The 60,948-nt window shown below is 35.9% G+C and overlaps 1 protein-coding gene across 1 annotated transcript; it reads left to right on the top strand.

Annotated features, from left to right (window-relative positions):
• Window positions 1-2,391: 2,391 nt before the first annotated feature.
• On the top strand, window positions 2,392-49,398 carry ZNF280D (zinc finger protein 280D; the record flags this gene model as incomplete). Its single annotated transcript, XM_082005162.1, is given in 20 exon segments — window positions 2,392-2,542; window positions 6,390-6,455; window positions 6,563-6,933; window positions 12,817-12,934; window positions 18,027-18,172; window positions 18,176-18,194; window positions 20,657-20,766; window positions 22,468-22,697; window positions 25,105-25,262; window positions 25,693-25,793; window positions 25,897-26,043; window positions 26,638-26,772; window positions 28,358-28,602; window positions 29,778-29,918; window positions 31,618-31,680; window positions 32,263-32,381; window positions 32,570-32,606; window positions 40,878-40,923; window positions 43,474-43,529; window positions 48,762-49,398. Coding segments are annotated over 20 exon segments (3,087 nt in total). The 5' UTR covers window positions 2,392-2,400.
• Between the last annotated feature and the right edge of the window lie 11,550 nt (window positions 49,399-60,948).

Genomic DNA, 60,948 nt, shown 5'->3' with positions numbered 1-60,948 from the left:
TATCTTGTCAGTTCCATGAAAAAAGTCTCTGAAAATAGTCTTTCATTTTGCCTTGAAGTCTAATAAACTTTGCCTGTGTGTTAGTAAAGTAAAGGTGTTCTAAATGATGTCCTTCTGCAGAGGAGAGTCAGGTTGATTCTCTTTCCAAGATCTGGCCCATGGCCTCTAACATCTCTGTCAAGTGGAAATTGGCTTCATACTCTTCCTCTTTTCCTGCAACAAGAATCTAGTGTAGTGTCTTACTGTCTTCTTTCCTAGCCACCATGTTTAACTTCAGAACCTGAGGCTGATGAAGGGAGGGAAGAAAGGAGTATAGCTTTGCTACTTTGTATTGTACCCAAGTCTTAGCATGTAACACCAGCAGCCCCATTCTCATGCACTTTAATGAAAGTAGGGGCATGATTTTCTGTCTGCTCCCCTGTGATAAGCTATTGCAGACTAACTAATTCTACAGTCCATCACCAAATCTAGCAGCTCATTACTCCTATCCTGAAATTGTCTTCTCTTTTTAGATATTAGACAGTTTCTCACTGTGTCTGTGCTGAAGACTTTCAAACACCGTGGATAGATAATGAGAGGTATTCTTAGGTTTTGCATAATTATACTTTCAAAAAAGTAATTTTTGTTAAAAATTTTATCAAATTATCAAAAATAATTTTTCTTCAAAAAGGAAACTCGACCCAATGTTTAATTTATGTTGCTTTCAAAATAATTTTGGAAAGGATAAAGTAATGGGAAATTGTACAGAAAAAGGTGTTGAATAAACACCCTCTTCATCTTATAAGAAAAATCATTTAGTTTATGGTTATGAATGTAATCTTTATTTTTGTCACCTTGTAGATAAGGTTTGATAGTCTTTAGTGACATGATCATATGCATTAGTGCTGGTCTGATGCCCTGGCTGTTAGGTTTAGGGAGTTAAACTGTCAGAGAGCTATCACTGCATAATAGTGAGAAGTCAAGCTTCCTTGACTAGTTTGCTTTGTCAGTTAAGTGTCGCATCAGCACGAGAATGAGAGGTATGGTTTTTGTTGGCAGTTCCCCAGTAATAAGGCTAGAAATATTCTTGTATTGATTGTGGCCTTCATGAAAGGAGCTGTTGGTCGGATATTCTTCACTTGTCAAAGCACTCCAATGATGAATTGAATTTCATGTGCTTAACTGTTCATTAATTTCAAGGAATTACTCTTTGGTTCCTCATGCAAAATGGTATTTTTCCCTACGATTTACATAAAAATGGAAACATTGAATTTTGTGAAATTTGTGAAGCTCTGTATCTTAGGCAAAGTAAACACTCTTGTATCGGGATCCTGATCCTAGTTAGTGCTGAGACAGCCCTGCGGTTTTATGAAATTACTGGTTTTACTACAAATTAGATTATCAGGAATGTATGTAAAGAAATACAAAAGTTTCTTATTTCCTGTATTATTCAGAAATACTTTCAAGACTATGTTAGAGGATGTGAAAAGAAACAGGAAAACTTCATTGGCCATCACCATTTATTTAAAAAACAGATAAACCCAGTTGTGATTAGAGATGCTGGTTGTAATTTGGTTAATTCCAAAAGCTACCTATTTTCATTACTATTTTCATACATGACTCTTTCCTTACTGCAAGAGCAAGTCTCCAAGCATGGGGGACTCAGTTTAATGAGATCTATGCAAAATTTTTATCAAGTCCTAATCAATAATGAAATACTATGCAATGCATTGTGTGTATGGTTTTGGGTTTTGTTGTTGTGGGATTTTTTTGAGGGGTTTTTTCGGGGTGGTTTGTTTGGTTTGTGTTGTGTGGGTTTTGGGGAATTTTGTTTTGGGTTTTCAAGAAAAAGTGACTACATGGGAAGCCCTGGCAAAATCTTACAAAATTTGTGGGGCTGTGGTAGGTTGGGGGTTTGGATGGGGCTTTGTTTGGGTTGGGTTTTTTTAGATGCAAAGAGAATAAAGCTGTAACTAGTGCTTCAGTAACTCGGTTGTGACAGGTATATTACATGCTTCGTAGTAGGGTTCTTCACGTTTCTTGTGAATCACTTACTTGGAATAGGAGTATTTTTAAAAAGATTTCACTGTGATGTTGGAGGCTTTCTCTGATAGTTGCTGGTGGATTGTACAGAAATAGTTTAAATTATGTGGAGGATGTACTGGGTCTTTTCTCATTTTTAATAGCTAAGATGAAAATTCAAATAATTACCAGAAAGGTGATGTGGCGTCAATCTCTGAAGATATTACATATCAGATCAGGTTCAACCTGTATGGAACGTGGCGAGGGTGGGGAAGGAAGGCTGTTCTGTGGGAATTATCATCAAGTGCAATAACCTTTACGGAACAGTGAAACTTTTGTTGCATGGAAGTACTGAATGTTTTGGCATGTGTGTCTTGGTTTTTACTGTCTAGTCTCAAAATGGCAGAATTATTTATGGAATGTGAAGAAGAGGAGCTCGAACCATGGCAAAAGAGAGTGAAAGAAGTAGAGGAGGATGATGAGGATGATGATGAGCCAATCTTTGTTGGGGAAATCTCAAGCTCGAAGCCAGCTACTACATGTAAGATAACGTTTTCCATAATTTAAAACAGGTATTTCAAGGTGTAAAACTTTAAACTTACTTTGAAAATACAGAGTTTTTAACGGTAACACTTAAGAAATTCTACTTCTTAAAGCTGTTCTGTAGTTCGCTGTCATGCTGAAGACTGTAATTCTTAAGAAATTCTGTCCGAAAAGCCAGGTTATGCACAGCTGTGTCTATCTCTAACCTTAAATCTCTGAAGTCAAAACAAGGACATTTGAAGGTTTTTGCATTAACAATATGGTTAAAAATCCAACATATACAGTGCTGAAACCATGCATGCAGTTGTTCTTAATATAGTTGATGTTTAGTTAGATACTTGGAAGTGTCTCCCTAGTAAAGTAATGTGCATGAATTTGAACCTTCACGTTAAAGTCCCTCTTTTTTCTCCACCCCACATTTCATGTGTTGGTGGACTGTCTGAATGGGTGGCCATCATTCTGACAAAACCAAGGTAACTGTGGGTGGCCATCATTCTGACAAAACCAAGGTAACTGTCTTAAGTGTCTATAATAATAGCACAACCAGGAAAAGTGATTAATGTGAAAACAGTAGAAGCCTCTTTTGTTAAGTAAGAGATTTTTATTAATAAATTAATTCATCCCCTGTAAAATTAAGAGTTTTTTTCATCAAGTTCTGTAGTTTTCTCCTAATGCAGGCAGTGCAGGGAGTGAGGTTAGGTGGTTGTGATGGCAGCAGATGTGTCAGGATTCCATGTTTGTCCTGTGCTTGGCTTTGGCAGGTAAGTGAAGGAGAACATTATTTTTATTTATATTAATTTTAGTAATGAAACTTTTTGGTTTCTGTATGCGGCCATCTTGTCAATTGTTAAGAGGTTTGACCTAAGACTTCTCCAGCTATCGAGTACATAAGACTTTGCCTGATGAGGTTTACTGCTTTGAGTTTCTACCTCATCTCTGCTACACTTTGTATATCCAAGATTTCCGTAGTCATTTTCTGAAGGTGTATAGTTTGCAATGAAGAATCTCAAGACAAAATGTTAAACTAGGCTCTACTGCATGGACTGTGGAGCTATTGTTAGCTGTTCAGTCATTTTAATTCACAATACTTTCATCTCGTATCTGAACTCTATTTTACTTCATTACTCACTGCGATAGTAAGTCTGATGCTTCTTACACTAGCTTTAAAAAGTGGAAAATTATGTTTTAAATATTAAAGAAATACTGAAGGTGATGCTAAAGTTCCCTCACCTGAAAACAGTTCTTAAGGGTTAATTTTTTTAAATATTTTAAAAATATTCTAGATCCTCTTGAAAATTTGAAGAATATTTTGATTTACTCTAAGAAGTTTTCTGTAGTTACAAACTTCTAGAAGGAGTAAAAGTATCCATACTGTTTTCTGGAAGGCCCAGAGACCTCTGGATTGCTAATGGTCATTGGCAGTAGGTCATGGCGTAGGACAACTATTAAAGCACTAGGCATACATTGGAACAACAAATATGCCAAGTTTCATTGCAGTCATTATAGTCTCAAGTTTTGTGTGTGTTGTGTTTTTTTTTTTTTTTGTAGTTATAGAGAATAGAAATAGTTCAGGCTAAAACTACAGTTTTGATATGCAGCAACTTCAAGAACTTTGGTAAAAGATAGAGACTTACAATGTATGCATCTTATTCTAGTGCTGTCCATACTCGGTCCTGACACAAGTAAAATCACTTCTGGTATAACTTTTTACTTTATCTCTTTTCCTTCCCTTTCGTCAACTTTTCTCTTTGTAATCTTCTACTTCACTATCAAAAACAGCTATGGAAGAATGACCTCAGTTCTTCTCTGGCTTGTAAGTAGCACCACCTGGCACTAGTCAGGTTTCAGTTTGTTATTGGTGATAGGCAAGACACAGTGAACTCAAGTTTGCTTATCACTGTTGTTCAGTTTTTACCTGAGAAAATTCCTGTCTGATCAGAGGAAAAATTAGATGACAGGCAGAGACTCGCATGTAGTTCTTAATTTTTCTGAAAGGTATATTTTCTGTGATACATAGCATTTTTTTAACCTTTTCCTGACAATGCAATTATCAGTTTTTATACAGACTGGTGTGGGAAACTTGAAGAAAATAGTTAAAAACCCAACTTTGACCTGCTGGCACAGTGTCATGTACAATAAAGTGCCGTTTTTGATGTAGTGGAGGATTAGTTTGGGATGAAAAGTAGTTCACACTTTGTTCCCTTTACCATTTCCTGCAACTGCTCACTTTTCCTACCGTTACTGCTTGTTTTTCTTTCTTCCTTTTTCATAACGATACAAACCTGTAATTTGTTGCTACTTTGAAATATTGTTCTGCATGTTAGCTGTCTTATACTTCAGTGCTGTTTTACCTAAACAGGGCAAATAATGCTTTGATGGGGGAGGGCACATCAAGTCTGTGATCAATCACTTGAGTCATGTAAGTCTAGTTTATAATTTCAAATCACAGGCTTCCTGAAGTGTTCTTTTTAAAAACACTAAAATCTACCTTTGTATTTTAGGATGTCAATTATGTGTGCATCAGACTGTCTGAAGCTGAACATGGGTTTTTTTTAGGTTGATGAAGGCTTTAGTTTCATTTCACTCTGGAATTCAAATGTGATGTATAGACTTATTAACAAACACAAAAAAGTATGTGTTCAGCTAAATGCTGAATTAAGTTTTTCCTGTCTCATAGTTAGTGTTGAAGTAAAAATAGTATTACTATTGCAGGACAAAATTTCATTATGTCATAAAAAATTCAAACCTGTTTGTATCTGTTGGTTGCAGCTGCTTTTTTATTACTATGAATGCAGGTGACAGGTTGAAAGCTGTGATCTTCTGAGCTCTACTGCTATTAGATTTATTTATCAACCTGAGTAGTGTATACTAGTGAGCCATTGCTGGTAGAAACAGCCTTAAGGTTATTAAACACAACGTGTAGATATTCTAAGATCTATTGTTTGAGATACTGATGTAATTTGACCCTGGTTTGAGAAGGTACTTTAAATCTTGTTGGTTAGGTATTGGAGAATCAATCTAATTTCATATGCATATTTTCACATGTCGGAGCAAGAAACTTGACAGCAACTAACAGAATTGAGAATCTGGCAGTATAAAAATATTTTTATTTGATTAATATTTTTGTAACATTCTGGAATGATCAGAAACCCCAAGCTAAGGAATAAGAAGTTGGGGAATATTGGTGGCATTAGTTATAGAGTAAACACCAAATTTAAGAAATTTCATGTGTTTCTGATGAGCTAGAACTCTGGTCATAGACGACCATATAGGATATGTAAGAAAGTCATTGCTTTTGTAATGCAGTTCCCACACAACTCCTTTTTGATTGTTGGTCGGTTAATTTTTCTTCCACATTGGAAAATTGAGATCATGAAGTCTAAAGACAAGTTTTTAAGTGCTCTATTTTCCTGGAATACAGAGGCAAATTGTGTAGTTACTGGTTTAGAGAAAATGATTCCTTTAGTGTAGAGCAGCTCTAGTATTTGGGGAACTTACTATGTATATGAGAAACAGAAGTGAATAAATGCGTAATAATCAGCAAAACTAAGTATTTATGGACTGTTCTTTTTGTTTGCGGTCTTATTTGTATGTTAATCTATTTCCAAGAAAATAAAAACTGAGATTCTTAGGTGAACTAGCTTAACCTAAGAGGAGTAGAAGAACATATCTTGATTTGTACAAATGATGCTTTGTTTTGCCAGGTATTTATTTTAGAAATAATATTCTAATTTATAAGCCAAATCCTAATTGGCTTGCTTAATGGATATGAATGCTGCTTTTAATTTGAAAAGCAATTAAGCTATTAATTTAACTGCAATTAAGATAAATGTAACTTTTGACAGATATATTGAACAGAATCAACCTCAGCTCATCACGAAGGGGGATACAGAATGGTGCACCCAGTAGAGGTACTTTATTGTCCTAATATGGTAATTAAAAACAAAAAATCCACAACACTTATGAAACCTCTGACTGCAAAATTATATAAAGATAACTTTGGAATCCTTTGCAACAGGTACAGTTACTACATTCAAGCCTGACAGTCACCATTACGCGACACCTGCCTCCAACCCCAGTGCCATGCCTGTTTCATCAGTCTTTCAGTCTGTATCCAGACCTACAACTAGCCCTGTAGCGGTTCAGCCGTTGTCTATACCAGTGAATGTTTCAGGAACTTCACAAACACTGCAGAGACCAGTTGCTGGATGTTTATCAACACAGCAGATGCCTGGGTCAAGTTCTGGAATAACACAGCCTGTTAGCAGACCTGTAACCATTCCAGTGACGACACAGCCAGTATCAAGAAATATCACGATTCCTGTAGTGGCTCAACCTGTATCCAGGCCAGTGACTACTGTAACAGCACAGCCTGTAATACTCAATCAGGTAAATTTTTATTCCATTAAACTGTAAAATACTCAGGTACAATTACTTTTGAATTAATTAATGAGGAACATACTGACTCAGTCTAGTAATTTGAAGACCTGGACTAGATTATAGACTAGCATTATATAAACAGGTATTAGGACCATAACCTTGCACTGGTGAATAGTGTTAGTGAGTAGTCAAATATATTTGAAAATGCTGATTTGCAAGACTCAAAGATGGTAGCTTTAGTAACAGTGGAATTGCATTAAATGATAAACCTTAGACATAAGATATATCAATACTGTTCATTTTATTTAGGTTGTGTGGAGAAACGATGGCAATTCTCATTCTTTAAATTTTGCAGATTTCTCTGCTCAAAGGCGGATCCTCGTTATTGATAAATTAATTTCATTTTTAAATAGCTTGCATTTGGCCTTTAAAGTAACTTTGTGGTTCCCCCACCTGATTTTTTACAGTGCCTCTCTTGGGATTTTTGCTTCTTAAGTGGATGTTGTAGTGATAGCTTCTTAGGTGTGTTTGCTTTTTGGTTCACATGTCAGTTGTAGTGAAACAGTAAGGAGGACTTAACCAACCAAAAGGTGCAGGGTCAGTAGATGAAACAATTTGGCAACATACTTGTTTTGTTTGAAAAGCCAATTATGTACATAGACCTTGTATCATAGATCTTCCTGGATTGCCACAGAACCTCAGAATGATAACTTTAGGGCGTCAAGCTAGATGCCATTTTTATTGCCTTAGCTGTAGGACATTTGTGAGAGAGAAAACATGAAGATCAGAATTTCATATTGGTATGAGGTAAACTATGATGTGATACCTCTATTGAAAATAATTTAAGTTGGAACTGTTTAGTGTGCCTGTATTAGCTACTAGTGTTATAATATTAGCTACAGGTTAAAATAAAGCCTGACAGTAGGCACTGTCTCCATCATTCATGCAAATATACCCGTGCAGTTGTTCCAGCTGTCAGTCTTTTGGTATAAATAAAAATCATGCAGCCTAAGGTATTGTGCGTTTGCTGAACAGGGGTATCAGTCTGAATGAACATAGTTAATAAGGCCATTAAAACATGAGAATTAGGTGTTCTTCTGAGGACTTGTGGTTAAATCATTGCTGATGGGGGTTGTATTTTAAGAAAAAAAAATGTGATGGAATCATTGCCTGTCAACTGAGAAGCTGAATCTCTGGCAGATTCATTAGGAGAGAGCTTGTGCTTTCCAATTTTGAGTCTTCAACAGTTGATTGAGAGTTTGTAGAGAGAAATTGTGGGCATGTCTGGTAAAGCAGGTTAGCTAAATCAGTCTGTCACTGTATCTAAGGAGGCCTAAAAATCATATAATCAACAGTCTGGGTATCAGTAGGATATCTAGATTGCCTCTGGAGTTCTCTTAAATATGTCTTTACAAAGCAGAACAGTTTAATACAGAAACGTCTGCTACTTCACATAAGGTCTACATATATTTCAAGTCTGTGAATTTTATTTTTATAAAAGTTTACGTATTACATAGTATGCTTTATTAAATCCCTCAAATGAGTACTAGGATGTCTGGCAGAATCTTTACCGCAAAAGAAAGCCCCCTGCTTTACTTCCCTTGCCCTTACATGCTCATGTTTTTGTTCTAATAGATAAAGCTACTAGTGGCATCTACATTGTTTTTATTAGAAAACCTTAGAGTAAACAGACCTAGGAAAGCTGAACTTCTCCAAAAGGTGTATGTAAGCTGAACGTAATTCATCAAGACCGTGACTTCCTTTAAAGACACTATGCACACAGCACTTCTTTTTATGAGAGTTCGTTCTCATTCATTGAGTTAACTTTCAACAGGAATGTCACAGGTGAGACTTTAAGTTATGTAGTCTTGCTTTGCCAAAATCTGCAGGTTGTTCTTTTCTGGCAGAGGAGAGAAATGCCTGTTTGAAGAGGTTGTAGCCTGAAATACAACTTTCAAGGTACACAGCATGGAAAAGGATCTCTAACCATGTATTAGTCAGTTTTGTCTAGCCTGCGTTAGACTGACATGCTTTAGGAAGTAATGCATCCTTTTCTGGGCTATCCAGTGCATAGATATTCCACTGTTGAAATTATCATGTATTATATGGTTTGCTTACAGTGTTGACATTTTGATCATGGCTTTCATGAGCTCTCCATTTTTTTAGGTTATCCTGAACATCAAAACCTATTCTTTGGATGTTAAGAAATTCTTGAGTACCTTTTAGGAAGATTTTTCTGGGTTTTTTTCCTTGCTAAGACATGCTTAAAGTGAATCTTCCATCTCTTCAACTTAACTTTTCTAGATTTGGAATTGTATTTCCAATTTTAGCCCTGTCTAGAATATCTTTCTTGGTTTTGTAATGTTCCTGCCACTTGACTATGTTATACTTTTTATGGGGAAAGGCTTGTTTGGTATGCTTTTTTTTTAGTGAGGTAGTACTATAGCTCAGCTTCTTGGTTCTGTGATATTTAGTATCACTCCTGCCACATTGTCATTTGCTGTTCTTGGTGTCATATGCGTACTACCTGTATTTTGTTTCATGCCCTTGATTTGAATTGTCTTCATTCAAGAGCTCCTTAGATATTTTATTTATTCTCCCCCCACCTCCCCGCCCCTTATCTAGTCATTACTTCACTTGTGGCTACTGTTTTGTATTGAAGATTTTCTGCCTTGGTCTTTCTGTGACGTTTTTGTTCACACATTTTCTGTTTCTTCCCAACTTGGTTCTTCCTAAGTGGCAAGGGCCTCAGGTAATTTTTTTCTGGGAAATATTTGATGTTTGGATCTTCAGCTTCCAGATGTTGAAACTTACCTTTAAAATTAAAATATTGTGATGTGAAGATGACTGAGGTATGACTAGACACTGGCAGGACCCCTCTTTAGCTGAACATCCTTCAGAATGCCTTTGCATTCTTAATAAGGTACAATATTTTTTAATCTCAGGGTGTCAAACTTTTTTCTTTGGGAACTGATTGCTTTTGATCACCAACTGCGTTGAAACACATTTCCTCAATTTCATAACATGTAGGTCTATAATTTACCTTTTCTCAATGCTTGGTATTCCAGTTTTATCAGTGAAATACCCGTTTCCAATCACAGGCTTGATTCACTGACTTCCTGTAATAGTCTGGTTTTTGTGTTCTTGTTACTGCACTATGTTAATGCAGCTCCAAAATTTTTGAGTTGAATTTGGCTTCAGTCATACTGTTTACAGCAATTCTAATTCAGTCAGAGCTGCTGTTGTTGTATATGATAGCATAGGGCTATCCTCTTCTTTACAAAAAATTTCTTAGTGGTGAAGATCGTCCCATAATTCAGCACTCAGATTGCTCTCCAACAAGCCCCCGGGCAATTCTCTCCATATCATTCCCCTACTTAATAGGCACTTTCTCAGTCTGAGTGTGATTCAGGTTGTAGTTGTTCCTAGTTAATTCTGAGAGAGCAAAGATCTGATACCATGCATTGTAATTCCTCTGTGTAGATTTGGTTACCAGTTATCATGTTGGTTTCCACAGTTAGGAAATCTGGGATGCATAGTATGAAACGAGTATTTTCAACAGCCTCTTGGAAAACGAAGAGTGGTGGTGGTGTTTTTTTTTTTTTACTTGAGCCCTAAGAACATCATTTATAAAGGTGTTGGGTTTTGCCTTTTTGCATGTGAAAGCACCTGTACATGTCAGTTTGATTTTTTTTTTAATTGATGTTTGCCTAATTGATGTAAAGCTGTTTTTTTTTTTCTTTAAAATGTTTTTGTTTTCTAAAGCATGGGAAGATATTGGTGTTTTCTGTATGTAAAATGACAGAGACAAATTGTATGAAAGGAATAAATGTAAACATAAAAGGACATTTTGAAAATTTTGAGACTTTGGATTTCCACGATGTCTGTTCTTACTTTCTTACTTGCCTGATATGTTTAATATATACTAGGGAGATGTACACTGGGTACACATAAAAAGAAACCACAGAGTAGTAAGAGAAGCAGATTTTGTGTGCAGCTATTGTATTGGTCGTATTTCAAATATAGGTGGTGTGCATAGTCCTTCACACTAAGAGCCTACCACAGGCTTACCACCTGAGCATTACTTGTGCTTGACATGGGGTTTGCAGGCTAAGCTGCTTTCCTTTCAATTTCACTGGCTAGTCTGAAACCATTGTGGCTACAGCAACACCTGCTCTGTTGTTAATGCAGCTCATGTAGCTGTTACTCATAACAAATAAGGCAAAGAAATTTAGTAACTTTTTCCACAGCTACTCCTGAACATTTGTGTTTAATTTGGTTAGATTGGATTAGATCCCAGAGGAAAGAATGGCTCTTCATTATCATTAAGGCCCTGCAGGGTCTTCATTTAAGAGATGTACGAGAAAAAGGCAGGATGGGGAGAAGCATCTTCCTTTTTGTTCAAATTTTTTATGGTACTTAGGAGTCCTAAAACAGATTATCATACCTGTATGTGTACTTGTGCCCTTCTTTAGACTTCTTCACATCAAGTTTAGTCAACATGGTGATAGTTAAAAATGTGGTAACTTGCACAGGGATGTTTTCAAATAAGTAGCACAATTGTGAATGGGAAGCATTTTGTGAGATTGATCTTTACAGCAAAAAGTATTTTGGCCTTTGTCTTACGGATATACTGATGACAAAGTCCCTGTATATGTATTGGAATTTTTTTTTTGAGAACTGGACTACTTTTGTTGAGAGTTTTGTTTCACAGTACAGCTTGATTAAGTGTAACTGATTGAATTCAGAACAGAAAGATCAAGTGCCAATGTTTTGTTGTTCATACCTTAATGTTGAAATTAAACCTAACTCTATTAAGTTTTTCTTAACTCCTTATTGCTACTGCTGAAAATATTTCATGTTCCAGATTGTTTGTGTTAGCATTAATGGCCTATTAAGATGTGAGCAGTATTGATGAATCTTGGAAAGTACGTTTTTCTCCTACCTCACCCCCCAACCTTGAATATCTGTAAGAAGAACTACATTTCATGTTTCTTTTTGCTTCAGATTTTACCTATTGAGTGATCAGTGAAGGTGTTTAGTTTTAACAGCTTTCAGTGTTGGAGCCAAGAAATGTGGACTATCTCATTTTTTAGGTTATATGTAGTACTAAAGGGTAAAGAGGATACCTGTACTTGGAGATGCTCAAAACGTAATGTAACAAGATGATGAGAAACATGAACCAGCTTTTGGCTTAGCTGTGCTTTGAAAAGAGGGTTTGATTATATTATTTACAGAAGTCCTTATGAAACGAATCTACATAAAAGAAAAAAAAACCCTTAGTGATATCATGAATTTGAATGCCATTCCCAGTCAACATGCTACAGATACACTTCTACTGTCATTAAAGCTTGACCACTTAGTAGTATTTGATTGATTTAATATCATCTTGCTTTGAGAATCTTCTGCTTGTTGCAAGTTTGTGCTACTTTTGAGTTCTGTTTTCTGATCTTTTGAAATGCAGCTAGCTGTTGCACAAAAGTAACATGCAAATGCCTGAGTTTGAATTGCAGGAAGAAAGTACTAGAGTTTTTTGAAAAACTATTGAAGTACAATTCAAAACATCATGAGAGTTTTGAACAAAAGCAGTTAAAACTAGCAATTCAAACAGGTTTAGTAATATTTCATCAAATGGACTTTCTTGGGTCTTACAGTTGTTTTAACTATAGTGAAACACAGCTATGAATAAATTAACAACCACTGATAAGAGTTGCAAACTTATCAAAATGTCAAAAGAAACTATTTTGGGGAGATCGTAATTAACTTGATATACAGCTGAGTACTTGTGAGTACTTTTAAGCAATCATGTTTTTAAAATAAACCCTTTGAAGCCTGCGAGTACAAAAATGTTAAACCTCAAATTTCTTTTCCCTCTTGAAAATATCTTATTAGGATTATATTATGGATTCTCCACCAGCTGCACCAGATAATACATCTGGTATACTGTTTGGTGTGAGACACAACTCGGGAGTTCCACAGTACCAGACTGGGCCAGCAGTGAATGTAACAGGTGGGTATAACTGTAGTAGTTGTTAAGAGAAAGAAACAGCCTAATGTCATTTAACTGTAGTGCAGATCTTTGGGTTATAACTTTAAATAGGCTTTCTAGAACCATAGTATAGCTACTTTTTCCTTCCCCCTCTACATAACACTGTGTAATGTTTAATGAAATAAACTGGAGCATTGTGTTGTCAGACTTTGCTTTTCAGCACATTAGACTGACTGTAATATCAACTGATGCCTTCTTATAATGCTCATTTAGATGGAAGAAAAATGTTGCCAGATTCACTGTAATTTTTTGACCGATAAAGGCTCATTTTCAGTATATCCAGCACTCTTTGACTAGCCTGAATAGGAATGGCTATTAGCAAGAGCGAGGCTGTGAACAGTACCAGAAGAACTTCCTGAGACTACTGAGTGGATTCCCTGTCATGATGATCCTGGTTTCCTGACTGCTATGTGTAGGAGTTGGAGTAGGTGGGATCAAAAGGATCCTGTCTGGAAAGGAGAGGAAGAGAAAGAATGCATAGTTTGACAACTAAAATACGTTTTTCCAACTAGCTAAATTGTGTTTCAGCAAAAACTATTTAATCTACTTAAACAAAAAAAGCGCCCTTTTTTGTGTCACAGCAGATGAAGTAGATTTGAAGCATGCAGTATTTAATCTTAAACAGGCTATAACTTGGGACTTCCCTTTCCTTTTGTGAATGATTGCACTTTTGTAATAACTGACCAGAATTCTGTCACTGAGCATATAAGTTCCAGATGACAATCAATTCTGATTTTTCCATGAGGTAACAGGGAATGTACAATGAATGGCCTAACCGGTCATACTAACAAGTGATGTAGAACAGAGTGATTGCTAGTTTATGCTGCTTGATGTGATGATTTTGCATCTTTAGTTTAGGCATTCACTCCAGATGCTTATCAGTGAAGGATTGGTAGTGTATTTCCTTGCATGTGTCCAACTATTCTGTGATGTCATTCTTATCTTACTGGGTTAAGCAGCTTTTTTGTAAAGTAAGCAAAGGTTTTATTTCTTGCAAATCGTTCAGGATTCCAGCCCTTGTTCTCCAAAGAACAGGTATTAAAGTTTAATTGCTTGTGGGTTTTGTTTTGGGGTTTTTTGTGTGTGTGGTTTTTTATTTTTTAATTTAGGAGACCTGCTTGCATATTTAAAAATAATTTCTATTAGTCTCATCCAGAAAAAATTAACTACTTTAAAAGCATCGAGGACTGTAATTCATAGTGACTTAAATATACCATATTTAGTTTATGTTTATTTCTGTAAGATGGCAATAGTATTTAGGAATTTATAAGTTTATAATTGTGGGTTGAAACACAAGTATCTTTATGACACAGAAGGCAAGTTTAAGATACATTTCACAACAAGTAAGTGTCTGCTTATTTTGTGGTTTGGCTTGCATGGTGAGGTCCCATAATGCAGTTCCATTCACGTTGTCCATATGTGCTCATGCCTACTTGCCTGCATTGCTGCTATGCTTCCTCTAATTCATGTGCAGCACTGTGGGCACAAGGCATTCTGGAATATGGTATTTAAAAGCAGAATCCTTTTGGGAGCTGGCCTGTGATACTCTGGAGGACAGTTTAACTTCTGTACATGGATTGTTAAATGTACAATGTAGCATAAATAATTATTTCTGAGGTCTAAGCAGGGAAATGTCAAGCTGCTAATGGACACTAATTTTGTCAAGTTACTAAATAGATGGTTTAAAAGTGGTATTTGAAAGTTAAACAGCATTGATAATTCTTATCTGCAGGTTGAATGGGCACTGGGGGTGTAAGTAAAACTGCAGTTTGCTTTCTGAGAATATTTGGGATCATTCTCCCACAAACTTTACCCACTTGGAGGAACCAGAAAATGCCATAACCAGTACAAGAACTGTACTGTAGTATTTGAGTTGACTGGACTGTATATGTCTGTTCATAGCACTAGATTAAAGGGAGATGTTGGTGAGGGACAATGCATTAGAGGCCTGAAATAATTTGGCTTTTGTGTCCCTATTCTGTTAATTTGATCTGTTAGCACAGTACCTTTGATGCTTTTATTCTAAGTTACCATTTCTAACATCTTTTGCTGTCATTCATAAAAATCAGGCCCAGCAAGCACAGATGCACATGACAGTGTTAAGGATTTTATAGTAGTTTTGTAATGTGTGTTTAGAAAGCTGTCAGCAAGGTGATACTGCATCCAGTCTATTTTGATCTTTCTTGCAATAATTTTAGCTATTGTATTCAATAATACTGTGTGTATGAGTACAGCCAACTGTTTTGTAATAGCTACAAAATATGTACAAAAGTATTCACTAATAGCATAAAGTGAAGGTAACAGACTCCTGAGCGGCCTAAAAACCAAACAAGACTTGTTTGGCTGCTGCTTTTCTCTGCTCTCCTGAGTACCTGGAATCCCTGACAGTTTTGGCTGTGTGGTCTGCTGAGTAGAGTGTTGGACAAACTAGTCTGGAACATGGGCGGTCCAAGGAATTCTTGTGTCCATGCACCAGCTGAGAGGCACTTTGAAATGAGGAATCGATCTGATTTATACCAGCTAGTTATTAAATAATACTTGGAATTGGTTTTATTATTTTTCAAAATGGACTTTGATTTTTTTTTTTTAATTGACAAACAGAATTCAAATGCAAACCGATGTATATTCTCCTAGTATTATTATAATTCTTCTGAAAGAGGGAGTTTATTATATCAGTGTTACTAAAGAACTGAGTAAAGAATGTTTACCTTAATATATATGTAAAATAGTCTTCAATTTTTTTGTCACAGATGTCAAGCTTTTTTAATTGAAATTATTACCAGTTTTGTTTACATGTAAAAAGAGACCTTTTTTCCAAATCAGGTTTTCTACAGTAGAACAAAATACTTCACTGAAAATTCTTGTAAAATCAGTCACACCTGCTGCCTTTTCCCTGGTCCTCATTACAAAACTACACATCATTAAATATATAGCAGCAGTTTCTGCTATAGGTTGATGGCCTGATGCTCGAATAGCCTCAGTGATACAGAAGAATGCTGAAGTCATACCAGCTGTATGGAAGACTTTGCTGATCAAGACACATATGTCAATGTAAGCAGTTCATACACCTAACAGTGCAAGTATAAGTGAATTAAAAAACCCTAGGAAGTAGTAGTATCTAATAAATAACCTGTTTATTTTGTGAATGTGTCAATTACCTTAGGCAAACAATGCATAGAGTGAGACATTTGAACCTAATGTGTTCATTTATGTCAGAAGGAAAGGTGTGCTACAAAGGAGAAGGTTAGGATGATTACATTTGTATATAACAAGTGAATTACGTTTTCCAGTTGTTGTGGTTTAACCTGGCAGGCAGCTAAACACCACACAGCTGTTTGTTCTCTTGCCTGTGCCCCAATGGGATGGGGGAAAGAACTGGGGCGGGGGGGTGTGTGAAGTAAAATTTGTGGGTTGAGATAAAGACAGTTTAATAGGACAGAAAAGGAAGGGGGGGGGGGGGCGGCGGCAATTATAAAAGTATACACCAAGCAAGTTGATGCACAATGCAGTTGCTCACCACCCATTGATTTATGTCCAGCCAGTTCCCGAGCAGCAGCCCTCCCTGGCCAACTCCCCCAGTTTATGTACTGAGCATGACATTGTATGGTAGGGAATATCCCTTTGGCCAGTTGGGGTCAGCTGTCCTGGCTGTGTCCCCTCCCAGCTTCCCATGCACCCCCAGCCTACTTGCTGGTAGGCCAGCATGCAAAGCTGGACAGCCCTTGACTGCTTAGCAACAACTGAAAACATCAGTATGTTACCAATGTTATTTCCATCCCAAATCCAAACCACAGCACTGTACCATCTATCAGGAAGAAACTTAACGCTCTCCCAGGTGAAACCAGAACACCTGTATATGAGACATGGTATGATAAATTCTCCAAGATGCTCAAATACCAGCATTCCCTGCTGGCATTCTTTATCTCTGTGGATTGAATGGGGAGATTCTCCAGACTGTTTGCTGGGTGTAGATAGTGACCATTTAGTAAACACAACCTGGGGGTGTGAGGGGGTGGTTTTGTTTCTCTTCCTCAGAAGTTTGAATAATTGTATGTGACAAGTTCTCTCTGCTTGTTGTGAAGACTTTTAAAGGTACTAATTCAGTTTCTTAGTATATCCAAAGAAATCATTGAAGCAGCTAGACCATTGGGAGGGAACTATGCAAGGATGTCCTTAGTTCAGATCATTGTGTCTGGAACTAAAGTCTGGTCCTTGTCATAGTTTATCATAGTCTTAAGGCTGTTTGCAGTTTGTGATTGCGAGAGATTTAAAAGGCCCATACTGGCACTTCAGACTTCTTGGTATGTAGCTGTGCTCTTTCATATCTACTTGAGGACTGATCTCTGAATTGAGATTTCATCGTCAAAGGTAATCTTACAGTGACAGAGACACAGGTTGCAGGACAAGATGGAGCCAAGTACTGATGGGCATGTTAATCAGGCACTGAACCTCTGAATTTCTGTTATTGTTTAGGGATTTTCTTTTTTTAGAAGAAATACTGCAAACATGTGAATCAACTGCTTGCTCAGAAGTGAGAAAATAGGTGTGCTGGGATTGGTTGGTAGAAGTTACAACAAGTTACAACACTGTTTCATTTTGCATACAAACTGAAGTCTGAAATGTTTTATAGTTAAGTAACAAACTAAACCAGCATTAACATAGGACCAGAAAAAAGGAGAGGTGTTTCTCATCAGAACGGCAGAGGTTGTTCCCGATAGTGGGCATTGCAGAAACCAGCTGCTTAGTTCGATTTGTCTCAGATTAGTGTGGTTCAAGAAAAGTAGGATGAATAAATTCAGGTGGTCATAGTATAATTTACTGGGTTTCAGGGGTATGGGGCTGTATCTCTTTGCATTTATCCTTTCCTTTTCCACTGGCCTTAGAATATTCAGAGTTGGATATTGTTTTATTAACTTCGGTATGACTTATTATTTTAGGGAAGTCTTAACTGCTGTATGTGCACTTGTCCATCCATTAAAGTACAGGCGTCAGTAATGTGTTCGTAATACACTATGGAAAAAACCCTGAGGTTCTTTAGTTTAAACTACTGTAGGTATGAATGAGAGGGTTTTTGTATCTAAGCATCCTGCTACTTCTGAAGGCAACAGTGTAGTTCCAAGAAAGGCCAAGCCTAATGAGGTTGGTGCTGGAAGGAATTCAGCTGTTCTGCCTACAGTTAACTCTCCAACAGTAACACTGTGACAAAATGTATCTTCAAGAGGCAGGGTAGATCCAATGGTCTAGCTACCGATCCATGCCTCTGTTTCATGGAAAAAGCTAGCACTCTTGTCATGTTTATGTTGGTGGGTATTACTAATGCTATTAAGGCAATATAAATAAGTAAACTCTGTTCTTATGCCTTAAAATAAGAAAAACCTATCTGTGCAAGGATTTTTATACCTTTACAAATTAATATATCCTAGGTTATTATCTGTTCAAATTTTAGACCTTTACACTTTAGTACATATGTTTGAATTCTGTAAAGCAATGATTAGTTAAGCTGTTTAGTGGCTGTGAAGACAGATGGTAAAGATAAATGCCCCTGACCTCATACTCTTAGTTCAGATTTTCTATGACAAGGAACTGAATAGAGAGTTGAAACTTGAAAAAACAACCAACCAGAAAATCAAGATTTAAAGAATTTTGTGACGACTGAATTTGTCAACTAATTCTGATTAGATAAAAGGAAGGGGAAGAAAAAAAGTCATTGTAGGAGTGTCAGGCAAGGCAGCAAGGGCTCAGGTTGTGGAATCTCCGTCCTCTAAGATATTCAGAAGTTGACTGGACACAGCTTTGAGCATCCTAAGGTTGGACTTGCTTTGAGTGGGAGGTTGGACAAAAAAACAGCTCCACAGGTCCAACCTAAATTATCCCGTGATTCTGTGTTTCAGCTAACTATTGCAAAGTGTGTTTTGGAGCTCCCCCTTTTTTTTGCAGAAAGATAGTAGTGGGAAATGAGGAGGGCAGTCTGTTTCATAAGAGAGGATGTTCTTTGGAAGACTTTTCCCTCCCTACAAGAAGACAGGCAGTCTAGCTGTTTCAGCATATTAATAATTGGGTGCATTTTCCTCCTGAACCAAAAGGTGCTTTCCAGCTGACTGTAACAGACAAGAGTTTATTCTTGACTTTGAGATATTTCCAACCACGTACTCTCTCCTATAATGTTAAAATGAGGAGCTACCTGCAGTGTGATTCTGTTGTTTGGAATCCTTTCATATTTGGGTTTTTTTGCATGTCTTGTTTGCAGCTAGTTTGCCATCCGACTCTTCTTCAGCAACCAGAAGGAAGTGCCAATAACATGGAATATTGCAGCAAAAAAATTTCTTCCACCTTCTGTAGGGTAAAACAGATATTGTGCTGCAGCCTGTAATATACAAAAGATAACCAGAGGATCTTACTAAATGCAGTAACAAAGGAGTAGATCGTGTTCATAGAGAACCCTATTTCTATGAGTTTGTCTCTAAGCTGTCCCATGCTAGCGTAGCAATTTCTAATCTCACACAGAGTCCTGCACTGAAGCACTGCAGAACACTAGATCTTGCTGCAAAACCTGTTTTCTTCCAAGTCAGTTTGCACTTCACTGCGATGTGTCAAAACGTTTATAAGCCATAATAACGAAGACTTGCAGCACTGTTTTGCGATATATCTCACGGACTATGCAAGATTTTTTTTGTGAAAAAAATTTGTAATGCTAGTTGCATGGTCATCTCAACTTGTGCACTTACTCATTCCCTTCTTATAAGGTGGATGTATTTTTGTGTTTATTTTTATTATGTCTTTTCATAGCCCTGGCAGGTGTAGTTGACTCTACAGTTGCAATGTTACTTAAAACTCTTCCTGTGTTTAACCTTTTCTTTTAAACCACTTACTCAGCATGGAGTCCTCCAGATCTGTGAATGACTTCAGAATACAAGAGAAATTCATCTGGAAAAGTAGCTTTCGCTCTGATGTTTTTTTGCAGTTTGGAGAAAACCAGAAGCCTGGGTTTATTAATTAAAGTTTAAGCCAATGCAAAGCTTTTTTGGGTTTGTTTTTGCTCAAAAGATATGAGTCATTTTATGATAAGAGAAATACTGTTTCCTTTCATTACTGGGAGTAAGGATTTATTCTCCAGGTTCTCCAAAGACACCTTTGCTCAACAGGAATGATGCATCTGAGTAGGCCTAGGTTCCAACAACTGTCCAGAGAGAAATATTCTCATCATTAAGAACCAGATGGTGAAATTCCTTTCCAAAACCTATTGTCTGAACCCTTTTGTGATGATGATCAGGTCCTGGCATAAAACAAGTTTTACATGTTCATTTGCGAATTAAAGTTCTTAAAAAGAACTAATATCTGTCCTTATCCTTGGGGTGGGGTTGGTGATGGTGCACAGAATTAATGCTTTGTATCTATGATGCTACCTTCGTTACCTTCACTCCCTCCTGTTTTTTCCTTATTTGTTGCTAAGATTTTGTAAAAGTTGTTTATAGGTCTGTATCAAACAGAACGAACTGAAACTCCGTTTGGAAAAAAGGAAGGGTAGTTAAAAGATGATTGTAAAACCTTACTTATGGTTACTACAGCTGCATCAATTGTAATAGTTTTAATTTGAAATAGCATATTTAGCTAGGACAATAAATAATAATACATTGAGTATTCTGCTTGTGAATTCTGAATCTTAACATATTTTAAATTTTACAGGTACAAATGCCACATCAAGCACCATAAAAAATGGAGGACCTTTTCCACGAGCTTGTCCGAAGTGCAATATTCATTTCAATCTTATGGATCCTCTAAAAAATCATATGAAGGTAATTGGGGCTGGCAAACTTAAGTGGGCTTCTGTTTGGTTATGAGAGAGTGCCATGTTTTGACATGAAGATAGTCTGGCTTCTGGCTGTGATCAACCAGAGCCCGAATACTCCATGTCTTCCAGTCATGGAGAGGAAGAATGGAGTAGGGGATTTCTGTATCTTGCCATTTTTTTGCCATTTTTCCAGTGAATTGAAGCATATTTGCTGTCTCTATATGATTTCTGTCTGCCACAGCTGTGACTCCTTGAACCATTGGCCAGCTTCATGTGAATTTGATGAAGGGAAGTGCCCATGATAACAGGTAGACAGTTGACCCACATCTGTGTTAGATAGCTACTGAGACAAAGATGACAGTGTAAACTTACCTTTTTTTATCATTTGGTGGCTAGAAAAGTTGTTAAGCTGAGGGGAAAAACTTAATTTCTAGTTCATACTTGAACACTGTGAGAAAGAAAGCTTTCAGAAACTAAGTGTCACTTAGTCTGCTTATGGAACTACTTGTTTCTGGAAGCACTGTTTTCTGGAAAATATTTATTATTATTTGGCAAAGACTTATGCAATTCTCAGGCATATGTATTCAATTTCAGGGGGCAGGGGAATGGCTTTGCACTCACATTAATAACCCATGCAAAAAGGATTATGAACTACTGTGTAATAGAAATCAGTGAGGCTCTGAGTTACTGTTAACACAGATCATTCCGATTTACTGGGCTTAAGATACCCTAAATGGTAGCTACTGTCGTTTTCAGCATTAAAACACAATTTAGAAACATACATAACAGTAGGAAAAAATCAAGGGTTTTATCTTTTTCTCGTCATTATTTGTACAGAATAGCTTTTGCACTGAGTATATCAACTGAATTAAAGAACCACAAAAGAAGTGGGATTACTTAGTATTATTTAATTAAATTTTTAGTTAAACTACATGGGATGAATATACTGAGTTACGCTTCCACATTAGGAAATGAACTCCTTATTAGTAGACTTACAGAAAGTAGTCCTGCACAATAAGAACCATTATTCTGCAGGAGAAAGATCTGTCCTCTGGAACGTGCTAATCTTGTTCACTCTTGGAAACTTTATAACATCTTCTGTATGAAGTACTTCATACTTTAAGTGTTAAGTTTCATGTTATATCTATTGGGTTAAAGCATTCATTATGTACACTTTGACATAAAGAAGCTTGAACAATGTGTGTTGTGTGACCTAGAATTTCTGAATTTTTCAGTAATGCTGGAAGGAACTTTTGCAGGCTTCAACATATGTCCTTCCCAAAGAAATAAAAGAGAAAACTTTCCTTTAAATTCTCGGTAAACTTACGCTTGTCAGCAAAATGCTTGCATAAAAGCTGCTTTTCTCTTTCTCGTTATTAAATTTCAATTAAGTAGATGTTTTTCTAATGAGTAATGCAACATTGTTATTCTGATTTCTAGATTAAATTTATCTTACATGTACCTATGAGAATAATCCCTTTTTAGCTTTTATAATATATGTTGTTTTATTACTAAAACGCTACCTATAGATCAGTTACTGTACAAAATCCATATGTGAATATGAATCAAGCTGGTGTGCCAGACAATTGAGCTTTGCATCTAACTAGTTAGTGAGTGGCTTCAGTTTTCAAAATGCTGTTGTCATCAATGCAGTTTGGTAGGAGAAACTGATACCTTTGTCTCTCTCTTCCCCCTTTCGATTCAGTATTGTTGTCCAGATATGGTAAATAACTTTTTCGTGGGAATGGCCAAAACAGAATGTTTAAGCACGACAAGCAAAACTGCTGATTCTGAGAAAGGAAAATTGATTATGTTGGTTAACGACTTTTATTACGGGAAGCATGAAGGTGACACCCAGCAGGTACAACAGGAGCAGAAGACTCATACGACATTCAAGTGCTTCAGTTGTCTGAAAGTTCTTAAAAATAACATAAGGTATCTGAACTCACTTCCTTCATTGTTTGTTAAGCACTTGCAGCCCATAGCACTTAGTCTCATGCATTAAAACTTAGTCTCTCTAGAGTAGAAATTTTTCTCTTACTGAGAACTTATAATATTGGTTGACTGAACAGAAGTTGAATTAATTTTTACTATACATGTATGGCCATAACTTAAACTTGTAACAGATTAGAGTACAAATCTTAATGGTGTAGAGTTTTAATGAGAGCAGTTGTAAGACTTTGGGGTTAGAAGGGGCAACAGAAAGTATTTTACAATTTGCCATCTGGATTGATGGTGGTATCAGTAGGTGTGAGTGTTAATTCCCTTTAGGGATGCACAATGACTAATAGTTGGTGCTTTACTTATGTAATATCTGTTATGTTGATGAAATAATTTTACTTCCAAATGCTGCAAAAATCTTCAGTAAGCTGTTTTAATAGGAAGGCGAGTCATTGTTCCTTTGGAAGTTAAGGTCATTGAACTTTTTTACATGCATTCTTCAAGGAAAGCTGAAGTAGCAGAATGTAACACTGAAAAATGGGCTATTCCTTCAAAGGGCGCAGTCTGCAAGTTAAAACGAACAGGTTTATGTTAACATTAGACCCACATTACTGAACAAAACAAAATTTGCATGTAATTACAAACATTAAATTTGCTATTAATCATTAAGTATGAGTAAATCCTAAGTAAAAGTCCTGGTAGTTAGCTTGAAAATGTTGCATGTTGTTAGACTTTAAAAGACTTTATTCTCATTATTTTATAGTTCCTGTTAATTATGACATTTTTTTCCCTTGCAATTTATCTTTAAGAGCAATAAACAATGTTTGACATGGGCTGAGAAGTTTTTCTTCTGGTTTTGTATGCATGATACTTTTCAAATAAGCTTTTCTTGCAGTATCATGAAAAGTAGTCCACAGAAAAAATACGTTATCAAGGTACTGGGTTCATTTTAAAAAATTTTTTTTCAGGCCCTATTTTCTACTCAGCATTATATTGTAAGTTTTGGTGCTATGGTGCCTGTGTGTTCCACAGCAAGTCATTAAAAATGAGCACTAAATTTTTTCTTTGAATTTCTCTAGAATCTACTTTCAGCCATATTGATCTTTGCTGTCACTTTGTAGCTTTATTCTATAGTTCTATAACTTCAGAATTTTTATTCCAAGGTATATTTTGTGCCTTTAACCATTTATAGTGGACAAAAGAAATACATAGAACCTCTCTACTTGTAGTGGAAGTTTTCTGGAAGTTTTCAGAAAAGCAAAGTGATTCATCAGGGTAATCCCCTGCTTCCTTTAGAAGATCTATGGTTGAACACACCATTGAAATAATGTTCTGTTAAGGTAGTATGCAGTACTAGTGTCAATTCCTTTCTTCTGCTTAGGTACCTGGTATTTTCAGTTAGCTTTTTTCTTTTTTTCTTTTTTTAAGCAAGTGCATGACATTAGAAGCTTGAGCTCAAGAAACTATTCTCCGTGCTCATCTGTTTTCAAATTCCAAGGTCACCACTTTGAGACTACGTTTCGTTTGTGAGTGTGACCTACATTTAATAGTTCCTCTGGCTCTACTGAAATGAAGCACATTCAAAATAGAACAGTTTTTGAAGTTTAACAGTAGTGGGTTGTGCAGCTGCTCCACCAGCAACTGTGATCTGCCAATGTTGTCAGGGGTGCCTAGACTTCTCAGCCAGAATAGGTTACTACTACAGATAGGTGGATGTATATTAATGAGGAAAAGGGGGAAAGGTAGTAACATGAAGTAGTAACATACCACCAAATTTGTCTTTTGATTGTCAGCTGCACAGTGGCATTCTTTGATAACTGTCCTTCATAATTCAACTTCAGTCCTAAATGCGTTATACAAAGAAAGCTCCTGGAGCCCTGCCAGTTTTGAATGGAGGTGGTTTCTGAAAAAGCTATAATGTCCTGTTTGCAGATATGCTTTTGCTACTTAATAGTTTTCAGCAGAGCTACAATTATACTTGCTGCAGAATGTGGCTTTGAGACTCTGGTGGTGAAGTGTGAACAGTTGACATGTTTTGTTGTTGTTGCCTTTGCTAATTTTCTGTTATTTCCAGGGAAGAATTTTGTCTAAGCAAACATGAAAAATGCAATACATTGTTTAGTCTTAGAACATATTTCAGATACATTGCATGTTCCTTATAGTCAAGATTTCTGTTTAAGCTTCGAAAGATGATTTCCAGCATAGCCAGCTTGCTTTAACTTTGCCCTCCCCCCCCCCTGCTTTTTTTTAGTGAACACTTATTCCTTAGGGTTTTTTTTGAGGTTGAGAAGTCCTTACAGAGTAAAGTCTCTAAAGAATCGTGTGCATCTCGTGTGTGATAATATCATGTATTGTGAATGTTAAAATGTAATTTTTTCCATCTGCTCACTATTATTTAAAGGTTTATGAACCACATGAAACATCACTTGGAGCTTGAGAAGCAGAGCAGTGAAAGTTGGGAAAGCCATACCACCTGCCAGCACTGTTACCGTCAGTTTCCCACCCCATTCCAGCTGCAGTGCCACATTGAAAGTACACACACGCCTTACGAGTCATCTAGTAAGTTGGATTGTATCACAGTGAATCTTTTTGTGACCTAAAATTTTTAGTTAGACATTGTCTGACTTTGCTGGTTTGTAACTTCAGAATAAAGCTATTATACTTAAGAGCAATAATATTGAGATTTAATATAGGAGCTGAGCACTCATTCCATTTATGTTAGAGCAATGTGTGTAGAAAGAAAATATTTTTAAAAGCTTTTTGTTTTGGTTTGGGTTTTTTTAATTAAAAGCTTGACTGCCAGAAGTTATGTTGTCTAATGACCTTGCACTCCTAGCTTCCTGAAATTGTACAGGGAGTTTCTTCTGAAGAGTAGACTAATCATTACTTTACCTTTATAGATTTTACAGTTCACATATACGTATTATAATTTATCTACTTATGACCCCAAATGAAATTTTACTTTTTTCTTGTTTATCACTTTTTCTAGCGATATGTAAAATCTGTGAATTATCCTTTGAAACAGAGCAAGTTCTTTTGCAACATATGAAGGACAATCATAAGCCAGGTGAAATGCCATACGTTTGCCAGGTATCTCAGAGTGACTGTTTTATATTTACATTACACCCACCCACCCCACTCCCCATCTTTACTGTCAATAAACTTAACAAGGAAGTCAAACTTTCTGTTTTAGGTATGCAACTACAGATCCTCAGCTTTTTCAGACGTAGAAACACATTTTAGAACAGTTCATGAAAACACAAAACATTTGCTGTGCCCATTTTGCCTCAAGGTAATTAAAATTGGAGCACCGTATATGCATCATTACATGAGGCATCAGGTAAACACATACTTTCTATCCTTAATGCTACAAAAATGCTAAATATATGCCATGAATCTCTGGGAAAAAATGCATAACTGATTTGTATGGATGTTACTGGATAAGAACAGTTAATAAAATATGGTAGAAGAATTATGACTCTGTCTTTTGAAACATCTTTAAAGGAGTTGTTAGAGTTTGTCATGTTTTTGTGTGACAGCAGCTCCCTGTCAAAAAAGAAAATTACTTCTGAATATCCCTGAAAGAATATTTCTGCTGTCTGGTTTCTTCATTGAGTTGTAGTGATGTGTTCTGCTTTCCTTAAGGTTACAAGCAAACCTTTCACTAGGTAAAGTAGAGAAAAAGATTATGAAGGTTGTCTTGTAACTGGTAACCTGATTCCTCCTCATCTTAGTAATGATAGTGCCTTGCATTTTCAAGTATTTAGATATTCTCTCTTTAATTCCTACGTAGTATCTTGGCTTTTATGATATTAGGAGTTTGTCTGCTTGATGTCCTAGAAACTGGATGACCATTGCTTGAGACAAGCTAGAGTTGGAGTTTGGTTTATCATAACATTAATGCTTACTGTAGATTGTCTTCCATTTTTAAAAGAAAAAGGGAATATACCGTTGCACTAAGTGCAGACTGCAATTTTTGACATGCAAGGAAAAAATGGATCACAAGACTCAGCATCACCGAACATTTAAGAAACCCAAACAGTTAGAAGGATTGCCTCCTGGAACAAAGGTAAGTGTTCATATAGGAAAATTAGAGGAGACAAAGGAAAAAATATATTGGTAGAGAAAAGGGTGGAATAGAAAGAAACCTTTCTTTTCCAAAGCAAAGAGTTTTTTCTTCTGTTGTTTTGGGGTTTTTTTGCCACCTCTAAAACTAAAACTCTAAAATAATACTCCTGTTGCAAGAATTGCCAGGCACAGTTTATGGTTTATTCCTGGTGATCGGTGGTGTTGCTCTCTGTCCCATTCTTCCATACATGTATATGCCAGTAGTTCAGTCGGTGCCGCTGCTTTCTTGAGCTGTTGGTTAACTTGCCCCCACTCCCATTTATCCTTCCTTGTGCTAGGAGAAAAGGAGATAGTCTGGATGTTGGTCTGAGGGGTCTGCATCATTTCTTGTGAGAGATTTTCAACCTGTGGAAGGTGGTGTCAAAAATTTATATAAGAGGGCAAAACCTACTTCTCCATAGACAATATGTCTTAAAACTGAGTCTACCAGGTCTTTTTTAGCTCCAGCATTTGAAGGGGTGAAAAAAAACCAACACAATTTCCTGCAGAGTGTTTTATGAAGTACACGTGGGTCCCCTCAGAACACCTAGGCTATCTTTAAATCATTCTTCCATTTCTGGAGAAGGTACCAGTTAGACTAGGATTTTCCTGTAGATTTCAGGACTTTTTCCTGCAGTTTTTTAATGAATTGTGAAGATATAGGTCCTTTCAGTTGAAAGGAAGAAGAAAGTTAACATTTTCATCAGCTCTTCACAGTTCATTTACTGTAGAATCAGGAAGGGGAAATGAAGTTGATGGTAGAAGTTGATGGTTGCTTGGCAGAATGTAAAGCACTGATTATCTGTTCTGTGGCAATACCTTAATTTTCTAAAGATTTCAGGGTTTTCATGATGTAATAAAAGCTTAGATTATGTTAAAATTCTGGTGTTAGTAGGGTGTAGATGATGAGACTGAAGAGGTTGGAACCAGGTTTAGAAGGTGAGGTGCTTCTAAACTATGAGTATGTGCAAGAAGTATAATTAGGAGTCGTGCTGCAAGTGAAAACTGAAGAACCAAATTTAAGGGCAAGAAAGAAGAGTGTGATAATGCCAGGTGAGAGATCAGAAACCAGAATTAGTCCTGGGGGTCTAGGGCGAAGAGCAGAAATATCTGAAGGAAGTAGATTGGCTAATCATGAGGCCACAAGATGCAGGGCTTTTGTTAAATCCAGGCACTGATGGAATTGCTTGATAATCTTCTTAGTAGGGCTAATTGGCCTGACCTTTCTGTTTCATTTCCAGAGCTCCATTTTTTTTTGTCCTAAGAAAGCAGGATGTAGCCAGTTGCAGATCTGAAACGAGAGCACTGTATTTTGTTATGGCTAACTATTTTCACTAAAACAAGAGCTTATCAAGCATCCAGTAGACTATTGAGGTTAGATTTACTCTAGTTGACAGTATTTCTTATTTTTCAAAGCTCTCTTTGCTGAGGAGTGTTTCTTATGCTATGATTTTTGTCCTAAAGTGGTGTAAAGTTTGAGTCAAATAGAAATGGGAACTTTTAAAGCTTAAATCTAAATAGAAAAATGTTTAATTTCATACTTGTAGGTGACTATTCGAGCATCTGTTGGATCTCTTCAGTCAGGATCATCAGCTACATCTTCTGTTAGTACAAGTACTTCCACGTTTCAGTTGTCACCTAAAGCTAAAAATACAGCCACTAAAAATCATAACAAATCTAATACTAGTAAGTCAAAAGCAAAATCAAAACCAACTACATCAAAGAAGCAAAGTGCATGGACCAACAGCAAAAAAAAAAAAGAAGTTACAAATACAGCATTGCATAATCTAAGGTAAAATACTAGCATTAAAAATATCTTTAAGTATACTTTGACTGTAAGTAACTGATGATTTTGTTATCTTTCAATAACTTCTAAGACTGCAGTACGGAAGATTTGACACTTCAGTTTTGCAGAAAAAGCAGGCGCATAAACTTTTCACATACTGTTACTGTGGTTATAATTCTGAATCTTCATTCACCAATTTCGTTGGTGGTAGACTACTTTGTGATGGAAGAACAGATATTCTGCAAATTTTTCTGTTCTAAATTTAGAATTTTTCTCTGCACAGAGCCACAGACTCTTGAAATACTGACTCATTAGGCGTATTTATGTTTAGAGGTGACCTGTGGAGGGGGATACACTTGCATGTGTGTTCTTTGCAAGTTTTCTTATGGAGGGAAAAGTATTTTCCTCCTTCAATGTTTTAAGGTTTTTATTTGAACCTGTTATTTAAAAGGTTAAGTCTTGTTTATCCTAAGAGATACCTTAATTCAGGGAGCTACCAGAAAAAAATCAAGAAAAAGCGAGCTGCTGGGAGAATGCTGTCCTTACATTTACAATTTACTGGGTTTTGCTATCCTTACATTAATAACTTAATGGGGTTTTTATGGACTAGAATATAATTTCATTGGCTAAGATGAGTTAACAGTTTTCTTTGTCGGAGATTGTAGATGCCTCCCTTCCAATAAGGTGCTAACACTCACAGTGGGCAGCTCTCTGAGACATCCAAAAACAGCCAGCAAAATTGGGGAAGAGCGGAATTACGTTTTTGCTTTGTAGATATTTCAGAGCTTGTGGGGAATATCTGGGGTGGCAGGAAAACCAAAGATCTTGTGCATAATGTCTTTGAAATCCTTCTCAAGTACGTAAAGACAACAACAGCAGCTGAAGTTGGAGGTTCTCAGCTACTGCAGTATCTTGATTCCAGGAGTGGCCAATAACAGAGGCTTACATTAACTTTTACTTTTTTTATTAAGGTCATAATGACAGTATAATTCAAGAAAAAACAGTTTTCTTCATGTTTCTAACATAGCCTATAATAAGTATTTAACTGATAAATTTTTAAGTTCTTTTTTTTTTTCCCTAATGCAGGTGTTTTTGCTACTGACTTAAAGCAAAAAGGTTGAAATTGTTATCTCATCTTAAAGTATTGATATCAACTATTAACTCTTTCACATTACTGTTAGGTATCGTTTGGGAGCTCACAAATGCATTGAGTGTTACTCAGAAATAAAAGATTTTGCAAGCCATTTTCCTGCTTATGTCCACTGTAGCTTATGCAGATACAACACTAGCTGTAGCAAAGCCTATGTGAATCACATGATGAGGTAAGAACTCTTCAAAAATATTTACTGGGTTTTCAAATACTTCCTAAATTTATATGAGGTGTGTTAAGTGTTTCTGTTGCCTGAATTTTGAACTGTGTCATAGGACTGGCAGGGAGATGTGTGCGGTTGGATTTTTACTTTGTAATGAGGGCCTAAGCCCCGTGTTCTTGATTTGCCTTAAAAAATATGGTGGTTAGGCAGTGTTCTATATTTGTTTCAGATTTTCTGTGGGATCTTCCATAATAATTTTAGCCAGACTTAGCAAATAACGATTAGTTGTTGTGAGTTCTCTGGCTTTCAGATTGAATACCGCACCTCATTTTTACAAGTGTTTAATGCTTACAGCCACAGCTATTGCTAATGAAATCTATGCTCAGAATAGCATGTAAAGGATGTCTCAAATAGCATGCTCAAGTGGATACTTTTTCTAATACTATTTCTGGTCATCCATAAAAATAACATCTCATTTTGCAGGAGGTTTGCCACTGATTGTGAGGCTGTGTAGGGTATTAGTGATGACAGCTGTAAAAAAGCCTGTTAAGAAAACAAATGGGTCAGTTTTCAGATCAACAGAATTATATTATGCAATAATTAGACACAGAACATGTAGCAGTGATGGTAAAAAAAAAAATGTTGATAACATACTTGTTAATCCTGTGCCCCAAACAAGCCAAGTGTACTGCAAAATAATACAGACTGCAGTTGTCTTTTTAAATACATGAATGTATAAAATGCCCTGGCATTTTTGAATGCTAGAATTCTTGAATTTATTACCCAAATCTTTAAAAGTTTTTTGTATATATTTTATATGTTGACCTATTCATATTAATTTCAATGCTCATCTAAGTCCTAGGCTGAAGTAATTTACACGCTTTTATGCATATAACCTATTGGTTGCATGCTTAAAAAAGTAATAAAATTTAATGTGCTTAATTCTGGTTGTACAAGAGAAAGTTTACTCTAGAAGGGGAGAGGGGAGTCTAAGGTAAACTGTTCCTACTGTTGCCCATGTTCTCAGTGTTGTCTAATTCAGCCACGCTGCAAAACAGCCAGTCTCTTGTCTCCTGTCTCCTTGATACACTAATGCTCCCCCTACTTCAACCCCTTGCAGCACCTATGATCCCTTTTTTTTGGTGAGTGTAAGGAACAAGGGATGGTGAAGAGGAAAGCTGTTAGGAGGGTGTTTCTGCAGTAGCAGCCCCTGTACTCAGCTGCTCACTTTTTGTTTCATATGGAAGTGCAGTGTTGACACATAATTAACCTGCATATGAGATAACTTACAGGTTGTTTGAAAACGTGATTTATCTCATGTAAAGCAATCTCTTTAGGGAGTGCAAGTTCAGCAATGCTTTTACTTCTTTTGTGGAGCACAGTGTACCTACAGCCAAGGTGCTTGAAGAGCTAAACTGCTGATGGAAGCAATGTAACTGTTCTTGTAGAACTGTGCTGACAAAGTTAAGCCTTGCCCTTCCCAAACTCGTTATTTACAGGAGAGCCAGTGTTTTAAAATAGAGCTGAGATTCACAAGCCTGTAAGCTTGCAGCAATTTAATGTTCTAGAGTAATGCAGGTCAGTAATTGAGCCTTCTATATTCATGCCTTGTCATAAGCAAATTGCCGTACTGTGTACTGCGTAGGGAGTATGTGGAGTAATGTATTCAAGAAAACCAGTTGCAGTAGTAATGTTTTCTTATATTTAGTTTTCACAGTGCTCGTCCAAGTAAAAGATTTTGGATCTATAAGAAGCATTCAGAAGAGCTACGGTAATTCAGCTTTTTTCAGTTGTAGATCGTTATGTTTTTACTTTGATGGTGAATTGATGAGTTAAATGAGATTTGAGCCTCTTGAATTTCTAGGCTTCCACAATTTAGAAAGAGCAGGGAAATAAAAACATTAGCTCTTTCACTAACAGTGTTCTGTTCAGTGACAAATATTTGTTATTTGTCTGCATTTATTAATGTCTGTCTTAACCCTGAGCAGTTTTAAAAAATATTTATTTTCCAGTTATTCATAATGTGCAAAATGGGGGGTGGGAAGGGAAACAAGCAAACAAAACCAAACCAAAACAAAAAAACTGAGAAACTCATGCTTTACAGATAAATTTATGTCTAAAGTGGTGCTCTTCGTACTACATCCAACGTGGAGATGCCCTGGTCACTGACTGGGATTTCCAGGTGCTAGTTGCACTATAAAAAGTAAGAATATGTTTTTCTGAGTTACCTCATCTAAAGTTGCAGGAAATTTTTGTTTACTTTTTTTATAGTCTGTCCAGTTGCTGTAAGATAAGAAAACTGTTTTCACAACCATGTTGTATTTATACTTCCTTTTTACTTTCTCTTCTCTAGAGGTGTGACTGTAGTATGTCTTAACTGTGATTTCCTGACTGATGTTTCTGGCTTAGATAGCATGGCCACACATCTGAGTGAAAGCCACACTCATACTTGCCAAGTTATTATAGAGAAAGGTGAGTACATATAGTGTCTTTTTAATATAGTATACATATAAATACTTACATGTGGATGTGTTTTGTGTTATTGCACTCCTTTTCTCAGTTGCATTATCATTATTTGTGTACTTGGATTTGAAAGTGAATACTTCTATATTTCCACATCTTAAAATATTTTTAATTAAATCCTTTATTTCTATTTTCAGTTTCTGTAGATATCCCAACTGCTGAACAAGTATCTGAGTAAGTTTTGTTTTACTGCTCAATGTTTATTAGTTTAATGACAGATGGCCAAAATTTGCACTTTGAACTTGGGTTTCTTTTGAATTTCATAGAATTTTAAATGTACGGATGAACATAGATCCTTAGTTACCAGTGCTTTTCGCTTTTACCACATCCAGAACTACAAGAATGGCAAGCTAAAATTATTGTGTACTGCTGCCAAAATCAAAACCAGGATTTGTTCACTTTGGCCAAAGAGATGAATTCTAGCAGTATTCTTGCAGTATTAGAACTTCTCAATCCTGACTTCTAAGTCTAGACATAGTGAGACTGTTACTTCAACTTGCTTTTAATACTACTTTTAGTAAATGAGTGGTTTATGTTCTTTATGTAATATTAACATGAATTAAAGAAAAAAGTTACTTTTATTGAAGTAGGACAAATTCTGTCTTAATATTTTATAAATATTTACAAATTACTTTCAAATTTATGTGACAAAGGTATGCTGGTTTTTATTAACTTTTTAATTCTGACTTTCAAAGAAAAATTAATACGAGGATTTTGCCTTTCAAATTTTTTAAGGATTTGAAAAAGAACCTGCAGTATTGTGGAGATGGTGTTGCAGGGTTTGCTGCTTTTTTTTTTTTTTTAACCTTAGAAGAATCAGATGTGGCAAGCCATCCCTGATTATCCTGGAACAATACCTGAGGCTTTATAATGCAGCTTGTGAGCCTACTTATGCCTTAATCGAAGGTTCAGAAGTGTGTCAGTTGAATCAAACATTTGAGTTCTCTCTAAAACTTTCAGAAAACAGGAACAAAAAAGTCAGACTGCAAAAAAAAAAGACATTTTAAAAGATGGAAGAAAATAGTTTAACCCTGATTTAACAACAAGGTGTCATTGAGTTCATCTAGCCCATAGCAGGATTCTAAAAAGGTTTACATATTCTCATGCATGATAACTCTTCTAACAGGGAGAGAAGTTCTTAGGCCTCTAAGCATAAATCAGCCTTCACCGAGTGTTGGAAATATCCCCAATAATTTATTTCATAACCATTAAGTATTTTCTTTCTTAGTTTCCGTAAAGTGGCCAGTAAGAGAGGATGCTGGAATAATCTGTCATCCAATCCAAATATGGAAGTACTTCTCTTTTGCTATGAGTAATAGTAGAGCAAAATATGTGCTGTACACTTCAAGCCTCTATTAGTAACTGTTTAGCGTGTGATGCAGTTGAATAAAACTGGTGGTCTTATGGGATGACTAATAGACATTACTAAAAAGAATTGAAGGTATTCTGGCAGGGGAAGGAAGTTAATTTGGGAAAGCATTCCAAAAAGCCATTTGAAAAATGAGATTTCTGATTTTGGAGCACAGAATATTGAAATTGGACAAAATACTGGAAAGAGTCATCTAGGAGGGTAAGCTATATTCCCTTCATTAATCCAGAGTAGCTTGTGTCCTTTTTAACAATTGAGATTTCAGTGGAACTCAAACAATGGAAAAATGAAGTGTTGAGCTGAGATAGAACCTCAGCTTTTCTACTTGGAGTTGGCATTAGGTGCTGGGAATTAATACTCATGGAACTATATGTAAGGAGAGGTTATATATGTATTGAACGGTGGGGAAAAAGGTACAGTTGTGGCAGTGTATTGTCAGTACTGCACAAGGGTCTCGAATATATTACAGAGATGTCATATGCAAATATTTAAGAATGTTGGATAAACAAAGTATGTATTACTCAGAAGCAGATGGGTGAGCACTGAAAAGATGTGAAGTAGAGTCAAGAATATGTGCAGGTTTGTTTCTGCAAGCTGTTAGATTAGGACAGATGCAGAGAGCCATTATTTTTGTGAGTTCTAATGGTGGCATAACATCAGTTAGTGGTACTACATGATGTGATGTAATCTGTGGTGGTGCTTTTTGAAACTGTCATGCTCAGAGACTTCATTAATTTCAGTAAATCTTGTCCTGTTCCATATACTAATTTTCTGATACTTTGGACAAGAATATATCATTGTTAAACCTAAGAGCATGAATACACCTGCATAGCAGATTTTTTTAATTCATTATTTGCAGTACAGAGTACACACAAAAATGTTCATGTTTTTGTGGGATGGTTCTCCATGGTACTCTGTGGTTTGCTTTTGGAAGAAGAGGAACTTGCAGACAATATTCATAACCTTTGCTGTGTAGTTTCTCAATGACTTATGAATGTTTCATCCCATTCTTTGACCTATAATTCAGTGAGGTGTGACTTGTTTACGGGGCACTTCAGAATCACTTCATCGGCAGGAACAATAACTCACAGTTACAATCTTGAATGCTTTTGGCTCTTCTCTTGCATCTCTTGGATGGTATCTTTTGGTATCTTTTATTATATATCAGACTGTCTGTATGTGGTGTAAAACTCATCTTTATTGATAATGACCAGACAAGTTCTATGAGCTCTCTGTAGTGTTGATGAGACTGTCTTTGGACCAGAATCCTGCCATTAGTAATACAGATAACCTAGCTGGAGATGTTCTAACAGGAATTGCTTTTTAAATTGTTACTCTACATAAGATTGCCTTGTTTTAGTGATCCACCTTGTGCTGAGGGAATAAGGCTTAATAACTATGCCAGTACTCTTCTAATGCTCAACTCTCTGCTTTGCGCAACAGTTAACATATTTTTAAATGAACTGACAGCAGACATTTTTGTTGCAGGGCAGTTGAAAGTGAGCAGGTATCCTATACTGCCTTGGCTCACTGATACATCATTGTGGACCAGAAAATTGAACCCAGTCCAGCTTGGGATTATTTTGGTATGTAAGCGAACAAGGATCTGACCAGACCTTCTCCTTTTTCTTCATACATTGAAGCTGTGGTATTCTCTTCTTGCATCTTTCAGGCAGCAGGTCTGGTCTTTTCTCCCGATATTGTAGTCTGGCAAAGGCCCTTCTGTGATAAATGTTCTCTGCTTTGCAGCATTGACTTGCAGCTTTGGGGGCTATACTCCTTCAAAGAGAGGCTTAGCAGGAGTTTCACTTACGTGATGCAGTGTTTCTTTGCTGCTCATTTGCAGTGTTTCTTTACTGCTCAAGTCTATTGATACCATCCCAAGCTAGAGTAGTGTGTAAATGACGACATATATGTGTTGACATCAAAGCCCATTTTGTTCTGAACTTGATCCTAGCTTCTGAAACTAAAGGGCTTTGTCATTCTCTCTGGGCGTTCACTAAAACATACAAGTCCCGATCTGCTTAATATTCAAGTAAGTTGCATTTTTGTCTGCCAATGACTTTACAGTATATAGTGGCAAAATATGCTTTGAATGACTTCTGTCACATGTAACTGCATAAACTGAATCTTGGCCAAAGGAATTTATTAGCTGATTTGCTCTGGTAGCTAAGCTTCTTTTTGCTCCTAAATACTGTAGGAGGAAAGCATGTGATGGAAGCAGATACATTTATTGAGCCTTGATTCTGAGGGTGGAGCAGCCACAGTTCATTCACACTTTGTTCTTTTGGTATCATCTCTCATCTTCAGGGATGCTCTACTCAAGCTGCTGAGACATCTGCATTTGATTTCACTGCTGCTGACTTCATCTTTAGTTCTAGGTTATCTATGGCAAGTTTATCCATCAACAGGTTGTCTGGATATATGATAAACTTTAGATGTTCATCATGACAAAAGTAGTGTTCCTCCAAACTCAACCTCCTGCTTACAGTGGATATGTGTCTTGGTTGAATCTCTAATTCAGTAGCTTCCAAGCAACCTAATAGATAGGCCTAATCTTACTCTGAGATCAGTCATTGTTATAACCTCCTTGTTATAAGAGATTATTTCTGATGAATGCAAGCTGTTCTTGATTTGCAGCACTTTCTTTTTCTGCATAATCAAATTCTCTGAGATTAATCCATTTTTACTGGTGTTTTTGTCCTCTTCACTTTTAGCATTCATACAGTAACAGTTTTGGTGATAGTGAGCTTCTGCAACTGTGGTATTGCTAATAATAGCAAGGATCCTGTCATCCATTGTCTTTTACGCATATTTTGTGATTGAACATCTGCACGCTTACTCAGTACTCTAAAGTGTCGTTCTTTTTGCTACTTTTTTGTTCTTCTGACAGAAGCTATGTTCCATCTTGAATGCTGCTGTTCAACTTCAAGCATCAGTTACCTACTACGGGTTTTTCTTGCAGGACTTAATTTCTGTTTTGACACAGCAGCATTCAAAAAAGCATGGTGGGTGTGTGTTTTCATTGTGAACGTGCTGTTGCATTTCAGAGGAAGTTGAATCTGTGATATTTCACTTTCATTCATGGTTCCGGCAACAACAAAACTGGAATATGATTGCAGATTTTTGTGGCTTTCAGAAATGTTTTCTAAGAATTTCACAGAAATTACACTAGATTGACACTTCAATTTGAAGTTATGTGAATTATACTTCTTTTGAATGCTCATTTGGAATACTATCATTTGGTTCTTTTATAGTTTTGCTACAGATTTTTTTTAAGTTTTAGAGTTGCAATTAAAACACTTTTAAGCTACATTCAGTTTTGCCAGCTTTGTGTAAATAGTTCACATACAAACAATTGGCATAGTCACATCCTGTCTGTGTGAGGATCTCAGAAAAGTTACTTATGTGGAAAACTCAGAACATAAAACCATTACTAAACCATGCAAGCAAACCTTCCTGACTCGATACTAAATATCCCTGATGGTCCCAACACCTATGAAGTTACGTGAATAATGCAACATATTAGACCACGTCTGCAAGGACACTGCATGAATATGCATTGTATAACCAGTTTAGCTTATGGTCAAAGAATTAAGATTTCCTTTGTGTGTACCTTAACCTGTCTTTCTGTGTTATTTTTAGGACGCTGAGTGTCACTGCATTGTGGGCTCTTGAAAGATGTGTAGTTGTAGGGCAACTGTGCTTGATTAGCAAATTCTGTTACCTTTGTTTTGAAAGTCTTTCTGACAAGAAAGTAAATGTTTGTTTCTGTTACTCTGTTAAATGTTTGTAACTGCAGCTTTGTGCATAATGACACTTCACTACTACTCATAAGTTACCTTTGTTGCTAACACCATTTTACAGGTGAGAGACTGAAGACAATGTCAAATAACATGAATGCTACCATCTTTCCTTACCGATTCAGTCCTTAACAGTGTAAAACACTATAGCATAGAAGCAGCTTTTTCTTCTCCCTAACTATGCATTCACATGTACCTTCCCAGTAAATGCTCCTACAGTCAGGTGTTTGGGAGAGAATTGTGCTTTATGAATCATTGGCTCTACTTAGTTATATTTTTCAAAATGAGGAATTTCTGCTAAAAGCTGGAGTTCTTAAAAAAAAAAAAAGAAAACAACCACCACAAAACACAACAACAAACGAACACACACACCCCCAAAAAAAAAAAACCCACAACCACCTTGCAATCCTTTTGCTTGTAAAATAGATATATAATTGTTATGTATAATGCTGGGTATGGTTTAATTGAGGGGCTGAAAGGTACCTTGAGCCACTTTAAGTTGTTTCCTAGAAATTCTTGAAGCTACAGACATCCTAGAAAAGGTTACTTTCAGTTAGGGGTGGACAAAAAAAGGAATGTTTGGCAAAAGATTCCAGCTGAGTTTCAGTACTGCTTACCCAAAGAAGCTATGGGAGTAACTTTTTGGTTGTAAGAAAACCTGACAGATCAGTGGGAAGATGGTAGAAACAAGACAGCCAGATCAGCTCATGATTTGAGCTCTGTGTGTTTGTGCAAATATACATAATTTTATTATGGGAGAACAGGAAAAGCAATGAGACACTATGAATTTCAGAAATGAGAATACTCCCATGTTTAGGCTGTGCTCAGTGATGCCAAACCTCTTCCATCAGTCCTAGGTGATTCCTCATGTATCAAATAAAGTTTCAGATCAACCTGATTTTAGACTTTAAGGTGTCTAAATAAATGTTCTTACTTACCTGGCTTTTATCCTGAATCACTTTGGTTTTGTGGTCAACCCATTCTATTGAGCATCTCAATCGAGCTGAAATTTTGCCCTCAGCTGCTACATTTGGGGGGCATTTTTTTTAAGGGATTGACAATTAAGAGGCATTTTTTCATTGCCTTAACTAGAAGCTTATTTTTATGTAGAAAAAAGAATCTTTGGAGAGTTCTAGAGAGGTTTCAGATTTGCTCAAAATTGTGGACTAGCAGGATGTACTTACCAGAGAAGGTCACAATCTTTGTTTTATTTTCATAACGTTCTTTCCAGTAGCACTGTAGCTCCACAGATGTAAGAAACTATATGTCCTTTGTTGTTGTTTGAAAGCTATGGGATTTAACATTTCTCATATCATTAAAATCTTGGGAACATCACAAGGTGATAGTCTTCTATGGTTTAATATCCATTTGTAAAACTTCTGCTAATTACAAATTAGAAGGAACTACTTTCTAAAACCTATTCCTAAACAGAATTAAGGTTGAGAATATGTCAGGAAACCAAGGTAAACCATATTAACAAAGATGTGGTTATCATAAAATATTATAAACCCTATTCACTTCCAAAACAGCATAAACTAGCCAGATTGAATCTGCTTTATAAGCTATAAAACACGACCTCAGAAATCTGTCAGAATTTGATGATGTAAAGTAATGTTTATAATGTGTTTAAAAAAATCTACAGATATTGGATCCAATGCATACCCATTTATTTTAGTGGCAAAACTTACATTTATAACAGTATGTTTTGTCCTTGGATATACAATATCTGATTTATTTGTGTCTAAATTGTTCTGCTCTTTGAAGAGTGACTGTTTTTAGACAAATTACTATTTCCGACATACTTGTTTAAGTCCTTGCATGGAAATCATTAAACCAGTGAAGCTAAGCTAAATATTTGGTGTTGCTACTCATGATTAAATACTTCAGAGTATTTCAAGTCCCTGACACAAAAAATGTGTTGTCATTTGATTTACCCTGATAGGTTTTCTTACAGTTAATTAGATGGGCATTGTTACAGTGCTATCACAGCATTGCTATTTTAAAACAATCCTTTTTTTGTGGTTATCTTTGCCATCTTTTATTGCAAATTAAGATAGAATAATCAAAATCATTATAAATGGTGGTTTATACTGTGGTCCAAGATGTTGCTTACCTGCTAGAACATTAGTGTTAGAAGGTGTTTGTGGTGTGCTGAAGATGTGCTACAATTCTTTAAAAGGGAATGCTTTCTTGGATTAAATTATGAAAATACATGTGGTAGATATCAATTTAATATTAGTATACATTGTACATAAAACTTAAGTCGATAAAGCTGTTTCTTTTGTCAAGTATTTTGTACCTTGTAGACAGCCCTTAAGACTTGCTGAGGTCATGAATCATTTAATTTATGATTAATAACATTATTTAAATATAACAGAGGCAGCACTATACTTGAGCAAATAAATGTGCCTTTATGCAGCATCAACAAAGAAGATACAGGCATAAGCAATTTTCAGGGTTTTGTTCAGGTTTTTTTATACGAAACATTTGAAAGGTTAAATTTTATATTAGAACTGATGAGTTAACAAGGTTTTGCAAGAGACATGCTTCTTGCTATCTCTGCAATAGCATTGTCTTATATAAACACAGAAAATCAATTTTAGTGATGTTGTGATAAGCTGTTTAATTAATGTGGTTTTAAAAGTCAATAAATTTAAATAATGTATAGCTCATCTAATGTATGGACTGTGCCTGTGAAGCTATTTTGGGGGAAGTATCTCCTCCAGAGCGTAGTTGGAGGTCAGCTGCAATGTTTTACAGTTGCCCTAAAGTAAATTACAGCTGTGTTCTGGGTATTTGAGTTCTGGTAGGCAATTAAAAGAAAACTGAGCTTGTTTTGCAGAATACGTAATGTAGCTTTATGTACTTTTTAAAAATGCACTTCAGCAAATTTATCATTTCAGATCTTAAATACTCAGTCATGGTTTAAAAGGCCTTTATGGCGAGATTATTCCTCATGTAGAATTGCAGTAATTGCTACAATAAAAGAATTGCTAATCATCTTAAGACTGTTGCTTCCTCATTTTCATGAGGTGAGATAACTGGAACAGAAACAAGTTTATCTTACAATTTCTATATACCAAATAAAATATTTTAAAAATTGGAAATGGACTTCTGGAACTCTGAAGTACGTTTAAGCTCAAAAGAAGTATCAACTTTAAAAATTAATTTCAGATTACCAAGTTGCTATCTTACTGTAAGTATCTTGATCCATACCTGTATTTTAAACATACAGTATTTTAAAACATTGAATCTTAATTCATTATTCACTAGGTTAAAGACCGAAATCTCCATTAGAGAGAGAGAAGCTAAGTTGGAGGTAATGTCTTGTCTTTTCTCCACACAGTCTAAAAATATTTCTGAACTAGTTTGAAGATCCAAGACAACTCTTTTTTAAGTATACATATACTACTGGGTCGTGTTGTTCAGAAGATATGCATAGTGCAAAAATCTAGCTTTATGTGTTTTACTAGAAAAAGATACGGCAATGTTGGAGGGACACCTTTAGTATGTCTGCCACACCCAAAGATTTCCAGTTTGCAGTCAGTCTATTCTGGTTGATTTGTATGCCAGTCTCCAGTGAAGGAATGGTTTAGTTGCCTTATGTGTCTTCATCTTCAGGGAACCTGGAAATTGACCTCAAATAGAACCTGAGATCTGGGTAGGTATTGTCTCTGAACTGTAACTTTTTGAGGGCTATTTTATTTGTACATCTTTAAAGAGGAAAAGCTTTGGATATGCCTCTTTAGGCCTGAGTTACTCTTTTTTTTTTTTTTTTCCCTAGGCATGTGTTGGGCAAATTTTCCCCTGCTTTCTGCCTGTCAGGAAGCTAAACTATCTCACAGTACATCTTAACTTTTTTTAAAATATCATCTTTGGATTCTGATTTTACAAGATTTTCTTCTGTAAGAAGTTGTCTTTCTGTTACACTTAAAAAAGGGTGGTCTGTTACAGGAGTCCCAGCCAGTAAGAGAGTGGGAGAAGTCCTCAGACCTAGTAAAGATTTTTCTTGTAACGCTGCTTGCCTACTTTCTAAAACACAAAGGCGTTGGTGGCATTTTTTTAACAGAAGCTTTTAAACTTCTTTAACAGAAGAAGATTTTGTAGAAATGTGAGAAGACTGTTCATCTTCAGCAGCATTAAGGAAGATTCTCAAACATACACAGTAACACCTTTTTGTTTTCATAGACTCTGTGACCATTTCAGGTGTGTTTTCTCTTAGTTTTTCCTTTTTTTTAATCCCGTATTGTATTTCAGCATTATAGAAGATGTAGAATTAGCTTTTTTTGCTCCATAAAATTATGTTCCATAATATTGGCTTTCATTTAAAAATAAAACAAAAAATGCAGCATTCCCCCCCAAACAACAGAACAAAAAAACCAACCCACACCCCCTAGCTCCTACAGTTGGAAGAGATGGAGAATACAGACAGAATAGGCTACTTTGTTAGCTGTGTGAGCTTACACGACATCTGAAACCAAGACCTTTCAGAACAGTGTGCCATTCAGTGTGGTCTGGGCCATGTGGAACTTCTGGTTGTTTTTTCCAAGGTGCCATGGAATGCCTGTTATTTCACTGCAGCCAGATGCTTGACATTTTGGCTGTTTGTTGAAATGCAAAACAGGAGGTCAAAGGATACACCCCTAGGGTGCTGAAGAACCAAAAATATAAACTGATGAATCAGGTTGTTTAAAAACATAGCATTTAAAACTTGGAGAGAGAAGTTAGGAAATCTTCCTTTCCTGGTAATTCCCAGGGGTGAATATGGTCAGCCAGGGTGGAGGAGGGAGGGTGGATAGGGAAGAAGGAGGTTCTGTAGTAGGAAGTACAGTGCAGTAATTTTAAGTCAGAAAGTGTTTTGTAGCATGGGTTATATGACAGAATTATAACAAAGTATGGTAGAGGTACAGCAAAGGCTACTTTAGAAGATGGAATAAGCTAAACTTTACCATACAGTTTTAAAATACTTGCTGCATAATTTGGCCTCATTGAAACAAAATGTACCACCTATGTGGGGGGAAAAAGGTATGTAATGTTGTTTACACAGTTTTAAATATTTAAGAGGTTGTGGTACAAATAATAATTTAAAATGTTCGTTTTTATCTACAGTGACCTTTTCTTTTTTAAAATTGAAATTAACTTCTACTCAGAAAAAAAGTTTAGTTTCTTAATTTTGTCACTTAGGCACTTAAAATTTCCTAAATGAAAATAAAATTATATGGGCAAGAGGCGTAGCCTAGGAGATGCTTTTAGAAGACTGATGTGGCTGTTTCCAACTGACAGTTTTCAGTCACTTCCTTTTCCACTCTTTTAAAAATGGAGGTATAGGGGGGAATTGCCTTTGTTCATGTTGTTTAGAGTGGAAAAAGTTATTTCATTAGGTAAGTTTTAATAGAGACTCAAAAGTGACAAATATTTTAAGAATCTTCCTTATACTTACAGCATCTGTAGGACTAAAACACTGTGTAATGCTTAAAAAATATACTCGCTTCAACTTTGTCTTACTTCTCCTCTGCTTTTTTTGCCTTTTCTTTGTGAGCAAACCACAAGTTTAGTTCACATTTTTTTCCTCTCCAAATAAAAAGCTGTCCAGAGTTTGCACCTTATTCAATAAGTCATAATTGAAACTACATGTATGAAAAAAGCTACGGGGGTTGCTTTGAAGTTCTTCTTTGTTTCTGGTTTTGGGGATTTTTTGGGGTTTTTTAACTTGGGACACTATTTGCAAACATCTGTTCTAAGATTCATGCTCAATTTCTGCTACATAGCAGATATATGGGAATGTCAGTGTGAAATTATTTCTGCAACTTTATATTGTAATCAGTTGCTTATGAATATAAAGTAAAAGAAATATCATTAATTATTACAGAAAATTCCAAGACTTAGTATATCTGAAGGAAAAACAGAAACATCAGCTTTTGAAAGGTAAATACAATGATCAGCTGCATCTTGAAATCAGGTACATAAAATAACACATGCTGTGTTTTTCCTCAGGTAATTGGGCAAAAGTATTTAATTAGTATTTTCATAATGTGTATTTTCTATGATAGAAAATTTTGAATGGCGGTTGTAATGTACTTGCTCAACAAAGCATGTAGGATTTAGGTTCCCATGTGTCAAAACACATTTTTAGTACTGCTTAAATTGCAAATTAGTCAAGATTCATAAGATATTAAATAAAATACGCAATTGTTAAAAGAAGCAATTTTATAATATTGCATATGAGTTAACAGCATTACTGGGGCGATTGGGAAACAATTTTAAAATACAGTGTAAAATGTTAATTCTTGGATATTCACTTAGGTTTTTAAAAACCTATGTCAGTTTTGGGAAGCATACTCAACCAAATTCTTCGCAGAGCAAATATGTGAAATTATAGGGTAACTAACAAATATAGCTCTACACTTTAAAAATATGCCAAATTGTGGAATTTTTTATGTCAGTCTGGGGAAATAATTGAAATCTTATACATTTTTTTTGACACATACTGTGGGCAGACTTGTACTTCATATAACTCATCTGAATTATTACTGCAGATCCCACAGCCTGAAATGTTTTTTTCTGGTTAGTGATCTTTCACAATTGTTGGTGCAAATTTAACCTTTAAAAACTTAGTCAAAACATAATTGTAGTTATTTGTTACATAGGTATTTATAAGTACCTTCTTAAGGGCTATTTATAAATAACCCAAAAAAAACCCCACCAAACTGCGTTCAGAGTCTCTCTGCAGGTTACTTTTCTTCTTAGAAAAGGTTCTGCTTTGTCTCTCTTTATTCTAGTCATATGCAGTGTAGGCCAAATAATTTGAAATATTACTTAAAATGTTTGCTTAAGAATTGAGACTATGTGGTTCAGGTATTAGAAGCTAACTGTGTCTAAGCTACGGATTAATGAACAGTCACTGTAATTATAATTGAATATGATGCACTACTTTCTCCTAGCCTTGTGGTTAGACAAAAATAATTTCAATATATAAATCTGTTCTGTGTTTTCTGTTAAAACTTTGTTTGATACTACTTTATGGGCTTTAAGACAGACATCTGGAGTATTGTAGCTCTAGCACTAGAGATTCTCAGTCCTCAAACATTTTTTGCTGTTATGAAGCCAAGGTAATAACATTGATATTAGCAAGTAATTACTGCTGCAGGAGCAGATCAGTAGATGAAAGCAGATGACTGAGAATCCTGCATCTTCTCTGCGCTGTGGTTCGGAGGTGTTATTTTAGGCCAGATTTGTGTTCCCTGGGCAGAATGCCCATACTGTGGAGATAGTCAGAGCTGTGTGGAACATCCATTGTTGGTTTGGACTCCTGAGGACGCAGCTCCTTTAGGAGTTGCAGCACTTGTGGATCACAGCTTCCGGTTCCTTTTCCTCAAAAAGGAATCTAGTTTGCATACACCAGGGCTGCTCTGTAAACCAAACCAGTATGTGCGAGCAATCAAGGAATGTGCCTCAAAACCATGGTGGTGTTTCACACCAAACTGTTAATGTAAATGTAGCTGTAATACAGGTTTTGTTACCTGGAAGTACTTTTGCACAGACTGAAAGTGTGTTTGCACATACTTTGCAACTACTCTGTATACAGATGTGTAAATGTCACTTCTTTATAGTTCTGTTCTGAAGCTGTATGAATTTTTCTTTCTTGCTGAGTTTTTCCCTGAATTATTTTTAAAATCTTAATGTAAAAAACCAATATAAAACAATATAATACTCTAAAGTTAAGTATGTATAGCAAAGAGCAGCAAAAAAAATTGAGGTGGTAGAATTTTAAAACAACAAACATTCAGAGCCTAGCTTTTCTCAGCCTTACTTGGTACCCAAATCTTACATTTTCTATACAATGAGAAAAAGAGAAAAAATCCCTTTGATTTGTAGGCTTCTGTAGCTTGGGATGTTTGCACTTGGTAGACTCATCTCCTGGATTCAAAATTATGTCTTACTGCTACTCCCTTAAAGTAGTCTTATTCTAAAACCTGACCTGGCAGCTAGTTCATTAGCATGGCCTGTATTTGATAATCCAGCCATGGCTTGTATCATGAATTGGAAAATGGGTTCGTTGCTTTCATTAAACAAAAGTCAGATTTTACATTCTGTTAACTGAAATCCTCCTTTTTATATAATTCAGTTGTCATTGTTCTTGCATTTTCCAGTGTTTCTGATGTCTGAATTTTTATTTTACACTGTAACCAGTATTGTTTGCACATAGAGTAGTAAGAGTACATTTCATTCTTAATATTGGATGGAAGGCTATTCTTTTTCAGCTACGGACTTAGTAACAGAAGGATTTCCTGGAATCTTATATGATTTTTCTTTTCATTGCGGGATTTTAGTGCGTCACAATTGCTAGGTTTTGTTTACCCATCTGCAGTTCTCAGCGGAGGTAAATTATTTCATTGGAGAGCTGTTCTATCTGAATGAACTTACAGTTGTGCTTAGGAATCTAAAAGAACACTGTTCTTTGTGGACAATTGCACAATCGCCATCACAAAAACAAAAAATTGTTCAATTTTGGTTTTTTACTCTGTTTTATTGGTATAAATGACTCACAGGAAGGTATGCTGACAAGAGTCAGCGCATTTCTGCATGAGAAATGAATATCTAGAGATTTTTGTCTTCTTCCTCCCCACTTCTTCCTCCTTTCCTCTATTTTGCCAAAAATGAGTGAGAATGAGAGGCTGGGTTTGGATGAAGCTGGGATTTTGATTACTAGAAGGTGACAGAGGTTGTGATGGATTCCTTTTGTATTTTAAGGGCAGGTTTGTCTTTTGACGAGTTTCTCAGTGTGAATCTTGTGTGGGTAGATATATGTAATCCCTATAGGATTTCCAGTGTGGAAACACTGCTCTGTGTGTGCGCTAATGAGGCATGCATTAGTCATCCCTTTATTTAAACCTTTTTTTTTTTCATATCTGTGATCAAAACTTTCCACATAAAGAATAATACTTGTTAACTGTGCAACTACATCTCACCCTCAAGCTGCTTGTTGAAAAGTAGTAGCTAAAGGTCATTTATGTACACTGTTTCATAAAGAGTTGACAGGATTTTCATATTAAAAGAATTCTAAATATTTACTAGCATTTAGACAGCTCTGTATAGCTTAAAGGTTTCTCTGGAATACATGAGGCAATTAGGAACAGTTACGGCAAGACCGGTTATGTCAGCCACAGCTGATGGGGGGTTTTGAGTGTTGGGTTTTGTGCTGGAACTTAGTCTTGAGTCTTCCCTCAAATATTAGCCTTTTCCCCCTTTTTTTCTAGAAGACGAGAGAGAGGAGAACTTGGATAGAAAATTTGTTTGTATATTCGAGAATGTCATGTACTGGTTTAGATAGTCCAATAAATTGAAAAAACTTTGTTTGACACAAGTAGCAAATACAGGTTGTAATTTGGTAAAGAGGTTGGCCTGTCTCTTGAGTTAATTCCTTATTATGAATGAAAAATCAGTAACGGAATGAAAAGGTTCTTACGATTACCTCAGTTGACTGGCAAGACTTCACCACTCGGGGATATCTCAGCAGTCTCTTATCTCTACTCAAAATATTCCTGCGACATAAAGTCGAAGTAGGAAATGGAGTATTCTTGGATTAGTTTATTTAAGTGAAGTAAAACTTGAAAACAGATTTCTGCATTTTTGTAGTATGTACCACCTCTTCCAGAATAACCATTTTCTGTAGAACTCGATATTATTTAGTGTATAGGTGTATCACATGAATTGTTTTAAACTCCTGGATCAGTAGAACAACATATCTAGGCTTTCAGCTTGAAAATATATCTTTAAAACATAGTAGGAAATTGGTTATTCCTTTTAAGGATCCTGGAACTTGGCTGTTGCTTAGGTAATGTTGAAAGTGGTTTTAGCCAAAAAATATTTCAAACCATTTGAAGAAATAAAGTACCAATGCATTTTCATTAATGAGATATTTTGTAATACTGTATGTCTCACATCTTTTTGTCTGACTGCCACTGTTCAGAGACTATTTTCCGTTTAAGTTTTATATTTTAAAAGCTAGTTTGGGAAACTTGCTCCTAATTTCACTTCCTATATAGAATTTACATTTGAAATCTGACCAACTGTTGTTTTTCCATCTTCCCCTCCTCCTTTATTTTGTCTGTCGTCATCATCATTTTAGGTAATTTGAGCTACTGCTTATTCTGAAAAATTTTGAATGTGTTAGAAATTATATTAAACTTTTACGAAATTTAAATCTTTACAGCAAAGAATGAGCTCCATCATTGAAAGGATAGGAGAAGCTGGTGTTCCTATAGGAAATTAAGATAAATATTAGAAACGAGTATTTAGGATTTTGATTGTTGAAATATGAACATATAAGCAAATTGCATATGGCAGTGTGACTGGACTATTTTGTATTTCTGTGGTTACAGATGTCATTTGAAGTATACAGTTCAGACTTTCTTTGGAGCATTCAGATTGTTGTTTTTCCTGGTCACCCTAAAGTGCTGCATGCATGTGGCTTTATTGAAATAATACAAGGTTTAAACAATTTGTCTCCAAAGTTCATATGCTGTGTCTTATTATACAGTAGGATTCTCATTTTTACTTGCATAATTCAGTACTGATCTGTATTTCCCTTATAAATATGCAGTTTTACTCTGAAATTTAGTGACTGAAAATGCTACTTCACAGATTCACTTTTTCAGTGAATCCAAATTTGTAGTTGCTCGACTAAATTTTAGATTTAGGTAAATTTATATTTCCAACTGTTAGCTTTTTTTCCTTGCTTTACTCTCATTAGTATTGCAGAGTCAATCTGGCAATATAAAGGTACAAACTGGCTTCTTTTTCTTGCACATCATCAGAAAAAGTTTCCAAGTAGTTGTGTCGAAGAGGCTGTGCAGGTAGAGGAACATAACATTGTATTTTGGAAAATTCCATGTGTCACACAAAGGGGACAACTTAACCTTCCTGTCTGGAGATGAAATGCAAGAACTAAAGAGTACTAATTGACTGCTAAATACAAAGCTGATTTTTTTAAATAGGTAAGAAAAATGCAGCCGTTAAATTCAGTAAATCTTGCTATGAAAATCTGTGAGAAATAGCTAATAGAAAATCTACAATACCACTTTCTGAGTGTCACTTCAGAGTACAGCTATGTTGCTTTATTTCATTCATTATGAAAATAACTTTGTTTTTTTTCAGCAAACAAGAGCATGACTCTTCAGACGAAAAAAAAGAAATCAATAGAAGTCAAACTAAAAAAGTTGCATCAATTGAAAAGAATGAAGAAAACTCATCATTATCAAATATAGGAAATGTTCCTAGTTTGGAACTCCCTGACAACAGCGCGGAGAATTCTTTGCATGAGAAAGGAGCATGTTGTGATTCAGATAATAACAAACAATTAGTAGATGAGAAACAAAAATGTATTCATGATGAAAATGAGTTGAAAACTTGCCAAAGTTCAGATAATGTTATCTTGAATGAGCAGACTAAAGTACATAGCTTGGATGAAACTACACTTTCAGCAATGAACGCAAGGGACTTAAAACTAACATTGGGTGAAGATGTTAGTTTTGAGCAGTTCTTGAGAAAAAGAGATGAACCTGAATCCGTTAGTTCAGACATTAGTGAACAAGGCAGTATTCATTTGGAGCCTTTGACTCCATCAGAGGTACTAGAACATGAAGCTACTGAAATTCTTCAAAAAGGTAATGTTGCACCTTCGTCAAAGAAAGTTGGACAACTCTCTGAACAAACAGATGAGACTTCTAAAGAAAGCAGTCCCAACAGAATGGAAACAACTGTAAACAAGACAGATGAAAATGAAGCAAGCTGAAATTATGTTAATTTTATTGTTTGTTATAAACAATGGTAAGAATGCCATATACCATTCCTGATGAGTGTGCTCATTGATGCAAATTATTAAAAATAAAAAAGGGGGGAGGGGAGGGAGGAGAGGAGGAGACACTAAAGGAAAGTTTTGCATATGAAGATAGCATGTATGTGTATGTACAACTGAATTAACTAAATTTACAAGAGGTCACACTTTCGGATATATCTTCCTGTTTCTTGGATGTGATATATCTTACTGCATTGCCATTTGAAAGGAGGAATAAATTCTAATTTTTATAGTTAACTAGCCTGAGACAAGGTGATTTGTTTGCCAAGAAAATATTTTTTTAAATCCTTCAGTGTGAATATCATTAAACAGTGGAATTCAGTGTGAAATCAATTCTGATGCTGAAATGGAGCACACTTGTAATGATGGTTATTGGTCTGCTGATAATTTGGGTAAACACAACCCTTTGGACTTGGTGTCACATTCCTGTCTGTAAAAGCATGTAAACAGAATTAGATAAATCTATGCACCTCTGTACAGGTGTAATCATGCCAGGCTGTAAGCTTACCCTAATAAACTTTCAGTGAAAGTGGAATTATTACAATAAAAATATATATTTGTGGGGTTTTCAGTGTGCAGGCTGTGCAGAAATACCGAACATTAATTGTATAAAGTAGAACATACTGCTGAAAGTACTGTAGCTGTTTAGGCTTTTACCATTGTTTTAATTATTCTTAGCCGTAGACCCATAGGAACGGTCTGTAAGTCACACCAAAGTACGGTTTAATGTAAAAATTGTTTTAAGCAAAAAGAAGGAAAACCCCAAACTGGAAACACCAACTGGCATGCATTCTGCCATTTTGCAGCTGCTACTGGCGAACTGTTACAAAAAGGACAAAAGGGCATATAAAGTAGAATGTACAGTTCAATTTCAGGACTTTTTGTAGTCTAAATTGTGTACAGAAAGATGGCTGCTGGTTTTTTTGTCTTCTAGTTAGCAGCTAGATGTAGGAATGCCTATGATTAATGGTAGCTTGCTCTTATGACTTCATTGCTCCATTTGAAACATTCAGAATGTGCTTTTGACTTACAGTTTTGTTTCGAATGAATGTTAAATGTTTTGAACAGCTGTTAAAGCACTGCTGTAAATTATTACTTTTTGAGTAAATATTTGCAACAAAATTTTGTCTTTGTGCATAATTTTATGCTCAGCTTGAAACTTTAGCCATAGTCTTCCCACGCGTTTTTAAAAGATTTAGTGACTGTTCTCCAAAGCTATTTCATTTTAAAATTGAATTTTAGACTTATGTGGGGCTTTTTGTTTGGTTGGGTGGGCTTTTTGGTGGTGGTGGTTTTTTTAGAATTAAATGAGCAAGTGCCTATGCATAAACATATTTTTGTAGCTGTGTATTGTGTTAAGATGTGCTAACTTTTCCAGATTAGAGATGCTTTTCTGGGCCATCGCATGCATCTGAAGCCTCCTCTGTCGTCCCAGGTTAACTGCACTCGGCTGCTAAATGAATCTAATCAGCAACAGTATTAAAATTTAGAGACCATCCAGCTTATTGTTGGAGCCTCTAAATAAACCGCGTCAATATCAACATCTCAAAAATTGCTTCAAACTCTAAAGGGTTATATGACTTAAGTTTTGAATTGAATTAAGATGAATCTTAATTTTCATCCATGCAGGTTTAGAAGACACTTGAAAAGTGGAACAGTTTACATAGTCACAGCTCTTCGAGATCTACCATTTTCAGAATGTCAAATAACAAGACACAGAAAAAAGATAAGACCGTTAAGTTGCAGTATTCTTTTTTTCTTTAAACATTTTAATGAAATTGTTAACTCGAGGTATGATTAACCAGTCTGATGTCTTCATGCATGTACACATGGAAGATTATAAAATACAGCATCACAATAAGGACAGTTTTTGAAGGACTTAATCGGCTATGGAACTTGATGTATATATTACTGAAGCAGTTCCTGAATGCATCTGCATTTAAACCCAGAGAAATCTATAGTATTTTTAATCTGATTTATGATCTTCCATGCAAATTATATATTTTGAATAATGCTCTGATATTTGGTGTTGGAAAATACTAAGTTCAGCTGGAACCGGTTTTATGATACTTGCTTGTAAATTTCTCACAGTTGTCTTTTATTATGCAATTACATTTTTAAAACATTTAGTATTTTAATACTAAGAATTTGGAAGACTTTGGCCACACACTATTGAGAAAGGTTGGAAAACAAAACTTGGATTGAAAAATCTGCATATTTGGCAGACGTATTTATTATCAGATACTTAATATGTAAAGCATTGTTTGTTTCAAACAATGTTGAGGATGCTTATACAGAAGGTCATGTTAAGTACAAAGCATGGGAATATTTAGTAGCCCTTCTAAAGGAGGAGATGAGAGAGAACTAGATTGTCCTAGCAAGACCATCAGATAGCTTCAAATAGGCAAGTAAGGTATATCATGAAAACAGTGGCATGTTATTTTTGTGAAGGAGAAAAGCTAAAATTCACTACAATTTTTCCTGTATGAAGTAATTAATTTGTTGACTAAACACTGTAGGAGACTGCATAATTATGAAGATTAATCTCTATCGTGTTACTTGGGAGGCTTCCTAGAGATAATTTAAATTGGTACTTTTGGCTGAAGTCACTCCAGAAGATCAAGTTACATTGAATGCATTTTCAGTTATTTGAATGTAACTGCACATAATTCCGGTTTTTTGTTTTTCTGAATAATTTAAGTTTTTTTTTCCATCCAGCCGTCAGTACCTCCTTACTCTGTTACCTCAAGTATTCATTACCATACCAAAAAATAGTAACTTGAAGTTAATTCTTGGTATCCACACTAGAATCACCATTTTCCCTCATCTCAAGAGATTTACCATATTTATTTCAATAATAATTTCAGATTCTTTGTGTAACATTTTCAAGGAAATCACATGCCATGCATATGCTATCTTCATTACTTGCATTTATTGGAAAACTGTTGTCATTATTAGCTTATGGTCAGTGAGTGTTCGGTCATTTGGAGCTTCCTCAATTGCACCCAACATCCATCTCAGTTTGCCTTGTGTAATTTGGGAAAGAAACTTCGGCATACCTGTGGTTCAGTTTTTCTTTAACGGAATGGATGAGTAAACTCAGGAAAAAATCAGATCAAATCATAGCATGTACTGAGTTCTAAGTATTGGGTGATGTATTCTAAACAAGAAAATTTTTATAACAAAACCATATCCACTTTTCTTGGAAATGGGGGAGAGAGAAGAACCCTGGGCAATAGGTGTTAAATCCCATTCTGTGGTGCTTTAATGCCAGAAGGCATTAGAAACTGAAGGTCAGGGTAAAGAATCTTAAGTAACACCTGGTATTCTGCAAAACCTTAAATAAAAGTTCTCAAAGCTTTTCTGTGGGTATTAAGCATTGTTATGTATATGCTGGCATGTAGAAAGCAGGGTGTGTTTTTTAATGCTGTAGATATACTAATATTCCATCAAAGACTGGCCGTAGGCTGTTAGAGTTTTGTTAGAGACTGCTTAGAAATTTTTGTGTAGGGCAAATTTTATACCTGATTGATTGTTCTCTTTTTGTTTTCAGTAGTGTTTGATTTTTTTTGAGGCTTGTGAGCTTATTTTGTCTAGTTGCATCCTGTATTTTTTTATGTATGCTTAATATGCATCTAATAAAAAAATGGTAAGTATGTTTTATGATTACTTGAATGATTTTTTTGCTTTTAATAAAACCTTTACTTGAGTTTTAATGTAGCTCAAAAGGACAGTTCTTAGTTCTTAGATTAAGCATGTTATCTCCTTTGAACATTACAATTTAATACATAATTTTGAAAGTAATTTTTCCCCATTAATTCAGTGTTAAAAGGGAAGGTATGTTCATTGGTATTTCATATTAGTTTACAAAAATTATGCAGAAAGTTCTTTGCTATGTTCCTTTGAGTTTTGCATCACTGTTGAGCTGTAAGACAGTTAATTAAAATTTTTTATTCACTCATTTCATTGACCCAAAGTAACCATGTTAAGTTGATGTTTCCTGTATTGGACCAGCTTAAAAAAAAAAGTTTAGCTCTGAAACTCTTCATTTTGAGGGGGATTAATGTAGTTGTTATGCCTGAAAGGTGCTATAAAGCTAATGTGTTTATTGATGTAAAAATGTGCTGGTTTTGTTGAGGTTGTTTTACTGTTCAAACCGTTATTTTAGAGGGGCTAAGGTTTTTGTGACAACTGCAAGGATAACAATGATGCTGTAGGTATATCCACATTTAAAATGGGGTAAATTTAGCTTCATATTAGAAAAATTAAATGCTCAAATTACATGCATGGGCTGTATCAGACAATTTAAAATAAGATTAATTATATGATTAAGAAGTGTTAGCTTGTCAGCAACTAATTCACCATTCTTTAAGCATTTTTTAAGTAGCATTGCTAAACAAATCCCTTATGTTATGAATTTAATGTATGTAAACTTTGTTTCATATTTTAGTTCACTAAATTCTCAAGGTTAGGCATTTAATTAAAAAAAAGTGTTTTCTCAAAAAATTTTGGTGAATGGGGTAACATGTAGTGGTAACTTTTTCTGAAGAAAGTTGTGTCACACTAATAACGTGGTAGCCTTGAAAGTGTACCCTTCATAGGTTTTGCTCATAAATAGTATAAGATTTAATCTTTTTGACTAAAGGAAAGTAACTTGCAGGTCTGTTTCTTACAGCCTCTTGTGACTTTTTCATTTTGATTCTGTCATGATACTCTAGCAACAAATTGAAGTCCTTGCTTTCCTCTCTTTTAAGGCTATGGAAGTGGAACATGAAATAGTTTTTAAATTGTATATATTTGAATTACCTGGGTGGTTGTCTGAAATGAGGATTGAATTTTGTGTACCAGTTTCTCAGGTTTTCAGCTGAGATTTGTGTCTTTCTACTTAACCTTCTTGGAAAAGACTTCCTGTTTGAATCTAGCGAGTTGGTGGCATGTGGTATAATTTTCCCAGGATGTTTAGTGAAATGCAGTGTATTTGTTAAATATCATTTAAATGGCTTCTTTTTCCCTGCCACAATCCTTCCCTGTCTCCTTCTCTTGATTATTGGTGTATAATCAACTTTTAAGTTTTTTTCTGGTAACGGAAAGTAAAAGACACGTCTACAGAAGAGAAGCAAAAGTAAGGTTGGTTAACCTGCATTAGCTGATAAAGTGAACTTTTTTACTGATTCCCAAAATTGTAACTTGAGGAACCAGAACAGTTGGGCACAGCCAACTTTAATGGCTCTGGAAGAAAGCAGAGAGCTTTAGATATCCGTATCAGATCAGAATTCCCAAAAGGAGCCTAAGGCAACATGCTAAAGAAGATTTTCTTCTATTTGTGTGACTTTCCACTCTTCTATTTCCCAGTTAACGTAGACTGGATGCCCTCTTGAGACCATAGAAAGGCCAGTTATCCTAGAGAAGACAAGAGTGCTTGTATGATCTTCCTTGAAGGAACCAAAAAGAAGCTCATTAACATGTGGCATGTATGCTGTTTTATATTTATAGAGGAAGATGTGCCTTAGTGTTGAATAGTGGCATTTTATTAATCTTTGCTCAATAATGAAGTCCTGTTGGTTCTTCTGAAGAGTCTCTCAACAATACTTTTTAAAATAAAAATCCTTTAAACTACAGCTTGTCACTTTTCAGTGACTTTTGTCTGAGATAGCAGGCTCATAAGTACCACAGCAGAAAAGTATCAAGACAGACTGTGTCACCTTCTGTTTAAGGTTGATAATGACTTAGCCTTTCTTGAGGATAACGTATGAAGTTTCTTCAAGTTTTTTGTAAGAGCAACTTCAATGCACAGAACGTCTATTGTTCATAGATCAGCTTGGAACTTAGTATTGATTCAATTTTAATTAGTAAGGCAAACTTATTAAAGCAGAACATACTTGTTAATACCCTAAAACTTAATTCTATTTGATAAAAGAAATCCATTGTCCTCTGGGTTTCTCAGAGGGCATTCTTGATGACGTAAAAGGAAATGGAAGTACAACCTGTATTTAAAATACAGTAAATATACCGAAGTTTTTCCTAGCAAAAGTAATGCGAGTTACTTGTGGATGGGAATGTATAATAATCCACTCTGTCCAGAACTCTTCTTCTCAGTTTTATTCAGTGGACTAAAAGATACAGCTTCCTCCCTTCCCTTTGCAGTTGTTTCCCTTAGCATATTTAAAATATTAATAAGGGTATAGTGCCAATACCAAATCAAGTGTTACATTTGTATGGTCTTTAAATATCAGAAGCAACGTTATCATTAAGGATGTTTGAAAGATGAGCCTGGGAGCTAAAATTCAAGCCTTTAATGGATATAAAAAATAATGAACTGAGTAGAGCATATAACTAAAACATACTGCAGTTAGAATTTTGCCACCATTCTTCTAGTTTATCCCTGGCTGTTTCATAGTGATGTCTTTGTCCATCCTGTTGATGTTTATAGACCCTCATAGTTTCTCCACTAGATAGTCTTGAGCTCTTCATTTGTTTAATCTGCTTTTTCTCTCAAACTGGTGAATTAGTGAGCATAACAGAATTCAAAGTAAATATTCCCAGCTTGTACTTTGCTGCAGTTTGTTGTTTCAGTTTCACAACCCTAAGAAGGGCTGTGTACCTGAAAGTTTATCTTTCTATTGTAACCACAGATACAGTTGAGGGGGGGAAAAAGAGGTTCTCTTCCATTGTAAACCTGCATCACCAACACCCTTTGGACCACCACAAATAGAGCTAAGTGAATTTTGCTTTATAAATCATCTCTTTTACTTAGCCATTACAATTTTTTTTAGATGAAGGTAGCAGAGTTTTACAAGAGGAATCCAAGTTTAATCTCATAAATTTGCTAAACTGTGGCTTGTAAGTCTCTGATTCTGTAAGAATGTTTTCAGTGATTTGAAGCAGCCCTATTCCCGTGGAGCTGCTAAGTCTCACTTCAGCCATTTTTTGTGGATACATGCTGAACTAAATCACAGAGCTGATCAGGCTGAAAAAACACCACTGGCAGCAGCATCAGAGAACAGCATGGCCAGTTTGGGCCATTCAGTGCCTGCTGAATGGGAAACCAGAGCCTAAGAAATCCAGCTTTTGGAGTAGTCTGTGGGGAATTGTAGAGGAATTCCTACTTTGTTGTGGGGAAAGCATTTCCATAAGAGGAATAAATACAGTGAGCTTTCAGTACACCAAATAGCTGCAAGTAATGAACCTATTGGATCAGTTCCTTTGGAAACTGCTTGTTATGGCTGGATCTCCAGAGATGTTATTAGTTGTGTATGATTCAATTAACTGCTGCCACTGAAGGTAGAAACCTTTTGAGTATGACCTATACATCCTTCAGTGTAAAGGCTTAAAGGTTATAATACAACTTTGATAATTCACATGCATGTGATGTATGTTTCTAGATCTATTCAAATTCAACATAGTTGATTCATCCAAGCAAGCATGTTGCAATGGGGGCACCCTATTGCAGTTACAGAAGACCGTTTTCAATATCAGGTCTAAAAATTCAGATGTTATTGTGTAGGATTTTAGAAAGTAGAAAACTAATCTGCTACCCAGGAAGATGTTCAGCACTCACACTTTAATTTTTAATTATTTATAGATTAAATCTTACTGCTAAGTAAACCTGGGACAGAATGGGGGGGCTCAAAATGAATCCCAGTACTGTGAGTAATTAGCAAGAATTCAGCCTGAAAGGGAACCTTTACAAAACCTGAACTTGATAGAGGTTAGGTGGTGGCATTATAGGAAGTCAGGGGAAGCTTTAACTACTTCGGACTGTTACTGCATTCCCATTATTTTTCCTTGTACACATACACACGTGCTTCCTTATGTGCAACTATAATGAAAACATAACTTGGTTTTATTTTCCCTGATGTAGATAAACAGAGTAATAAAAAACAAAAGGGATGTTACTTTTTATCATGTTAAAAAGAGGGTAGGGTTCAGCAACAATACTTATGTTCTCTTGAGCACAAAGTTTCTAAACAGATTGTTGCAAAATTGCCATTGTACTTGAATTAGAGAATCTTGTTAATCCAAGCATGCTTCTGACTAGGTGAGCTACTCAGAGCAGGGAAATGGGATTTTACTTCCACTCTCCATAAAAGTAGGTGAGATGTGCATTCAGTCAGTTTGTGCTAAGGAAGTAGGGCTCCCTGAGGGCTCTGGGAAGCATTGTTCCTGTCCAGGACAGCTGAGCCTCTCAAACTGTTGCTAGGCTTATGCGCTTCCACCAGGCTAAAGCTGGCCCCTCCTAGTACAGTTGATCCGTAGACACTATTATATATGGGAAAGATTATTCATTGTTGAAATGAAACAACAACAAAAAGCATTCTGCATAAAACCTCCCTCTTTTCCTGAATGTGAGCTTTCATTGAGTGACTTAACTGCACTAGGGAATTACTGTTTAGCAGCAGTATCTTGAAAGCTTTTAACATGCTGTTACCTCTTACTGCTATTTGTATTTTGGCAGTAATAAAAATATATCTGTTCTCACATTATATGTGGCTTATATTAATGTATTCTTTATTTGATGTGTTTACACAGTCTTTACAAATGTGTTGGTTCTTTCCATCAAAATAAAAGGTATTATTGGAGAGACCTTACCATCCACCTTACCATCCAATTGCAGTTTTATGAGAGTTTCTTGATCACATCTTTTATATCATTTTGTGTGTAACCCTGCATAAAATAAAGTGGGGAGAGCAGACAGAGGGAATTTAAAGGTCAGTCTCTTGCTTATGCCTAATTAGAGTGGGTAAAATATATCCACCCTGAACTTCTGACCCACTGCAGTAACAGCCATATTCTCTTCCTTATAGGAGATGCTAAAGCTAGTAGGAGTTTTGCCGAACAGAATCTCCAGAGAAAATACAAAGCAGCAAACGAAGAGTGTCACTGGATTTTCAAGATGCCTCATTGCAATAAAAGAACAATAAGAAGCAGCAGCAAATGGGAACTTTTACTGTGAGTGGAATATAGCACTGTGTACCAGCAAAATGCGTCTGCATTTAGTCAGCTAGTTAATGAGGGTAGAGTTCTCAGCACAGAATTTCATGTTTCTTGATAGCATCTGACCAAAAGGTCTATTATCAGTCACTTCACAGCACAAAAAGATTTGACCTGACTATAAACTGATATTCTTGAGTATAATGTACGCCAATTAGGTAAGGGTCAATAATTGACAAAGTTCACTAAGTCCAAACGTGAGTAATAATTTCTGTCCGTCAAACTAAATATATTTCACTGCTATATCTGGTTCAGGGGAGCCAAAAAGCACATTCTGCATCTCACCTGTATTAGTTCTCTTGGCTTTTATTTAATCTACTGAAAAGAACACGCACAGAGTAGGAAACCTTTATGCTTGTCAGCAACTGTATTAAGTCAGTACTATCTGTTTTTATTTGTGCAACACCTTGCATTTTGGGGGTGCTGTAAAAACAGTTTTGGTTTAACTATTCTTGTATTTGTTCTCACAGCATAGGGAAGGGACTTCTCTCCTGTTTTTTTTACACAAACATATCTTTACTGCTCTGCCATCAGTTTGACAGTGTGTATTTTAGTTGTGCATAGGAAGTTTAGTAATGCCAAGATATAAAATCAAAGTGTTTAGAAAGAAGAAATAGTTCTATGTATTTATAGATCTAATATTCACCAATTCCATGGTGCTTCTCTAATACCCTAAACTTTTGAATGCTATGCCAGTTCAGTTCTAAGATCGGGAGCATACTGAACCTCACTGCAGTTGAAAAACAAAAAATATTTTGGTGATAACTGGAAATCCAGAGAAAAAACAACAAAGATATAGGTATATAAAAAAATTTGTCTTCACTACTGCGACAGCAGGCAGAACACTGTGATTATAGAGATCATGTCACAGAGCCACTGATCAGTCTCGTCCACACAGTGCCCAGTGGAAGCTCTAGAGTAAGTTACTGACGCTGAAAACAGCTAAAAGAAAAGCAGATCCATCCATTTAGGTTTCACAAGAGTGTCCTTTAAAACTGCAGTGGGTTCTGCATCAGATGCTTGTGTTTTTACCATCCCCATCATCAGCAAGTTCTGATGCACGACCAGAAAAGTTAAAAGGTAAGAGTTGATAAAGAAAGTTAACAAACAAACTATTCTGTTCTGCACATAGCTGTGAGAATAAACTTAATTGACTAGGAACACGCATAGCTAAGGAAAGGTTCTCAATGTATGTGCTGAGCTTGAACAAAGAAATTAGCAGCCGTTCTGACTGTGGAAAGGCTGTGTCTGTACATGCTGTTACGGTGAAGCAGACAAGCCATTATTGTGTTTGTAGATGGATAGCTACAGTAGTTGCCTATGAAACTGTAGCTCATTAATCTTTGCACCCTTTTATGGACTGTTAGAGTATGTGGTGGGTAAATGAACTGCAAGGTTAACCAGCTGCAGTTGTAAAATGGAGACATGCATAACTAGATGTGATTTGAGATAGTAGAACTAGAGTCTCTACAGGCAATCCAGGCAATGATTTCTCCTATTACTACAGAAGCAAGAGGGTAATTTTTTTTAACAATACAATATATTTTTCAAAGTATGGGTGAAAATCTGTATAAAACTCTGAGGTCCAACTATTTTAGTAATGAGCTAAGACAGCTTGGTATGCAATGGCTGTATTGATGATTGAGTCTGTAACCACTGCACGAAAATATTAGTGAGATTGAAAATAGGAGTAATTGGGCCACCTTCAGAGTTAAAAAAAACTCTTTGCAAAAGAGCAGAGACAGCAACTGTGAAATATTCTGGTTTTCCTAAAATTGAATTCACGAGTCTTTCTTGTCAATGAAACATGATAGGTTTATTAATTATGCTATAGAATACTGTATGAGGAAGTTGGTTTTATCTGCTACAGATTTTCTCCTTAATTTCAGCTGTATGTATGCTATTGCAGCTTCAAAACATCTGGGTACAGCAATTTTTTTCTTTTCTGCACCTGCAAGTGTAAGTACACACATAAACAAAAAAGAAATTAGATCTTTCACAGAGCCAAAGAGAAAGGAAAAAACCAACCAGCCATGAAGCTCAGGGGAGCAGTATGACAAGTGCTGAGCTGTAAACAAGCTTGAGAGGGATTTAATTCTTATGACAAGCGCCAGTGGTAGCATCTCACATGGACTTAGCATATGCACACATTTCAGAGGAGGAATCACAGAGGACTTAATGCGAATATAAAAAAGCTCAGAGCACATCAGCCTATGCTGTTCTAAAAATAGCCTTACAAATCAGGATGAGCTAGGGTTGTAATTATCTTGATTTTTCAGAATTTTGCCACTTGTAAGGTGGTTTCTAGTTTACACTCACACTATAATTAGACTTTATAACATATAAACTACAAATTCTTTGGGGCAGGGCTTGTGTCATATATTTGAAGGACAACACGACCTTATTGGATGGTGTTTTCAGGGTCATGGTGCAACACAAAGGTTGAGTAATAGCTACTGTATGCAGTTGTAAAGCAGCTTATTTTAGGTCAGAAGC

The sequence above is a fragment of the Phaethon aethereus genome (genome assembly GCF_964289735.1).
Source record: "Phaethon aethereus genome assembly, chromosome: 12".
NCBI classification, from domain to species: domain Eukaryota; kingdom Metazoa; phylum Chordata; class Aves; order Phaethontiformes; family Phaethontidae; genus Phaethon; species Phaethon aethereus.
This window is presented reverse-complemented; position numbering and strand designations above follow the sequence as displayed.